Genomic DNA, 70,466 nt, shown 5'->3' with positions numbered 1-70,466 from the left:
GCATTTCTTTGAGGAGCGGGTGACTCATTCATTCAGATTGCACACCCATTACAGTGGGAGAGAGACAGAGAGACAGAGAGAGAGAGAGAGAGAGAGAGAGGAACAACCACCTACCAAGTGCCAAACTTGAGGCCAACCTCTCTCCTCCCATCTCATTCCTTCCTATATGGGCACCCACAGATGGATTTGCAGACAGCGCAGTAACAGCCTGAACCGTGCTGGAGAACTGAGAGAGGAAACTCTGATCACAAGACAACACAAAGGCGATTAACAGAGAAGTCTACGAAAGTACTCGGAGCAGACGTTTATCTTCTTCTGACCAGCACTAAAAAAGGTAGGCCTGGCTGGAAACGTTGGCTTTATTTGTGCCAAGACTTTTCTTTGTTTTTAGGGTAGAGTCGACAACCACTCCCAACCCCTGCTCAATTATGCTCTTTGTCTTTTGCACGCTTTATGTAATTGCACTCACGAAGAGTTGAGGCCTTTCTGGAAACCGTGCACACTTCGCAGAGATAGATGTTTCCTTTTCCAATTCTAAACTGGCGGTTTTTACTTTTTTTTCAATACTCACAGATCCACGCTTTCCCTTAAATGTAAAAAATCTCTTTGGTAGGATTTGCGTGTTTCATTTATTTGAATAGTACCAGTGGTGGATGCTGAATGTAGATTTGTAGACAGAACTGTGTGACCAACTTCCTCCATCCTCCTGTGTGTTAATTATAACCGGCACATTGTGAAGTCAAATGCCTACAGATGCATTTGTACATCAGAATAAATCAATCCTGTGATTGAAAAGGACAAACTTTCAAGATAATTCAGTTGGTCTTCTATTTCAGGAAAGATAGAAATGGCAATGGCGACACCCAAGAACACTCCCCGAGGTGCCAACACAGCGCTGTCCCCCAACCGCATCACCCGGCTCCAGGAGAAGGATGACCTGTGCAACCTCAACGACCGGCTGGCCGCCTACATCGACAAGGTGCGCTTTCTGGAGACCGAGAACGCCGGCCTGCGTGTGCGCATCACCGAGTCGGAGACCGAGGTCAGCCGGGAGCTGACGGGCCTGAAGGCCGCCTACGAGACCGAGCTGGCCGACGCCCGGCAGACTCTGGACTCTGTGGCCAAAGAGCGGGCGCGTCTGCAGCTGGAGCTGGGCAAGCTGCGGGAGGACTACAAGGAGCTGAAGGCGAGGTGGGTGCATCGCTCATGGCCGAATCCGAATGAAGGAGGAATATCTTCAAACTGTTAATCACGTGGACGAGGGTTGAGGGGTGGAGGATGGTTTTAGGGGTGCCTGAGCACCTGAAAGCCCCTAAACCCCTAACAAGTGCTTCTGTGAGACTAGTTTCTTTACAATTAAAGTGAGAATATAAACTTTTAATATTTCATTTTACTAAAAAAAGCTGAGTTCATAATGCAACACACTCGGTTAACAGTTTTTTCTGCTGCAGCAGCACATGTCTGGCACGACCAATAGCTAACGGTGCTAAAGGTAGCAAATTTCATACAACTACTGTTCTGATAACTCTTCTCTCCATTACTCTTTGATCATTTATTATTAACCCATAATTAGCACTGCTGTTCAGCTAAAGTAACAAAGTAACAAACCGTCCTGCCTCACAGCGTAACATCGACAGAGCGAGCATTGACTAACTAGCTGCCTCCCTTCCCAGATTACAAGCTTTTTGGTCAAAACTAAAATAAATAAGCCTGGTTTGCCCTCTATAAATAAAATGGAGAAAAATCCACAGAAACCAGATATTTTGCTGCCTCGAGGCTTCTGAAATCCCCATTTGCAGCCAAATCTTCCTCAGCGAAAGTCCCCATGTGCCCGTTAAAGCACGAGGTGATTGTAGCGTCAACGTCTCAAACATGTCAGCATGCGGCCCATAGTAGCAGAACACGGTTACTCATTAGCTTCGAATAGCCCATGCTTTTATTTGCTGACACCCTGCGAGCCTCGGGGCCACTCCCTGGTTCAGCATACTCTCCTCCTTGCTCACTGCAGTCTGACGTCGGACCTTGAATCCGACTCCTTCCCATGCAGCCACATCCAGACGCCGATGACTAACTCTTTCCCCAGTTTCTCCTCCTTTCGCCACAGCAATCACTATGCACACAATACGTGGCAGTGTTTACGGGGCTCCGCTCTGGCCTCCATTATTTTCCCATAAATATTGAGACGACGGGGGCCGATGTGTGTTTGGCAAAGCCGAGGCCTGTTGCCATGGCAGCGTCTCGTCCAAACACCAACGGCTGTGGTTTGTGGCCGCATACGTGGGGTTGGATGAGGATCACTGTGGCCTGTGAGTCATATGCGCCGAGGGCTTTCCCTAACCCGACCTGGGCTACATCCTTATTCAAAAATAGCTCATGTTTGTTTAACTTGACGACGTGAAGGAAACTGTAGTAATTCCCTTTTCCACTCGGCCCTTAAGTCACGAAGCAAAATGGACGTCTGTTTCAGTAGGATATCCTTGTATATGCTTGTAATCACCGACCGGGAAGATGAAACTTAACACCTGAGACTCGTGCGGTCTGTTGCAGGAACACCAAAAAGGAGTCTGATTTGGCCGCAGCGCAGCTGAGGCTCAAAGACCTGGAGGCTCTGCTGAACTCCAAGGATGCGTCCTTGTCTACGGCTCTGGGAGAGAAGCGAGGCCTCGAGGTGGAGAACAGGGACCTGAAGGCGCAGCTTGCCAAGGTAAACTCAAACCCACACTCAGCTCCGGGCTCCGCGGAAACACATCTGGGGTCAATCTTTCTGCAATTAGTTAGCCGACGAGCTCCACAACTCAAGGGCTTGTCCCTCATGCTCCTCTGTTGGTTTCCACTTTGTGAGGATCAATGTCAGCTTATCAGAGACACATTTTGCAACCCTGTTTCTGCCTTCACCACTACGTCTCTCGATCTGCGAGTTTTTCAGTGGACCTTTGAAAGCGAGTAAAAGTAAAATACAATATCCAGTATTGGTGTGTGGTTTTCTTTGCTGACTTCAGCTTTTCTATCACGGCTGCTGGAGCTTAGATGTTTTGATTGAAGAGAAGTCTCTTTTCTCTCCTGGCCACTCAACTGTAGTTACTGCACTGCTAATAATCTGCTCCTCTCTCAGCTGGACACCAGTTTGACCGATGCCAAGAAGCAGCTGCAGGATGAGATGCTGAGGAGGGTCGACGGAGAGAACCGCATCCAGACCCTCAAAGAGCAGCTGGAGTTTTCCAGGAACCTCCACTCTGAGGTCAGACTCCCTGAGCAAAGCTCTTATTGTATGAATCATGTTTAAAAAGGAACTTTCTCTACTTCTTGTATCACATGTGTGGTCAGGAGTGAAATTGCTTTCGTGATCCTCCAACAGGAACTGCGGGAGTCAAAGCGCCGCCATGAGTCTCGTATGGTTGAGTTGGACACCGGCCACATGCAGGACTTTGAAAGCAAGCTGGCCGACGCGCTGACGGACATGCGCAGCCAACACGAACTGCAGATCAAAATGTACAAAGAGGAGATCGAGAAGACCTACAACTCCAAGGTAGACCATCAGTTTTACAACAGTTGTTAAAAAAATAATAAAGAACTCCTTTTTGTAGTCTTCAGCGGAAGATAAAATAGCGGTAACATATCAAAACAATTATAAAAATAGGAATGCACTGTTTTGGCGGGACAGATTAATTTCGGAGAGGCCACAAACTGGTCCCAGTGAAGCCAAATGAGATCCAGACTGCATTTTAGTCATGCTCTACCTCGTTGTTTCTCTCTGTCAGCTGGAAAATGCTCGTCTGTCAGCGGACCGGAGCGGCAACCTGGTTGGGGCGGCACACGAGGAGCTCCAGCAGACCCGGATCCGCCTGGAGTCCATGTCCTCTCAGCTCAGCCAGCTGCAGAAACAGGTGACCGGAAACGAGCAGTTCACACAGATCACGTTCAGAGTTCTTATTGGGACTGATGCGAGATGCTCGTGTGCACAGTGCATTGCATCACGATGAACAGAAGAAGTGGGCGTAGTCACCGTGACGTCCCACATCGGTTTGCTGACAGCCGTTTTGAAACCTTGAGTTCAACATTTTGGCGGTGGCCATCGGGTTTTTTTGCAACCAGAAGTGACTCAAGAGGGTGGAGCTAAGGACAACCAAAAGCTGAATAACACATTTTGAAGTGACCACAATGTTGCTCCGAACACACTGTGAAAGGGTTCAAGTTGTAAGATGAAAACACAGACGACTCCCAGACCGGACAATGCCGTGGTAGAGACCTAAATATAAATAATTACACTGCATGTTTATTGCGTGTGGCTCCTATGAAGCCGGGCTTTCAGCCATGTCTAATTTAGATCCGATAATAACTGTGTGATCCTTCTGTTCTCTCCAGCTGGCGGCCCGTGAGGCGAAGCTCCGGGACCTGGAGGACGCCCTGTCTCGGGAGCGGGACTCCAGCCGCCGCAGGCTGGGGGAGAAAGACAGAGAGATGGCCGAGATGAGGGCGCAAATGCAACAGCAGCTGGACGAGTACCAGGAGCTTCTGGACGTCAAGCTGGCTCTGGATATGGAGATATGTGCGTACAGGAAGCTGCTGGAGGGAGAGGAGCAGAGGTACGTTGGCCAACTCGCAATGAGTTCATCGGACAAAATAAGAGTCCTCTGGGCTACAGAGTTGCTAGTTGGACGTCTTCTCCGCCTCTCACACCTTCGTTTGCCCCTTGCAGGCTCCGTCTCTCCCCCAGCCCCCCGCCCGCCAAAATGACAGGGAGTCGCTCCTCTACCTCGGGAGCCAACTCTCGCACGGTCCACTACAGCGCCCAGACCTCTCCCGCCAAGAGGCGCCGCCCCAACGACACCGACAGCGAGGCCTCCAGCATCGCAGGCGGAGCCGTGGCTCGCACTCGCATCGCCCAGCAGGCCTCGGCCAGCGGGCGGGTCACCGTGGACGAGGTGGACCTGGACGGGAAATATGTCCGACTCAGCAACAAATCCGATGAGGTGAGACCCCGGGGCGATTCGATGTTTCTGCCAATGCGAGCAGCTTCCTGACATTGTCACGGGAGGTTCACAATAGCACTCCGAGGATTTGACACGCTGACCCTTTGTGCGACCCACCAGGATCAGATTTTGGGGAACTGGCAGGTGAAGCGGCAGGTGGGGTCCGGTGCTGCGATCGCCTTCAAGTTCCCGGTAAAATTCACCCTGAAGGCCGGCCAGAGGGTCACGGTAAGCAGCACCTTTACTCGGCGCAATCACAAGTCAAGAACGGCGACGAACACAGCGGCAGAGACCTCACGCTGCTGTACCTTTACCCCGGCTCACAGATCTGGGCCTCTGGTGCTGGAGGAACCCACAATCCTCCCTCTGACCTGGTGTGGAAGACTCAGCCCTCCTGGGGCACCGGAGACCTGTTCCAGACCACCCTGATCAGTGCCAACGGAGAGGTATTTTAAAAACCCCATCAGACTTGATTTGAACCGTAAGTTCTATTCAGTTGTGTTATACACTGAGCTTTTTCCTCCAGGAAATGGCAATGAGGAAGGTCACCCGCACACAGTTTGAAGAGGAAGATGACAACATGGTGAGAGCATCTTTATTGATCACATACTACACACACACCGCAGAAATCTGCAGGACCAAAAGGCAGTCAGCAGCATTGACCAGCTGCTTAATTTTCATGATAAATGCTCCTTTCAAAATAAAACAAACTTCTCTTCACCTTTTGGGGCAGTTTTCACCACAGCAATCAAACAATGCCTACATAATGTGTTCTCACGAAATGCCCGTACATCTCAGCAGGTGGCTCACAGCACCTGTGGAGACAGCGAGTACAACCTGCGGAGCCGGGCGGTGGTCTGCGGCTCCTGCGGACTTCCTTCCGACAAACCCGGCAGCCACTGCACCGTGAGCTCGGCCTCCCGCTCCTTCCGCAGCGGAGGGATCTCCGAGGGTCTACTGCCGCACTCCTACGTGTTCAGCGCCAGCACCCCTCGCAAGGTGGGCACTGCAGCACATGTGGCTTTCTTTTAAAATGCTTGATTGACAACTTATTCTGCCTTTATTTAGAAATGATTGAGATGATGGTGACCTTTTCGATCTTTCCTCTTAGACTGGTGCCAGAATGGAGAAATGTCCAATTATGTGAGCCGCCTGGACCCACGCTGAAACACTCTATTTTTAATTTTTAGTTATTACTTCTTTAGTTACCAGTTGTAGTTATTTAGTTCACTTCATGTACTTTGGAATTATTTTCAATTATTCTATGCATTACAACTTTATACTGCTTTTTGTTCTAATGTACATAGGCATGCTAATGAAATATTTTTTTGACTATGAAAGGTGATTTAATCAGTTCAGATGCTAAACAAATCATCACTTTCTTATGGTAGTCATATCATAGTGAAATCAGATGTACACTATGTGAACATAGTGATGCAGCAGGGTTGCAGTACATTCCTTTGTTCACTTACTTTGATTGTTTTTTTATGAAATGAAATGTGCTTCTAGTTAAAGTAAATTGACCCCAACCTTGTTACAGATCTGCAGAATGTTGTGTATTCTTTTTGCTGATATCAATAAACATGTTTTCAGAATTTTTCTTGTTCAATGATAATGACGTGATAGTAGAAGTATATACGCAGTATTTCCTATAGTCTTACTGTATAGAACTATTAGGATGGGCAGGCTGTTTTAATTGTGGTCCTTTTAAAAAATCCAACAAAAAGTTAATATGAATAAAATGGAATCCCTGATATTTAAAAAATGTAATCATGTTAATAAAACATACATGATAATAGCGTGCAAATTATCCAGCACATCTTAAATCATTTTATATACATATACAGGTTACCGACTCTCGCTCCACCTCATACACTCATATTTGAGTGTATATAATTTACAAAAACAGACAAAAAGCACAATAAACAAAGTTAAAGATGATTTTTCTTCTTTTTCTGTAGCTATCGCGACTATATCATAACCGTGATATTCTTTTGAACATTATAATTGTGTTGCAAAAATCTGATATCGTGACACTTCTACCTCATTCAAAACAAGAGAAATCAGAGTTGAATATTTTCTTTTTCTTTCTCTCTCACACATGATACTACTTTATTTATAGTGATAAGGTGTTCATATTCATATGAAGTTAAGAGTGAAGTAATAAAGCACAGTTACTTCAAACATACAGTGGTGGGCCGTCAGCTAAGCCTTCTCTGCTGGCCTAAACAGAATCGCAAAGTTAGAGCTATTTTATAAAAAAAATGTCTCCCCAAATATATTACGTGTATTATAATGATTTGTCCCTATTAGCTTATTTTCTCATTGCACAGCTCCTGTCTTCTTCTGTTGCTTCCAGCCTGCAGCGCTGCTTCCAGTGCAGCTTCTGTTAAGGAGGGTAGAGTCGACAACCACTCCCAACCCCTGCTCAATTATGCTCTTTGTCTTTTGCACGCTTTATGTAATTGCACTCACGAAGAGTTGAGGCCTTTCTGGAAACAGTGCACACTTCGCAGAGATAGATGTTTCCTTTTCCAATTCTAAACTGGCAGATATTACTTTTTTTTCAATACTCACAGATAAAATGTAAAAAATCTCTTTGGATGGATTCGGCTTGTCCATCCATCCATCCATCCATTATCAGCCGCTTATCCGGGGTCGGGTCGCGGTGGCAGCAGGTTCAGCAGGCCGACCCAGGCTTCCCTCTCACCCGCAACACTTTCCAGCTCATTCTGGGGGATCCCGAGGCGTTCCAAGGCCAGCCGGGAGATATAATCCCTCCAGCGTGTCCTCGGTCTTCCCCGGGGCCTCCTACCAGTTGGGCGTGCCTGGAAAACCTCTAATGGGAGGCGTCCAGGAGGCATTTTGACTAGATGCCCGAACCACCTCAGCTGACTCCTTTCGACACGAAGGAGCAGCGACTCGACTCCAAGCTCCCTCCTGATGTCCGAGCTCCTTACCCTATCTCTAAGGGTGAGCCCGGCCACCCAACGGAGGAAGCTCATTTCGGCCGCTTGTATCCGAGATCTCGTTCTTTCGGTCACGACCCAGAGTTCGTGACCATAGGTGAGGGTTGGAACATAGACCGACCAGTAAATGGAAAGCTTCGCCTTCCGGCTCAGCTCCCTCTTCACCAGGACGGACCGGTACAGCGCCTGTTTTACTGCTGCAGCTGCACCGATCCGTCTGTCGATCTCCCGCTCCACCTTACCCTCACTCGTGAACAAGACCCCGAGATACTTGAACTCCTTCGCTTGGGGTAGGCAGTTTGTCCCCACCTGGAGGGAGCAATCCACCGGTTTCCGGCAGAGCACCATGGCCTCAGATTTGGAGGTGCTAACTCTCATCCCTGCCGCTTCACACTCGACTGCAAAACGCCCCAGTGAATGCTGGAGGTCACGGTCCGAGGAGGCAAACAGGACCACATCATCCGCGAACAGCAGAGAGGCGATCCCGAGACTCCCGAACCGGATCCTCTCCGCCCCCTGGCTGCGCCTAGATATCCTGTCCATGAAGGTCACGAACAGGACCGATGATAAAGGGCAGCCCTGGCGGAGGCCAACACCCACCGGGAACGTGTCTGACTTATCGAGGATACGGACACAGCTCCTACTGCAGGCGTACAGAGACCGGATGGCCCGTGCCAACGGGTCCGGCACCCCATACTCCCGCAGCACCCCCCACAAAAACCCCCGAGGGACCCGGTCGAAAGCCTTCTCCAAGTCCACAAAGCACATGTAGACTGGTTGGGCAAACTCCCAGGACCCCTCCAGTAGTCTTGCAAGGGTAAAGAGCTGGTCCACTGTTCCACGACCGGGACGGAATCCGCACTGCTCGTCTTGAATCTGAGGTTCGACAAGTGGTCGGAGCCTCCTTTCCAGCACCCTGGCATAAGCTTTTCCCGGGAGGCTGAGCAGTGTGATGCCACGATAGTTTGAGCACACTCTCCGGTCCCCCTTCTAGAAGATGGGAACCACCACCCCGGTCTGCCAGTCCATGGGCACTGTTCCCGACCCCCATGCGACACTGAAAAGGCGTGTCAACCAAGACAGCCCAACAATGTCCAGCGCTTTCAGCATCTCAGGGCGGATCTCATCAACCCCTGGCGCCTTGCCACCAAGGAGCTTTTTGACTACCTTAGGGACCTCTGCCAGGGATATGGGAGAAACCACCCCAAAGTCTTCCGGCGCTGCCCCCTCTCCGGGGGACATGTTGGCCGGATTCGGCTTGTGTTTCATTTATTTGAATAGTAACAGTGGTGGATGCTGAATGTAGATTTGTAGACAGAACTGTGTGACCAACTTCCTCCATCCTCCTGTGTGTTAATTATAACCGGCACATTGTACAGTCAAATGCCTACAGATGCATTTGGACATCAGAATAAATCAATCCTGTGATTGAAAAGGAGAAACTTTCAAGATAATTCAGTTGGTCTTCTATTTCAGGAAAGATTGAAATGGCAATGGTTCCCACAACAAACACCTGTTTTTCTGTTTTTCTGTTTGAAATGTGTACAACTTTAGATATGGGGCAAGTGTGTGTGTGTGTGTGTGTGTGTGTGTGTGTGTGTGTGTGTGTGTGTGTGTGTGTGTGTGTGTGTGTGTGTGAGTGAGTGAGTGAGTGAGTGAGAGGGAGAAAGAAAGAGAGAGGTGGGGTTACAAAATTGACTAAACCACAAAACAAATCAATGAATGTGGTGATCAGCAATTGTATGTTGTACCTGCCTTTTAAATGCTGCGCGTCGCGTTTTTCTAGCGTTTTTTCAGTGCACATAAAAGTTAAAATACTATAAGTTAAAACTTTTAAGCACAAGGCGCGGAGTCGCACAACTCATCAATGTCACACTCGGTATACACGGTTGCGCACGCAGGCCCGCTCCACAGACGCACCGGGCTGTTTTGCCCGCCGCGTTTTTGCCAAGGCGTTTTTGAATCGGCTGCACTTTTAAAAGTTGCGTCTGGTGTGAACGGCCCCTAAGTCTCACCTGTTGTGGTGTCTGGTTCACCTTCAGTGTGACTCTGTAACTTTACCCGTGTCACGTGGTGCCACATGGTACACTTAACGCATGCCATGTATCAACTGTATGAAGCCAAATGGTTTATATCACAATTTTATTTGCAAAATACTATATTTTGGTAATTAGTTAGCTCACTAGTGCAGGAAAGTGTCTCCCTACTAAAAGTCCCGTAGCGTTACACGGTAACTTTACTTGAGAAGACTGTGCTGTCTGTAATTAATGTACATTTACAAAATGCCTGGCAAAAAGAATATGAAGGAATAATAATGAGCTTCGTTACCTGTTGCTGAAGTTGAAGTGGACTCTGGTCAGAAATGTTGTAGCTCTTGCTCCAAAATTGTGTCAGAGAAGCAAGTGTCCAAAAAACACTCAAAATTACTGTATTGTGATTCACAGCAACATTTATTTACAGTAAGCCATGATGCTTTGCAGATCTACAGCAACATGCTGTATAAGAGTTCTACAGTAAGATTTTGGCCAGTAAACAGTAATATTATCGTTATCAATGTAGTTGCTTATTGTTTTCAATCTGTTTACAATTTAAGAATTTACACAAGAAAAGAAAAAAAGACAGGAAAAATTTGAAATATATTTGTTTTTTATACATATATATAAACAAAGCAACTTAACAAAGTTATGTATCAAAGTAATGAAACAAAGTAACGCAACAAAGTAACGTAACGTAAATGGTTAACATTGTGAAACGATCGGTTAGGTTGAGATAACAAAATACTTCCAGATAATAAACAGATTATAACATAATAACGTGAAAACATAACAATATAACATAACAACGAGACAACGTAACAACACAACAATGCAATGTAACAATGCAACGTATCAATGTAACGTAAAAATGTAACGCAATAAGGTAGCAGCAACAACGTAACACAACTTCACAACATAAGAATGTAATAATGCAACGCAACAACGAGACAACGCAACAACCCAGCGTACCAACATGAAGCTACAACACAATGTAACGGAACAATGAAACGCAACAATGAAACGCAACAATGAAACACAACAACGTAACGCAACAATGTAACGCAACAATGTAACGCAACAACGTGACACAACATAGCTACAATGTAACGCAACAACGTAACGCAACAACGTAACGCAACAACGTAACGCAACAACGTAACGCAATAACGTAACGCAATAACGTAACGCAACAAAGTAACGCAACAAAGTAGCGCAACAAAGTAGCGCAACAAAGTAGCGCAACAAAGTAGCGCAACAAAGTAACACAGTATTGATTAAACACCTTTTCCAAAAACAAAAACAAATGGACGTTTCCATAAAACCACAAAAAATATGTGTTGTTAAAACATATTTACAAAAGGAAAGTCAAAATTATAAAATTGGTGTTGTTCTTTCAATATTTAATTGTTCCATCTGCTAACCTCACACTGATGATCAGTTGGTGGGTAGATCAGAGGATGACACATTTGTCTTTGTATTTATGTTTTAGTTCATTCATTTCTTCTTCATGTTTATTCTTCATGTCCTTCATTTGTTCTTTTAGATCTTTTTCTTTGTAACTCGAGAGGTTGTGTAACAACTTGTACTCTTTTTCATGTCTCTCTTTTGTGTCCTCCACTTGTCTTTTATGCCTTTTCTTCAGGTCCTGCAGTTCCTCCATGTGCTTCTCCACCAGCACTGTGAAGTCCTTGGTGTATTTCTTTCTGAACTCATTGAACTCTTCAGCTTGTTTTCTGGCCTCCTCTTCATATTTACTCCTCATTTCCTTCAGTTTCTTCTTGTAGTTTTCCTCCAGTTCTTTTCTCTCCTTCTCCTCCTGTTCTCTTCTGCTTCGACCTTCTTCTTTTCTTTTGATTTCATGTTTTTGTCTTTCTTGTTCGTATTCTTCTTGCAGCTTTCTAAGTTTAGTTTGCTCCTCATGTCGTTTCTGTTCATCTTCTTGATGTCGTTTCTTCCACCATTCTTTTCTTTCCTTCTCCCAGTCTTCTCGTTGTTTTCTCATCTCTTCTTTACTTTGCTCTAACTCTTTGTCAATGGTTTCCTTTTCTTTTGATTCTGACTTTATCTTTTTCTCCAGAGCTCCAAGTTTTTGTTCCCACTCTTGTTGTTGTTGTTCTTCCTGCCATTTCCTGTTCCTGCCCTCCTCTTTTCTCTTTTCCTCTTCTTTCTTTCTCTCCACTCGCTCCTTGTTGATGTTGTCTTCCATTTCTTTAAGTTGTTGGACTCTCTCTTGTTCAATTTCTTCTTTCTGTTGTTTCATTCTTCTCTTCACTGCTTCCATTTCTTCTTCATGTTTTCTATGAAGTTCCTCCTTCTGTCTCTGCATTTCTTCTTCTTTCTTCTTCAGTATTCTCTCCACTTCCTTCTGTATTGCTGCTTCGGCCTCCTGGAACCTATCTGAGGTGAAGCAGATGCCTCCTTTCTCCTTCATCATTTGATTGGTCTTCTTCATCAAATCTCTGACTTGTGTGCGGTCTGTCTGATTGTTGTTATTGAAGACCTGGTATCTTCCTCCACAGTCATTTATGAGTTTTTTCAAAAAATCATCCGTGCCTTCTTCTAAATAACTCTCAATTGTTGTATTCTTCAGATCATCTCCTCTGGTAAATATAATGGTGATGAAATCTGCAGACTTCTTCCCAAAACATTTCTTGATGAGCTCCACGGAGTCTTTTTCTTCTTGTGTAAAGCGGCTTATCTGCAGCACCAGTAAGAACACATGAGGTCCAGGAGACAACAAACTGATGCATTTCACAAGCTCCTCTTGAACGTCATCATCAGACAGAGTCGTGTCAAAAAAGCCGGGGGTGTCGACTATGACGACCGGCCGTCCATCAATCTCTCCTGTTGCTTTCTGACAAAACTTGGTCACTGACCTTAAGCTGGCTTTAGATGTAAAATGTTGTTGGCCCAAAATGGTGTTTCCTGTTGCACTCTTCCCGCTGCCAGTCTTCCCGATCAGCACCATCCTGAGACTCTCTCTACCCTGATGTTTACCATCACATCCCATCTCTGTCTTCTGTTTCACATCCTGCAGATTATCTTTAAGTCTTGAAACCTTCTCCGTCAGAGCCTTGGTGAACATCTTCATTGTGAAGCATCTGGATCCTTCAACTCTCATCTTTTCCACATAATCCATCAGCTCTAGGATCTGCTGCTGGTCATTGATGTTGAGAACAACATATCTTCCTCCACAGCTCTGACTAAGCTCCTGGATCTCTGTGGCAACAACAGCTGGAGCTTTAGGATCTGAGTCCACCGTGAACAGAATCATGGTGAAGTCGTTGACTGGAGAGCTGAAAGAGTTCTTGATGGTCTTTAACTCTCCCTTGTCTTCATCAGTGAGGGGACCCACAGGTAGGACCAGGATGAAGGCATGGACGCCCTCAGGGTCACAGAGGGAGATACACCTGATGGATTTCTCCATCACTTCCTCCTGAGGTTTTCCACACAAGCCAGGCAGCTCCACCAGAGAAACCCGACGTCCACTCACCTCTCCCCGATGTTTAACACACACTGATGAGTTGGAGACTGAATGAAGCTCTGTCTGACCTAAAATGGCCTTGGCTGCTGAAGACTTCCCTGCTCCTGTCCTCCCACACAGAACCAGGTTTAAAGATGGCTTCATGTGGTCAGACTTTGGTGTCCTGATCAAACCCTCATCCTCTAATACGTCACACCTCATATGTCCATTGTTCTCTTTCACAACTTGACCCAAACGTGTTAACAGCTCTGGACGTTCAAGGTTCTTCTGGTTCAGGTTTCTGTATCTACACTTTCTGATCAGGTCCTTTAAGGGCTGGTCTTTGTCCATGAGAGCTGAACTGTCCTCTCTGGGTGTTGATATCAGTATCAATGAATGATCAAATGATTGATCACTGAAGAGTTCCAGAACTCTGCAGAGCTTCACTTTGAGTTCCTCAGTGAAGTCTTCAGGCTGTAGAACCAGCAGGAACACATGATGTCCAGGATCAGAGAGGCTCTCACAGGTTTCTACATGTTTTCTTAGTCTGTCTTCAGAGATGTTGGGCTGCAGCAGATCTGGAGTGTTGATCAGAACTATTTCTTTCTCTTTCCACCCTCCTCTTTCTCTCACACAGTGATCTGGTTCTTCCTTAGTGAATTTAGCCTCTCCCAGTATGAAGTTCCCCACTTCTTTCCTCTCAGGCCAGCTGTTCCCCAGCAGAACAACCCTCAGCTCAGACACTGAGGAGGAAACACTAGATTAGTAAAAAAAAAACTACTCTTCAACTGAAAACAATCAAACTAGCTTCAGAACAAATGAGGAAGTCACAGCTTTTTAAAGGTGGACTAGAGTGAATGTGTCAGCTGTTGTCATCTTGAAACTTCCACATTCACCAGTGACCCATCACTTATAAACACTGTTAAATTACATGTTAATAAACAGAACAATAATTCTGATCCGTTAACTCACTAAAAGGTGGCAGCCATTCAAGGCTGCTGCTCCGCTTCACAGGTTGCAGATCATCTGACACTGTAAGAAAACAGAACATCGATTAATTCACATGAACTCTTTAAAAAAAAAAAGGAAGGATGAATTGGCGTTGAATGTTTAGTATTTTTATTTGTATGTGTATTTACATGTTTTAGTTCAAATTAGTAAAAATGTAAGAATTTCAGATTCCATCCATCCATCCATTTTCAGCTGCTTATCCGGGGTCGCGGTGGCAGCAAGCCCAGCAGGCTGACCCAGGCTTCTCTCTCACCCGCAACACTTTTCAACTCATTCTGGGGGATCCCGAGGCGTTCCCAGTCCAGCCGGGAGATATAATCCCTCCAGCATGTCCTGGGTCTTCCCCGGGGTCTCCTACCAGTTGGACTTGCCTGAAAAACCTCTAATGGAGGCGTCCAGGAGGCATCCAGGAGGCATCCTGATGAGATGCTGAACTACCTCAGCTGACTCCTTTCGATTTGAAAGCAAAGGAGTTCAAGTATCTCTGGGTTTTGTTCACGAGTGAGGGTAAGATGGAGCGGGAGATCGACAGGCGGATCGGTGCGGCTGCAGCAGTAAAACAGGTGCTGCACCGGGCCATCTTGGTGAAGATGGAGCTGAGCTCCTAATTTACTGGTTGGTCTACGTTCCGACACTCACCTATGGTCCCAAACTCTGGGTCGTGACCGAAAGAACGAGGTCACGAATACAAGAGGCCGGAGGACCCGGGGAAGACTCAGGACACGCTGGAGGGATTATATCTCCCAGCTGGACTGGGAACGCCTCGGGATCCCCCAGAATGAGCTGGAAAATGTTGCGGATGAGAGGGAAGCCTGGCTCAGCCTGCCGGGTCTGCTGCCACCACGACGGATGGTGTTATGAACCCAGACACGAGGGCGTTTGATGTTCCGACATTTTTGGGACTTCCACAACAAGTATAAAGCAGAACTAGTGGTTATTTATTACATAGTCGATACCGGAAAAGATAACTCTTTTTCACGGAGCGAAGCAATGGCGATAAGCCACGCCCCCTTTGTCACGGCGGGATTTGTCTTTGTCGCGTTTGGTGTGAACACCCTCGTTTCACTCGCGCAAGTAAACTGAAGCGATAAGCGCGACGCGACAAATCGTGTCGCGTTCGGTGTGAACACAGCATAAGAGATCTGAAGCACAAAATTTAAGAAAACATGAGAACACCAGGACACACATGGATAACTCCGTCAAGCTAGTAAGCTAGCATATGACTAAGTCAACATCGTTCCCCAGTTGACACAGACAGGACTGCGGTGAATAAACACAGAGGTGGATAAAAACGGGCACATTTTATCCAAAATAATTGATTGTGTGAAGTTTTGTGGGGCTTTTGAGTTGGCCTTGCATGACGAGAGACTTACTCCGCGGAGTGCTGCCGGAGCATCATAAGACAGCCAGGGTTTTTAAAATAATTGATTGTCGCATTGTATGTCAAAACCTACAGAAAATATGGTCCTTTTTTAATACAAATTAGAAACAGTAACGGTATTAGCACTCCGCGGAAGACGCACAAGGTTTGTTAAAGTTGTAATAAATGTAATAATTGTGTATGTTTTAAGGACATTAGCTTGCGTGTTAGCTCTGTGTGTGTGTGTGTGTGTGTGTGTGCTATTAATAAAAATGAGGAGTAAACAAACATAATTATCGTTTTTGTGCCTTTATCAAATTCATCGCATTATGCGCCAAATTCAATAATTAGCGGTATCGTTTTAGAAGTATTGTTTTAGCACCGGTATTAGGAAAAACCCAAACGATGCCCATCCCTAATTATAATATACTGAATTGTATTAATAAGATGTCCTTATTATGTCAAAGTGTTGGAATAATTGAGCATTGAATCATACTGGGATTAGATGGCCATATCAAAAAAAATTGCCACCAGCCACTGCCAATAACCACAAGTGAGATGAGTTGAGAATGACCTGCTCCCAAACATTTACAGGTCTAAAAAAAATTCTCTGTTCCAGATCATGTACCTCGGTGCGGCGACCAATAATAAAGCATCCACTGCACATGATTTCTTCTTGGAGGGAGTGCAAAAGTATGGCTTTCCATTAAGGTAAGACTAACAAATAGGTGTGTCTCACAGTGGTACTCATTCCTCAGTCATTTGTGAATTAGCTGTCAGTTAAAGATGTTCATACTTTTTATTTGTTAGGTGTGAACTAATGTTATACTGGAAAACAGTTCCAGTATTGTTGTTTGAACGGGTTGAGCAGTGAGCTGACCGGAGAGATTTATACACAACTAAGACATAAAGTAACTATGACCGATTACACTAGGTTGTTAAGAATTTAAACAAATCCTATACTTCTAATTTGTCCGATGTCTATGTATATGTGTTTAATACATTCTCTTTAGAGTAAGAGGTGACCAAGGAGTGGAAAATGTTGGCATAGCACGATGCATGTTCACTATTAGAGGCTGCGTATGGGCAAGTTTCCTGTCAGGAATGAGTGTGCACAATCAAAGGTATTTTTTACATATCAATATAATTAATGTCAGATGTTGCCTTCCACAGAGACATACTTTGTGAAATATAAAATATACTGTACATACTTAAGGGTAATTTTATGCTTTTTTCCCCCAGAATAGGGCGTCTGTGGCGGGATGTTTGGATGGCTGTTACAGTAGTGCACTACGAGTTTCTTCACAGCCTTGAGGATGAAGGTGTTCTAGATCCTTCTGATAGCGTCCACCTGTTCTGTGCCCAGCATGTATTTCTTCCCCGTCTGCAGAGGGATCTCACAGTCTTCAGGATGGGTTGGGATAATCATCCTTTAAGAACTGAGCTAAATCTGTCCCCACAACAACTGTGGACAATTGGACTCCTCCAGAATCCTATTGATGACCTGGCAGAGGTAGTAATTACACTACTCTTTGGTCACATTGAAATAAATTACACTATGTTGATACTTGCACAAGCATAGTATCAGTAATGTTTACATATTGGCCTATTTAAATCTGCTTGCCTTACTTTGTCCTCTGACTTCTATATGTCTCTTTTAATTATTATTTTTTTTTTTCCCCAATGTAGGAAATCGAGGATGCTGATCTTGATTTCAACACTGCCAGTGCGCTAGATGCAAACAGTTCTGGAGTGACTGTTCCACCCATTGAATCCCCCCTTTGTGAGCAGGATACGGCAGGCCTGAGGTCCACTATTGATGATGCAAGACCATCGGAGTCCCACGGCCAAGACATTTATTTAGCTGTATTGAACTATGTACTAAATCATGTATAGATGCAAACAGTGTTTCAAGGGTTACACCACTTTAACACAATAAGCTTACAATGAATGTGTTTTAAATGTTTATTGGTTGTGATGACAACAGTGAAGCCAAGAAAATCTGAAACTTCTCAGTAGCAAAATGTTGGTGAGACAATATGATGACGATTAGCCAGCCATCTAGAAATGATGCAAGGAACTTAATAAATCTAATGAACTCTTAAATTTACTTTCTTTCTTGGAATGCAGTATTACTATGAAATGTAATCAGAACACTATTAAAACAGTAGCAGTTTGCGCTAAACATGTATCAAGTAAACATCACGGTTATAGTTTAACCTTGAACAGGAACCTGGCAGTTAATCTACACATTGTGAAATTCTTGCCCTAGATAAAAAGCCTCTGTTAGAACCTTTTTGAATTGGTCATAGGACCTGATTTGTCTCACAGGTAGGACAATTTAAAAAATGAAAAATTTAAACAAAAATGTTACACCTCGATTACATCTAAAGAACATATTCTATGTTCTATAGAACATATGTTCTATATATATATATATATATATATATATATATATATATATATATATATATATATATATATATATATATACATATATACATATATACATATGTATACATATATAACACTCTGTGTGATAAGTAGCCTAACTTTACTTTTGATGTTTTAAGAGCATTTGTGGAAAACATTATTCTTCCACCACTGCCCATCAGCGCTGCTCAAAACAATACTCAGCACTCGGACTTTTATTTTGAAATTAGAACAGTGTTTACATAATTTCAAACCCGGAAGTGGGAGACACCGTTTGGGAAGTGTTGTTGCACGGCGTTTTTATCTGTATATTATTAATCTGTAACTTGTTTCTTAGCGAACACGTGCAAGTTATTTTAAAGAACGGCTCGCGGACATTTGGTGAGTCCAGCTCGAGCCGAGACTAGAAGCACAACCACTCCTCAGCCTGGAGACAACTGGACGTTGTGTTTATAGACTGTGACCAAACACACGTCTTTAATGCACAGACGTGACTCTTCCTGTATGTGCATCAGAGGCTAACTAGCTGCTGTGTAAAGTCTAAACCATGACGCTGGCACAGATGAGCTGAGTACAGCAGACGACCAGTGACGTCAGCGTGATGTGTGTTGACGTGAACTTACTAAGTGATCAGGTTTATGTTGCAGTCGTCAAGTCGCTCCATGTTATCAAGTAAAACTAGTTCTCACTCAGTGTTCGCTACATTTCATTACATTTGGCAGATTTTAATGAGTGTTTTCTTTTCTTTTTTTATGTGAAATTATAACAAATGACCAAATTGTTAATTTGTCACTCTATAATCTGTATTTTCTTATGTAAAAAAAAAGAGCCACATAATTGAGGCTCCATCTTAGAACATTTGTGCTTTTCTTGGTATTAATTTAATTCCAAATGTAGTCCTAATAGTGGTGCATTTATAGATTGTCATTGATTTAGTCTCTACAATGTCTGGAAAAAAACCTAAAATAAATAAATTCAATTCACCATAATATAAAAGAAAGCAAAGCAAAGCAGTACATCCTCACATCCTAGCAGGAACCAGCAAACGATTAATAAATTGACTAATCGATCGATCGATTGACTAATCTTCTTATCATTTGTTCTGACAAAACAATTTGACCCTGGACTCTGTGAAATTGTATAGATGTTTTTTTTATATGTTACACACTCAATTAATACAAAATGATCTCCAGAATAATATGTATTGAGTGTTCAGTTGGGTGTTACGTGTCCTTCTGTCCTCGGTATGATCATTTCATTGCAGTAGGATTCTTCAGCCCTGGTTGGATGTGGGGACTGGCTTCCTTAAGTTCAGGGTAGATAACTGTGGTCTCTTCTGCCCCAGCAGTTTGGATCCACCTGGATGTTGAGTGCGCGGGCTCTGTTTGGGATCGGCCTCCTGGTGACCTCCAGGGCCGCGACGGTCCTCGCTCAGACCGGGACATGTCCGCTGTCCGCTGCAGCTAACAACCACAAGAAGAACTGTTCCTCTAGCAGACCGGCATCCACCATGGCCCAGACCATCAAATACCTCGGGTACAGTTGTACATCTTGGATTCAGAGCAGCGAAAATACTTACAGAATGTATCTATGTTTGTGTGTATATATATATATATATATATATATATATATATATATATATATATATATATATATATATACACTGCTCCAAAAAATTAAAGGTATACTTTGAAAACACATCAGATCTCAATGTGTTGGATATCTATACTGATATGGACAGTTTAATGTCTGAGGAACAAAAGGATGCCACATCTTTTAAAGTAAATAAAAGTTTCAGCCCTGAAAGTCAAAGTGAAAAAATGATGTGGCAGGCTAGTCCATTTTGCCAAAATTCAATTTCTGCTTCTCAATATCTTGTGTGGCCCTCACGTGCTTGACAACGCTCCTAATGAGACAACGGACGATGTCTTGTGGGATGTCCTCCCAGATCTGTCTAAGGGCATCAGTGAGCTCCTGTAAAGTCGGAGGAGCAACATGGCGGCGTCTGCTGGACCGAAACATAATGTCCCAGAGGTGTTCTATCGGGTTTAGGTCAGGTGATCGTGAGGGACAATCAATTGCATCAATTCCTTCATCCTCCAGGTACTCCCTGTTCCCAAGATATTACACTGTCCATATTAGTATAGATATCCAACATAATTTTTTTCCACATTGAGATCTGATGGGTTTTCAAAGTGTTCCTTTAATGTTTTTGACACATAGACTGTTCACACTGACTTGTTGCTGCTCCACACAGGCAGGAGGAGGCGCAGCACATTGACGAGGAGCTCTTCAGTGAGTACGGCTTCAGCGTGGACCAGCTGATGGAGCTGGCTGGACTCAGCTGTGCCACAGCCATCGGCAGGGTGAGACGTCAATCGGGGGCTCTTATTTTGTGTTACCGGGGAAACTGGGTTTACAGAACATGGATGTGTCTAAATGAGTTTAGGCAGGAATGATCGTGTTACTTCTGACTCTTCATCGCTAGAAGCATTTCTCTTCAGTAGCTGCTGTAAAGAAAATCCTCTTTTCCTGGTCAAATAGTTTTGGAGTATAGATTTGTTCTCTCCCCAGGCTTATCCCATCACCTCCCTGGTCAAGGCCAGACCTTCTCTGCTGGTGATTTGTGGACCTGGGAACAACGGAGGCGACGGCCTGGTCTGTGCACGACATCTCAAACTCTTTGTGAGTGGCCTTCACCTGAGTGACAAGACACTCTGCAGCAGTAGCAGAACGTTCCTAAAGAACAGTTGTTTATGTTTTAGGGTATTTTTTTAACTTGTACTCCAGTATAGTTATACAAAACATACAATGAGCTTCTAAAATGTGTGTTTTAAAACCCGTGGTGTGTCTAACTTGTGGCTGTCAATTTTCAAACTATGGAAAAAAACAACGTGTCCTCCTGCAGGGTTACGAGCCCACCGTCCTGTACCCGAAGAGGCCCAACAAGCCTCTGTTCCAGGGCCTGACCACGCAGTGCCAGAAAATGGAGATCCCCTTCCTGACTGAGATGCCTGAGGTTTGCCGTTAATCAATAATGCAGCAGCGCTATCCACACAGGGGCGAAGACAAGTCCTTCTGCTAATTGTGTTCACGAGTGTGCATCTTGTTTCAAGCTATGCGGCATCTGTTTTACACATTGTGAGACGTAGCTCAAGGAGGCTGCAGCTTCGAGTGGATGAAGCCTTAATGATCTCCGTAGGGGAATTATGGTTAGAGATTTTATTGAATAGTCAACGCAGTCCATTACTGATGCAGCAGAGTCAATCACTTATGTTTCTAAGTTACACATCTGCAGCATATGTGATCCAAAAAAAACACGAATTCTCAGGCTGCTGTGATCGACGAGGCTTACAACCTGGTGATAGACGCCATCTTCGGCTTTAGCTTCAAGGGGGCGGTGCGAGAGCCTTTTGGTTCCATCCTGGACGTGCTAAAGAAGACGACAGCGCCCGTCGCCAGCATCGACATCCCCTCAGGTCAGTCCTCACCCGCTGCAGAAGATGGATTTGCCTCATTCATGTGACGCCAAAGCCAATCAGCATTGAGATTCTCCTTCTGTCATCATCAACGTCCTGCCATTGTTGAATCAGAAAGGAGGAAAAAAACATTGTATCCGTAGGTGGGCTACCATACCTGATATTAGTAGTCACCGGACGAAACTATGTGTATAAATGTATTTGTATGAACCATAGGGTACAAACAATGAAAACAACGCTGTTTCCCAGGGATATGTGGGACTTCCATAACGTGTACGAAGCAGAAATAGTGGTTATTTCTTCCATGGTTGATGCCGGAAATAAATGGCGTGGTGATCTGATATTCACTACTTCTTCTGTGCATATTCATTGATGAGAAGAAGATTCCCGGACTGGGTTTTGACATCCCGTTTGTTTTCTTATTCATGTTCTTTTCAGGGTGGGATGTGGAGCAGGGCAGCGCAGATGGACTGCAGCCCGACATGCTCATCTCTCTCACTGCTCCCAAGAAGTCTGCCAGCTTGTTCAGGGGGCGATACCATTTCCTGGGAGGCCGGTTCGTGCCACCGGGCCTGGAGAGGAAGTACCAGCTCAACCTGCCTCAGTACCCGGGCCTGGACTGTGTGTTACAACTGTAGAGGACGATGAGTGCTGTCTTTAAACACTATGGGAGAAATTATTCTTATCCACCTTTTGTTTTTCCCCCCAAGATTTGGATGAGAAGATCGATACCGCACTGGAGGCTATAGCGTAGCTTAGCATAAAGACTGGAAACAGGTGGATACGGCTAGCCTGGCTCTGTAAGCGTAGAAGAGCTTCTCAAGAAGAGCTTCTGAAGCTCTCAAGCTTGTTTGTTTTTATTTTTACGCAAATAGAAATGTCAAAATTACTATTTTGTAGTTGTACATGTCATTATGTTCGTTCACGATTTCCACATCCTAACTCCAGCTCTGTCCTAAACACACTGGCCTGAGAGCGCTTTCCGTCGATCAGTCCAACCTTTGGAAATAAATCAAATAAAAATGTTGGGGATTTGATCTGTATCCATTGAGTGAATGGTGGTGGCTATGAATCCAATATGGTGCTTATAATAGAGCTTTATTAATTCTCTGGATGATTCTTTTGTTCACGTGAAAGCACAGCGCTTTGACGTGGCGGTTTCCTCAGCTTCACGAAATAAAAAACAACCAAAAAGGTGATTGCCGGTGGTCTGCGTTGTTATTACTTCTGGAACAAAAGCCGTTCGTTTCAACCCTCTGAAGAAAGGAAGACTTCCGCGTCACGTGTACTTTTCTTCAGTTTTTATTGGTACATCTTAAGATTTCATTGAATGTACAACTAGCAACTGGAAAGACAGTCTATCGTAGTCCATCACATTCTATTTATTATTTTCTTAAGTAAATGTCCGTACATGTTGCGTGTCGTATTATTTATACATTAAGTGGTGATGATGTAGTATAAAGCTTTCTTTGTCAATCAGCTGCGTCCAAGAGACGCCCATAGTACCGCTTAAGTTTGATATAAATGGTTGACTACATATACTTAAAGAAAGGCAGAGGGTACAGGATATGCTGTTGACTATGTGGCTCATTGATGCATCATGGATTTCTCCAATAAGTGCAGAACATGCTTTTGTAGCGCAGAAGACTATATACAGTGCTGGTACCATGCTCTCTTTGTACGTCATATCCACGTGTGATCTCTGTCAAGGTAAAGGGAAAATAGAGGCTCGATATGAAGAGGAGTTTCCCCCCCAAGCTGTCTACATGCAGGTCAGAGAGTGGAATGATGTTTTCAGCCCACGGGAGAAGCCTGAAGATAAAGACAACATGTATTAATAGATTTAATGGCACTGTGTTTAAAGGACATCCAGATCATAAACACTAGAACCTCTAAAAAATAAACACCAAGGGCTGGGTATTTATTTTCTACTAGCTCAGAATCAAGAGTTTTGGTGCTGACTTTTTTGTTGTTGATACCTTTCAGAATTTCTTTTTTGTTGAACAAAAGAAGCCAACCTTTTCAAATGTTAATTAACAGTAGCTGCACACGATCTCTCCCTGAAGTTGCTATGTATTTATCATCAATTCATTTAACCGCTAACCAAGAGATCTCTTCAAATATATTCACTGTACGGTAAATCTAGGTAAAGCTAGCAGCCTGTTAGCTTAGCTTAGCATAAAGGCTGCAAACATATGGAACATTTGTGTCCAAATGTAAAATAGAGAGGTGTACAAATGTAACATTCGTCTAGTTTTACTCTCGGCACAAAATAAATGTTTAACATTACTTTTCAAAATTGTCAAACATCTCTTATATAAATTAATACAACATAGTCTGTGCTGTCTAAAATAGGAAAAATGATTACTTAGTTCACAAAACGGGAAAGGTAGATGTGCGTAGCTGGGACCAAACGACTGAAGGACTGAGGTTCGATACCCAGCTCTAGCAAGCAGTGTATCTGGGAATAATGCTGCTGACATGCGCTTTCACAAACATACCTGTGCTATTTATTCTCCAACCTGCACCCCCGCACAGTTATCTTTACTTTCTGAGGCTATCGCTAAATATTCAGCATTTCTAGGAGAGAAAGAGAAAAAAACAACGTTGTGAAACGATGACAAACTTCTACTTTTAGCACAATAAAATGGGTGAAAAATGCAAAAAACTAAAAAACATCACAGCTATGACAGATTTGTATTCCTTTTTTTTGACTTACAGGAAGAAGGTTTTGGTTTTTACTAGGGAGGAGGATGACAGGATGGGACGGACAAGACGAAAATATGACAAATAGACAGGGAGTGAGACAAAGAGACAGACAAGTGAAAAGGCACAAACAATGGAAACATTGATAATCTTAAACAGGTATAAAGGAGAGGAATATGAACCAAAGACAGGATGTAAAAATGATAGGTGTGACTTCACAATACAGAAGGAATAACATATGGCAGTACTCATGGGGAAATATACACTTTACAAAGCATCATTTATTGTGATTTTGACATATTCAAAGAGTTGGTTTTTAGGTAAAGACCCAGTCACACCAGAAACAAATACTTCCTTTGAAACTTGGTGTCTTAGCGACTATTTGCCCCTAAAGGTGAGCTAACTGCTAACGAGCTTGCAAATCTCATTCAAAAATTTCATTCACTAAAGAGAAAAAAAAAGTTCCCGCCAAAGAGCTTGCTAAGCAAGGTGTCGGTTATCTCGTTAACTGACTAACAGGACAATACATAAACGTGTATTTAAGAGACATATTTGTACCATTGACTCCTCAAAAACCATCCACACACCATTCCTCTTTGGTGGAGCAGACAGACTGAGGGTCAAAGAAAAGTGGAGCTAGAGTGCTACAGGAAGTTAGCATCGCACTGGTTCTCTTGTCAAAAAGATAAAGAAAGGCAGTAAAACATGATGCGTTTTGTAGTCTCATTGCTTGTTAGCAACTGCCATTTTAAAAACACATAAAAGCTTAAAAAACGTGCACGTATTCTTGCAGCCCTCCGTTAAGCTAATAAGCTAGCATAGCTTATTATTCACAGCGGTTACGTTGAAATTAACTGATTTTGTATTTTAAATGCAACTTACTACAGTTGTGTGTTGTTTCAAACTTTTAACGCTAAGAGCCCGACCGATATATCAGTATCAGCATACATGCTGGCCATTAAGTCACAACAAATTGCAGCAATCAAGTGCTTCAGATATATTTGAGGTAATTTAGAAAGACTGCGTCCATTACATAGTTAACAGTAAACCAAACCGCTCAGTAGGCCTACCTGAGCTACACATCTTTAACAACCAAATGTAAGGTAGCCTGATCAATCAACAGTTGTGTTTATGTTGTGATATATCTTTACTGGATTTTTGTGGGGGGGGGGGCTGAAAAATCTATGCAGGTATTTGCCTTAAAAATCCAGCACTTTATTTGGGCTCAACAACAGACACACATACTTGGATAAGGTGTCAGTGTTATTTGGATAAAAACCTTGCATCTCCAAAGTGGCTTCTTTTCAAGAACTGACAATTGTGTCTAAGTGTTTAGCTTTACCACACATTTTGGGCTAAAGTAATTTGCATTAGTCAAAGAAAGAATCGCCTCATCTATAACAAAATACATTTTAAAAAAGCACTGTAAAATCCTTCAATAAAACTATAATCGCCAAAATCGGAGTTACAAGGTTTTTACAAGTTGAATATGTGCAGTAAAAAAACAAAACACTTACGCCGCTTCTCGTAATGCTTCTTCCCCGGCTGCTGATATTTTCTTGTAGCAGTATATCATCTCTATGAGGAGCCAGACCTGCAGGCCAATGATGGTCACGTACATCATGACCTCGGACACGATGGACGCCGTCCCTCTGGTGGCTGCACACATCAAAGCCAGGATATCAAGAAATCAGACAAACACCAAGTCATCGTTCATCCTGAATGCATCATTTTTAAAATCTCAAACTCCACAGATCACATTTTTAGTCAAGCATAAACTGTCGCTTCCCTTCCCCTTATTACATCAGTGGTTCTCTAGTGGGGTGCGGAGGTATTAAAGGTAATCCTTTATTAATCCCACAGTGGGGAAATTATTCTCTGCATTTGACCCATCGCTAGTAGTGTGCTGCTGTGAAGTGTCTTGCTCAAGGACACTTCAACATGCAAACTACGGGGAGAACAGGGAGGAACCAGCTACCTTGTGGTTTCAGGACGACCACTCTCTCCATGAACATGAGAACTTTACATAGGACAAAGTACACGGACATAAATGCCTGTACTTTCATGGAAATGTTTACGTTACGCCGTTAACAGGTTATGCTGCGCATGCGTGACTCGCCGATTCTTGGCGTTTTGCTAAAAGCTGTTGAGTCTCTCAAAACAGATCTGAGCTCAACATTGAGCATTAATTGAGAGGCCGTATCAAATCTACAACCCCGTTTAAAAAATATATGTAGAGTAAAGCATCTCACTGCAGCCACTAATACTGATACAACGTGATGCTCACACATCTGCACTCATTTTGTTTTGCACAGGTTGAACGTTACTGTTATTATCTTGTAAATATATTCAGTGCAAAACAGGTTATTTGCAGCCACAATAGATAATTGTCTTGCCAAACATTAGTTATTTTTTGCAGAGATAGAACTTTATTTGCATTGTTCTTACAAAATGATTACACATTACGTTACGTTAGTTTTTGTCTGATGGAGCAATCTGGTTTACTTGAAAGGGATTTACATTTTCTTTATTCAATTATTTGAAAAAGCACAGATGGAGGAGTCACAAAAAGTTTGTTACAATTTAGCTACAATTTTGTTGGGGGCGTGACAGAAAAAAGTTTGAGAACCACTGACTTACATTGACCGTTTATTGTAAAATCTCACAATTTTCATCAAACTCATAGGGGCCATGGCCTTGTTACTCCGTAAATGGAGGTCTCATAGGCTCGCCAGGTGCACAGCGAACGCAGACTGTGCCATCTATTTTCAGAGCATGTACTGACAGTGTGATTTTATAGGGAAACTGCACATGGGGACGGGATGTGTCCTGCTCCTGGTGCAGAGACCGGATCCGGGCCACGGCCACAAATCCTGCTGCTGATGCAATCTGCGCCTACCTTTAGCGACCACGCTGAGGTGGACCACCTTGCTGATGACGATGCTGTACTCGTAGTTGTCGTAGACGAGGATGCGGTTGAAGAAGCATTGGTAGGTGCCCGAGTCATTGAAGGTGACGTTGAGCAGGTATATGGACGCGTCTTGGATGTCATGGCTCCTCTTACTTCCATTCCAATCCACGCGATCCATGAAGTTGTCGCTCTCGATGGTTGGGCCTTCGTCGTTGTAGGAGTAGATCTGGTGCCACAGAGACATTAGGGTTAGTCAAAAATGCTGCTGTGACATATACATACATACATACATACATACATACATAATGAGGCCCTTGGGTATTGTTATGCACTACATATAAAAGTTTTTCAGCGGCATTTCCTTACTTTCTTCTTTGGTGTATTCATTATTTCAAAGTGATTTATACCTCCGTCGACAGGTATATGTATAATATATATATATATACACTTAAAAATAACATATAAATATATATGCTGTGTATAAAAAGGAAGAAAAAAACGCAACAGTCAGCAAACAACAATACAAAAGCTTAGTATACAGGGGAATGAAGATGTGTCCCTTCAGTGCTATGAATGATCACAATAAGAACAGATACACATTTTAAAAAGAAGAAAAAACAGAACACTTCTTATTCTGGAGCTTGAAGTGTCTGCATCTGTCTTTATGTATCTTTATATATTGATACATGTTTTTATTGCTACATAAAGGAGCATTAAGACTGAAAAGGTCAACTGAAATTCATCACGGAAATCCAGATCTTCAAACTTGATGATGTATTCTGTTGCAGAGGATCATAGAATAATTTTTTTGGGGTTCATTTCCAAGTAAAGCTATGCTGAAACCATATATGAAGCTACATGATCGCAGCTATGCAAACAGAGGACGAGGTCAACACGGCCGTGTGTCATCTCTGGGGCTTTAATTATCCCTATGGTGTAACATATCACGATTGATCGCCTCTGAGCCTCACCATGACCTCGGCACTGGGCGCTATGATGCGATGGAGGGCGTGTGGGTGTGAGGGGGAGGGGGGGGTCAGAAAGCTGGGGTGTGCACTGTATATGGATGCATATATAAAAAGCTTGTGTCTCAAGGATAGTGGGATTCTAAGGATGCCTAAACTCCTTTGGAAGCTAAAACACTTCCTGTACTCCACAATGTGCTGCGTAAGACTATGAAATTCTCCGGGGAGGATGATTTGCACACTCACGTGATTAAAGTCGGCCTCTCCTTTCCCCCTGAAGTACCATTGGACGGTGGCGGTTGCCGGCACCTCACTCCTCCTCTTGCAGGAGAGGCACCCCAGTTTGAAGCCCTGGCCAGCGACCGCCTCCGTGTCAGAGTCCGGCTCTGCACAGGCCCCACGGGAGTATGCTACAAGAAGAAGAAAAGAGAAAAGACAAACATTCACTACTTTGGCTAAACACAATGCAACAGCACGTCACAAAAGGACACGGGTCGGCTCCACTCACCAAACATGCTGCCGAGGAGCGTAAGGAGCAGGAGGTGTGATGCTGCCATGTCAGCCGGATGTTGGAGGAGCAGCTTTATGTGACGAGGAGCCTCAAAGAAATGCACCAACAGGAGCTCCAAAAGATTGTTGTTGTTGAAACTTTAAATGATTTTCATCACACTCGTAAACTGGACCACTGCTTTTGTAGTAATTGAATGTTTGTAAAGGTTTTCTTTTTCTGTTTTAAGAAGACTGGATGAAGCGTCAGGCAGCTACTGCATCGGCTAAACATGCATTGTAAAGTGTATCCGTCCACAGGCCTGTGTATCGCCAGCAACAGTTATACCCTATTGGTTGCTGAATTAAAAAAAAAATTCACACAAATTATTGATGCTTCTTTTTGCCAAAGCCGCCCCCTGATGTAGCTCTATAGCTGATGCATCCCAGTGGTGTCTTCTTTCTCTGCTTTTAATCATCCAGCAGTATATGAAGCAATCCGGATATCTGGCTCACAGTGTTTACCCAGATCATCAACCTGAAATTGTAATCTCTTTTTTCTTCTTCCCTTGATGGTTTAACGTGAGATGGACAGAGCAACCATTAGACCTGCCTGGGGCCACATGCTCTGCAAAGGTTAGGTGTGTTTATATAATGTGCAACACGCAGGCTACTGACCGGACGTCTACAATACACTTACACATACAGTGCATATATATTGAATTTGCATGCTCTGAGTGCAGAAATGTCTATATTTTGCAGGTTAGATAACAATAGGCCTATTAAACACCGATCTGATGGCCAATTCTTATCTTTAATCGGATCATTGTACACAGAGCCTACTGTCCTGGAATCGAGGCATCCTCTCCTCCAGTCGTCTCCTCGGAGAAGAAAAAAATGGAGGATGAAGATAAAAAAATCCCGTCCTCCCCTGTGATGACAGCTGGATGATGGAGAGACTCGTCTAATGAGCCCCGCGCTGGTGGAAGAGATGCTCTGCTCGTTCCGGCATTGCGGGTAAAACTGCGTGAAACGCCAGCCCTCCTCCCCAAAAATAATAATAGCTAATCCATTAGATGCGTCCTGTCCCTGTTAACAGTGCGTGTGTGTGCGCGCGTCTCCGCGTGTGTGTGTGCGCGTGTGTGTGTGTGTGTGTGTGTGTGTGTGTGTGTGTTTTCTTCCTGCGCCACATCACAGGAAGCTGCAGATGCACTGCGGTAAAAGAAGGGAGACAAGAACGGACGTGCGTGTAATGTGACGACTGTTTGGCTTCTGCCCCGCTGTTTTCACCCTGAAACAAGCGTTGCTCTGTCCGAGGGGCCACTGCGGGGGCCTCGCGTAGCGTTTACAGCCTTTAAATGAGCAACAAAGGGCTTTTACAGTCGGGGCAGTTGATATTAGCGCGCACTGGCCCTTTAAGAGCGCTTCAGCTGGGCGAGTCTGTCATGCTAATGATGACGTCTCTGTCGGCAGCGGACGGTCCTTTAACTCCGTGTTAACTGACAATAACTGCCCACACACACTTCAGCTGCTGTAACAGTAATAGTCATGGTTAGATATTATTGCAGCTGAAGCGGCGGGTTTATCTGCTGGCCGGTGTGACGGCATTTGACAATAACTCCACTTTACCACCAAACTCGCTCTCACTGCGCGAGCGAGCATCGACGATGCCGTTTGGTCGAGCAGCTCGCGCCAGCTACGCCTCCGGGCCGGCTGATGCTGCTACTGCCGCTGCCCACGGGCCTGCTGCTCTCTCCATGTGCGACACAGAGGAGCGAATGATACTGTTGGGCTGCTCATAGCCAGCGACGCTTTCTATAAAAGTAAAACAAAAAGCGCAACACACCGAAGGTAAAGTAACGAAGCTAACGGTAACTGCTAGCTAGCTAGCTAGTTAGCTAACGTGTGAGCTAACCAGCTAACTTACTGAATGAGAGCACACACCATAACTCATGTTTATAATAGTGATTTTAACGACGGGCCGTGTTGGGGCTCACAGTGGCTAACGAGCTAACGTCAGATGATCATCAGGTGGAAGCTCATCACAAATCAATATCTTTATTGACAGTCTGCTCACTTTCACCTGAGGATGGGGCTGAAACAATCAATCGACGAGTTATGTTCAAACGTTAGCTAGCTGTGATCGATTGGCAGGTAACTTTAGTCTTTTAAGATTACGGTATTTTTAAAAAGCGATGAATGAATTGTTGAGGGGTGTTTTCCAGCTTCTCTGTTGTGAGGATTTACTGCTTTTGTTCATCTTGTTTGGGAAAACGAGCAATTAGATGATCCTTGATTTGTCCAAATAACAATTCAACCACCCCAAAAAGACTCGACACACTTACGTGAGACACTCTAAGGCCGTGTCTTTCGTGAACTTTCTGTTGATCAACTAATTGATTAGTTGACTAATTGTTTCAGCTCTGAGGGAATGCACAAATACGTTCATCTCACTGAGCATGTAGCGATTAAGAAACTGTCTCAGTGGATTCTAGTTAAAAAGTGTATGTCACTGCTATTGTTTTTCATTTTGTTTAGTTCTCTTAGATCGGCCTTCACCACCTGTCTTTTGATTGTCATCAGTGAGATGTTTAGATGAGGTGCATGTAGCCTTGTATAGTAAATGTTGTATGATGTGTATATATTTAAAAAAGCACAGCTCGGTATATATTGTAAATTATACATCATAGTCATCCACACATACTGTAATTTAAACTGTCCTTGATACACGGGAGAACATCCTTAAAATAACCCACCCAACAAAAAAGAAACACTGAAGATACATGTTCCACCACACAATGAAAGTGTAACAGCAGCAAAGTACAAGAACAGATGTGTAGATAAGTAACCTTAAAAACTACAATACGTGAATAGTCGCACATCTACTGTTTTGATAAAAAAAATATTAGAAATGGTCCATTTGCGGTTTGTAATGTTTTATTCTTCTCTGTAGTTTTGTGAGACCATGGATGCAACCTGCAGTGCTTCTGCTGCTCCTGCTGGTCTAACTGTCCAGGTGTGCTTCCCCGGTGCCCGTGCTGCCGTCCTGGACAATCTGAACCGCCAGCGCGAGGAGGGCCGGCTGTGTGACCTCTCCATACAGGTGCAAGGGCAGGTGTTCCGGGCCCACCGCTGTGTGCTCGCTGCATCCTCGCCTTACTTTCACGACCAGGTGGGCCGGTGCGGATCAGATTCATTCATTTACAATGAGGTTTCACTCGGGGCCCCAACATTTCAAAGCTTAGTGCGTCTTCTCTGCTATCTCTCGACAGGTGTTGCTGAAGAACGTCACGACCGTTTCCCTCCCCTCGGTTATGGACCCGGTGGCCTTCGAGAGCGTCCTGAGCTCGGCCTACACGGGCCAGCTGAGCATCGTGCATGAGGACATCGTGAACTACGTCACCGTGGCCAGTTTCCTCCAGATGTGGCACATCGTGGACAAATGCACGGAGATCCTGAAGAGGCCCCGGCCCTCGGCAGAAGCCAGCCCCGGGGAGGCCGCAGCGGCCCACCCTGGCACCACGTCCCGCCAGCAGTCCCCGAGCAGCACCGACTGCTTGTACCTGGAAAGGGAAGGAAGAAGGAAGGAGAGAAAGCCGGACGCCCTGCCCCCCTTAGCCACGTGGAGGCGTCCGCAGCAGTTCCCCAGATGGGGGCGACCGCGACCCTCATCGGCCCAGCACTTAGCCGACTCCCAGCTGGACGCCCTCGCTGGCTATGCAGAGAGTGATTACGCCAACTGCGAGGAGGCGTGGGTATCAAGCCACAGCAAGGTGAGCCACTTCTCTCACGATGGACCGGGCCACAATAGCCGGTACCACGGGGGGTTCCCCGGTGGCGAGGCCCTGAAGCAGAAAGCCAGGTTTCAACAGCGGGGGGTGCCACCGGGTAGCGACAGGCCGCTCGACAAGAATAGAGAGAGCGGAGACGGTGACGAGACGCAGGAGAAGAGGAGGAAGGAGAAAAGAGAGATCGAGGCAGACGAGGGAGTCGGAGAAGCAGCGGTGGAGAAGAAGGGAGGAGGCTTTGCACAAATGGGGCACTGCGGTACGATACAAAGGCCTCTTTTCACTTTGACCACTGTAATATTTCTAGCATGCATATAATCCTTTACCGAAGAGGAATTCTGCCATGGGAAAGAGGGTCATGTCTTAAAACTAAATCACTTGTGTGGTAGAACTGTGAAATGATTTAGAAATTGGTGCAGAGAAACTGTGGGGTCTCTGAGACCTTCTTGTGCCGAACCATTTTTATACAAAGACTTGTATTGAAGACATTTTTATACAGTAAAATGTAATAAACATCACTATTCCCATCAGGTTGAAATTATCGCTGGGACTGCCATAATCAACACAAAATGAAAATTCCTTGTAGTAACTTTGATTTTAAATGAGCCAAAGTTTTAAAATAATTGATTCATGAATTAATTGTTGTATTGCTGACAGACAAAATGTTTGTATAAATATTATTTTGAAGTGGATTTAAATCAGAATCTGATTTTAAGAAATAAGTCAAGCTGATTTGGAATCCGGGATTTGGATTCTCACAGTCCACTGAAAAAAGGTATCGAGATGTGATACTTATTACAGCCTTATGCCGTGTTCACACCAAAACAGTTGCGAAAATTCGCAACGCTTTTTCGCTTCTATCGCGCCGCTGGTGTTTTTTAGTTTTTCGCAACCATCGCTGGGGAAAGGGGGCGGGGCTTCAGTCCCTTTTCGCCGCGAAAATCTCCTTCTTCATTTCCGTTACTCGACCATGGAAGGAGTAAAAAGTTTGTGTTGTAAAGCACCGGGTGACCGCAGACGGCAACTATAAGTTGGTCCTCCATTTTGCTGATGCAACATAGACGACCGGACGGCGGTGACGAGCGGAGCTTCTCAACGCTGATTGGCTTTCGCAACTTGCTTGCGAATTATTCACTGGAGTTGAAATATTTGAACGCCAGCGAAAAAGCGGCGTTGCGACGCCGTTTCGCTTCTATCGCGACGCTCGGCGAAAAATTCGCTTTAACGCAGCTGTGCATTGACTTAACATGTAATCTGGACGCGCGAATATTTCGCAACTGTTTTGGTGTGAACACGGCATTATAGTGTGTCTGTTCTTCTATCATGTTACTACTTTTGATCTGATCTTGTGTTTACATTTATTCTGCAGACTTCCGCCCAATTTCCGATGAGAGTGTAGGACAAGCCACGGGGAAGACGAGCGTGGAGGAGATCAAGGAGAAAGTGCAGAGAGGTTTGGCGGGAAGAGACCCCCCCTCGGACCTGCCCAGCGGTCACGCTTGCCAAACAGGCGAAGGCGTTCCGGGCCCCTCCTGTCCGGTCTCCGCCCGGCAGCAGTGGCAGACGGGTCCTTGGTCTCAGCAAGAGCAGAGGCCGCAGGACGGAGAGGCCGGCAGCTGCAGTAAAGACGAGGAGGAAGACGACGACGAGGAGGAAGCGGACTTTGAATGTTTCACAGAAGGGACGTTTAGCCGCGGCACATATGATGAGATTGAAGATGGCACGGGACAGGTTTCCCAGAGGCCTTTAGTGCCCGTGTCCCCTGACTTCACCATGGCGGCGGCGTCGGAGGTGAACTGGCCGTCCTCCGGCGCGGGACAGGGTAGCTCGACGACCCCGACCTCGAGTCGCCACCTGTCTCCACCGTCCGCCTCATTTCAGCCGCACTCTTCGCCCCCGACTCCGTCTTCGTCCACCTCGGTGTCCCTCGCCGGCGCTCCCTACACGGGCAAGGTTCACTTCTGCCACTGCGGCAAAGCCTACACCCTGAAGAGCATGCGTGACCGGCACGTGAAGATGCAGCACCTCAACCTGCGGCCCTTCGGCTGCCCCGTTTGCACAAAGTCCTTCAAGATGAAGCACCACCTAACCAAGCACCTTAAGACTCACGGAGGGCTGCGGCCCTACGAGTGTGGCCTGTGTGGGAAGAAAGTCATTTGGAGGGACAGCTTCCTCAGGCATCAGGCCCGATGCGAGAGACTCGCCTCCAGCTCCTCGGCTAACGGCACCAACGCAAGCGCGCCGGCGGCGGACTTGGACGACGGCTTCGGTTACGGATTTGAAGACGGCGAGGCCTTTCTCGCCACGGGAGTGAAGGTCGAGGAGGTGGACTTCCACGGGGAGATGGAGGACGGGATGCGCGGCCTCTTGGGCAGCGTGTCTGGGATCGTGGACGAGCTAAGAACTCAGTCGCAAAACCTGGACGCCGGTAGTCATGTTTTTAAAGAGGAGGTGAGCGAGAGCTTTAGCGGAAATTAAACGCCCGCGAGAAACTGTGAACACAAATACACGATGGCTTTAAAAGCCGACGGACACAAAATCATCGACGGCTTCTCATTCCTTTTCTGTTCTTTTCATGTTGGGACAATTGAAAGGATTCAAAGGAACAATTGTATGCTTTTATCAAGTGGCCATTTTTTATTTGTGCAGTAACACATAGCCCAAGTGATGCTGTAAAGTGTACATCTGTGATGTGAGTGTACTTCTTGAGCCCAATAAAAGTTAATTTGCATTTTGCACAAATCATTTGCCATTTATCTGCATTATAAAATGAATAAACAATGTTTTCTGCGACACATTGATGTCTCTCCACACTAAGTAAAGGCAGGGGATCTTGGTACATGTGGTAATAAAAGCATTTTAGATTTGTCTAAAAGATTAAATGCTCATTTAAAAACTACTGGGGCTCATTTCGGAACGGTTCTTTGCAGCACAGCGGTGAAGCACCAGAGGTCTCTCTCGCTCAACGCTACAGAATCTCTTTTTCTGTCATCATGTTTTGCAAAAGCTCCTCATTGTGTTTTGAAGAAAGCATCCTCCATTAATTCTTTTAAAGACCCTGAAAGATGACGAGCCACTGAATAGGACTCAGTTAATATAATCAGGTGTATTCAGCTGGGGGAGATTTCCATTTCAATGGTGAACAACTATGTAATAAGGAGCTACATACTGTATGTAGCCAGTTGAATTAGGACACAGTGGGGAATTACACAACAGATAGTTGATATTGTTTATATCTAAGTGAATGCATGGAGAAGAGTTGCCGTGTGATGCGGATCTCGTGCCACTGAGCCAATTATCACAGGAGCAGAGACGACGGAGCACTTTGCTAATTGTGGTCTTAGGGGCAGTTGTCCTTGAACGGTTCGATCGCAGCATTATTTCTAATGATGTGAAACATAATTTTTCCCGCCTCTGGGCGTCATCCTTGTTCGGTGTTCAATTCACTGTAGGACAAAATGTACAGCTGGACTTAATTGAGATCTGGGTTGTTTTCTTCTTCCAGTTCGTACAACACTTTGATATCAGGATTACTGCCTGAGACGGATGATTGGCCTCCAGAGGATTTTTCCAGAGTGTGTGTCAGTGTTCAGTTATGGATCATGGCTTGAGTTCGGGCTAATGCAATTATTTTTCCCTCCTGAGTTGTTCAGCTGCTCAGTAAACCTTGAAGCTGGCTGCAACTTGTGCTATCGTCATGGTTACAAACGGGGTACCATTTATAGTCAAACTTGAGTATTGTAATAAAAGCAGTTCACCTCTAATACGGTCCATACAATCTGAGGCCCAGTCCCAATCTCCCCCTACACCCTCAAACCCTGAACCCTCAGGGACTCACTGACGTCAGCTGCTAAATGGAGAGTGTGAGAGGCTGACTTTTTATTCACTGATTTGAACGTCTTCCTCACGACATGAGAAGTCATTTTAAATGATCTATTTACTCGTTTTGTCAAAACGAAATGTTTGATGAATGTGAATAAATATTATAAATATATTTTCTGCTTGGATTCCTGTGATTTTATGTGTTTTTATGTTCCATCTTTAATCCGTAATGTTGTAGTGTAAATGTATTTTATCGGGCTAAACGCCCATGTGTCTCTTTGTTTACCTTTTTTTTTTCATTGGGAACTGCGTGTTTAACGTCACATTGCTATGAACTGTGGGTAATTCCTTTAGGCAAAGTCGGCATCTAATGCTGACTTACGGAAAGGGTTCATGAAGTGCTCAACATGTCTGCCAGAGACTCAAGCGCTCTACGATGGGACAATGGGACAAAGACTAAACCCTCAAGGACTTCACAGTGCGCCTGAAAGTCCATGAGTGCTTAAGGGTGGAGATTGAGATTGGGCCTAAAGTTCCAGTCCATTCCATTATCTGAACCGCTTTCCCTATTCAGGGTCGCTGGAGTCGAAGGCAGGTATCAGTTCATCTCAGGGCACTTATAGAGACGGACAACCTCCACGCTCACATTCACACCTACGGGCAATTTAGAGTCAAGTCCATGCAGTTTTTGTGGCCCTAATGCTAAGCTAATCGTCTGCTGCGTCCAGCGAACGCGAACTAAATATTTCAAGGCAGAATAGAATGAGACATAAATACAAATGTCGGTATAAAGTAATGAAGACAACAGAATGGGCAGATTTTAAAATATTTAATAGCCGAGAGAAGACATAACATGTTTATTTGTATATTTGTTAGGCCGAACATTAAAAAGGAAACATAACACTCGTGTAGCAAAACAAAACCCTCCTTTACATTTCTACTGACCATCCCGTTAAAGTGAACATAGAAACAGAGCATGTACATTTATTATAAAGAAATGAAATCGACAAATTACGCGTCAGAACATTTGAATGCAACGTTCAGTACTCCTCGTTCCACCTCGTTCCACCTTAAACCTTTGAGCCACTTACGATCTGACCTTCAGACTAAACCAACTGCTGTCTGTCGTCTTCTGAAGGAAACACAAATTACATTAAAACCTCAAACTTAATTTAAGAGGCAACCAGATAACTCACAACAAACGACATCCATGCACGAACTACAACAGAGAAAAGAGCATTCTTTGGTTATGAACAGTGCATTTGAAAAGGGCATATTTTTTTGGGAATGACATCATCCTGTACATCTTCATTAATTACACTGAATTACACTTTCGTACGCTTCACTCGAGGGCCACGAACAGACCAGTCTCCGGTTTAGCTTTCACATTAGGACGTTTGCCGCGTGAATTGGGTTTCCAGAAAAGCAACGGGACACACAAAGCGCCACTCGTGTACAAAAATGCACGTGACGGGAGACGAAATAGAAAAAAAAAAACTAGCACCATGGGACACTCGAAGGGATGGGCGATTCTTACAGGAGGGTGTTTTACTGAAAGCGTGACCAAACCTCTCATAAACAGCAAGACAAGCGATATCCGTGGAAGTAGGATTAGAACAGAGAGGCCCAGCGACCACCCGCAACCCCGGAGAGTGGATTTTGTTTCAAACTCAATGTCACCGTCTGCACACACGGGAAAGCTTGTGTTAGTGGGTTAGCGTTTCTTGAGGTCGTGAGTCCGCCGCTTGCTCCCCTCCTCCATCTCGTCCCGTCGGCATCGGATCTGCGGTCTGAGAGCTTAGAAGATGGTGCTCCAGCGTTTTGGGGGTGCACGGGACTTGCTTTCACCCTGGGGAGAAGAAGGAGGAGGAGGATGAGGAGGATGAGGAGGATATCTATCCCCAGAGATGGCATCTTTAAGAGCATTCTGGGGCGAAGTAGTTTTCAGTTAGAACTGAGCGGAAGGAACGATTTGATTGTCGAGTACTTCACATTTACTGGGATTTCTAGCAGATCATCCACGCTGAAGATGAAACCCTCAGAAAAGTCGAGGAGGTAGATGGCATTTGAATGAAGACATGTGTGAGAAATGTAATAACTGGGTTTACATGTCGGTGTCAGTGCGGAAAATGAAGAATGTCGCCCCTTAAGCTGGTGAGTTTATTATGATGACAGCTGCTGTGAAAGCGTGCTGATGAATGAAACTGAAGAGGTGAATCGTTATACTGTATTTATTCATTACTCACTGGTCTCTGGTGAGAGCGTCACTGTTGCATTTGAGGGCAAACACAGACAGGAAACAGTGTTTTATGACGCCCAGTCTTACAGATAGAAAGAGGAAGTGTATTTGAGTGAAACAGGGCGGGGGGGGGGGGGGGGGGGGGGGGGGGGGGGGGGGGGGGGGGTACGCTCACCAGGTTGAAGATCTTGGACAGTGTGCTTTGGTCTCTGCGTCTCCTGACCGGCGACTTTGCGCTCTCGGCACGCGGCGACGAGGCCTAGAAAAAGACGGCGTGTGAGCACAGATGGAGACCTGGAGACCGGGGCCTGAAGGCTCGTCTGCTGCTCTGTCACTGCGTAACCTTTAAGCAGACGCTTAATCCACTTTACATTGACGGCCCTCCCCCCTTTCAGATGAGACACGTTCTATCTCTGGAAATAAACCGTTTAAAGTCGTACACGGGGCACAACTATTGCTGTTGAATAAAACAACATAATGGTTACAAAGTGTTCATAAAGTGCTTCAGAAATGAAGAAAATACTTGCTCTGTTTACCATTCATCCTCTGCAATTGTGTTAGGATGGACCTTTTGGGAGTTTGGAATGTGCTTTGCTACAACAGGGAATTTCCCCTGTAGACAATAAAGGTGGAATGATGTGTGTGTTTTTTGTCATTACGTAACTTTTAGAACGTTATAAAGGCCTGAGAGTCATCAACTTGTTTCAATAACCCTAACTTCGCTTGTAAACTGAGGGGCAGGTACGTATATTGTTTCTCTGCAACAGCAGCATCAGTGAGAAGTGGAAGAAACAGTTGTCCCTGTTCTTCCACATGCTATTGTGAGAGGGGGGCGCATGAACACTCTGATAACGGCAACCTTCAGGGGGGGAAGGAAATGGACAACATGGACGAGGTGAGGTCAGCGTCCAATCACACACACACACACATAGACATGTCTGTCCCGGGGTCGCCCGACAGATGAGAGGACACAAAGAAGGTGGGAAGCCAAAACAGATGGATCGGTGAATCCCCTCTTGGCACAGAGGAGGTGGAGGTGTTACAGAGAAATAGTGGCGTGAGGAAGAAGGAGGAGGAAGATGAAGAGGAGGAGGAAGATGCAGGCCAAGAGGTCCTAAGAGAAAATGTTTACCGGCTGTGGTTCATAAATAGTCGAGCAGTTTCAAAGTCATCCAGAGGCAGCGAGTCGCTCTGGATTGAAGCAAAGAAGAATTTATTGCAACGACATGAATTTACCAATAAGCCAATACTCTCTTTGAGTGATCAAGCAGCGGATGGGAGTGTTTTTGTTCCCGTGGCACCGGTCCAGAGGGAGCTCGGCCTTCCAGCTGCTGAATGCAGATGCTGGAGAATCAGCTTTTTGTTTACGTCTAGAATGGATGCGCTCGGGTTCAAAAGGTATTTCTCTTCAAGGAGGAAAGAAAGCACACAGTGGTGGGAGAGACAGGGCGAGCGTGGAGGTTAAAGGTCACGGTGCGGAGGAGCTCTCTGCAGACGGGTTGAAATGGGATCATCGCGTGCATATACGACTACACACACACACACACACACACACACACACACACACACACACACACACACACATAAAGTGGTGCAGTCAGAAAATGGGGCTTTTGTTCGATTCGAGAAGGGAAGTTGTGACGTACCAAGCCCAGGGCGTCTCTCCACTGGACATGAAAAAGAAACAGACAGTGACATGATGAGAGGAGATACAGAGAGCGGACTGTAGTGGTACCCGCATCCGCCTCATCTGAGAATCATCCAGTTAGAGATGTTAAATGGCTGGATTAGCTGCGATGTGGTGGTATATTAAAAGAATGAAAGATGGGTGATTTCCACTGGCAATCACCAACATAAGTTACCTATTTTTATTTTTTTTTATAAAACATGTATTCAGCCAGACCCCAGACGGCCCCAACATTTTTGGTTTGTGACCCCACAAAAAGAGTGACTTCCCCTAACACTCCCTCCATCTACTACTTAAAGCCACTATGTAGTATTAATTAGCCACGCTAGCGGTGTAAAATACCTCAACAACTTTACAATAATAGATTGTAAAGTTGATTTCTTACAGACATTCATGGTCCCCAGAGGATGAAGCTCTCCTGACTTTTTATTTCGTGTCACCAACAGAGCGAAGGCGTAATCAGCGGCTAATACGACCAAAGTGCTTCAGACGGCACCAACCATACTGTGAAATGGAAGTTGTGTATTGAAACAAAACAACTTTATGTTACAACAAATTACTTGGTTAGGGTTAAGAAAAGATTGTGGTTTGGATTTAAATAAGTGCTACGTACGCTACGGAACAAAAGTACAGTAAAATAAGTCAACTTTGACTTTTGGCTTCAAGTATTTTGCATCTGTTCGTCGCTGTCGATATAAATAGTTTTAATGGGAAATATTCGCAACCCGATATTTCTCGTTTTTGTCACTGCTGTCTGACATCTGATGTGATGCTGCTCCTGGGTTGGTGCCGTAGTTATAAACTCCCACGCATAATGGCTCAAAGGTATCCAATGAAACCCCAAGTGGGTATCGAATAAAACGCTGAAAACAAAATGCTGTTGATACTGGATGCTGATGAATGTGAAGGTAGAACAAAGTAAAGAAGTGAGCAGAAGTAAATGATCAATGCATCTCTGCATCTTCACCTCTGGAACGATCAACACAACAGATATTGTGAAGAAAAGGAGACTCACCCTGGATTTAGGACGAGGAGAGGACACCTGAGAGACACCAAGCAACAACAACAACAACAACAAAGTGACTGGCAGATCAACAAACACCGTTCTGAAATCAACAAATGATTGAGCTGCTGATTGAAAGCTCCAGTTCCTGCTTTTATTTATGTCTTGATCAGTGTGGAAATGAAGTCATGCAGCTTTGTAATCAGTGAGGGAGCCGAGGAAAGCAGTTTAGCTTTGAAAAAGCTGCCGCACTATTTATGCCAAGAGCCGAAGTAGATTGAAAAGAAGACACTCATGCGGCGTACGGTAAATTGGGGGGAAATGATGTTGTTCTGTGTTGTGGCTCGTGACACTCAGAGCAGTCTCAGAGTATTACGTCAAATTCAAACACTGAATACAAAATGTGATTAAACCCGGGGATCTTAGCATGACGCAACAACATGACTATATATCAGACATGAAAGCATTTAATCAAAGAAACTCACAAAGCTCCTGAAGAAATGCACCACAGCATTTTCATTGGTCCGGCGGCGAGCGGAGGCTTGCTGGGGTGAGGTGGACAGGTGACCCCGGAACGAACCCTGTGGGGATCAACAGAGGTCAGGTAACGGCTTCTGTTCGGTGGGGAGATCGAGCAACGCTACTGTGGAACCGTTGGAATCAGATCAAAAGGTGACAAAATCAAAAGTCCCAGTGAAACAGAATATTTGAGGACAATTACATGAGTTTAAAAATTTGATTTAAAATCAAATCCTGTGCATTTGATTGGACCGCCAAAAAGTAGGCGGGATTAGAATCTTGCGGGATACGGAGCCACAGGAGACGCACACACACACACACACACACACACACACACACACACACACACACACACACACACACACACACACACCTGTTGCTAAAAGCTGCAGATTGGTTAATGGAGGGATTTCATTATTGATAGAAATTGGACGGCACTGGAATAAAGGAAAATTGACTGGGGGATGTGATCTAACAGGGTCAAAAAGATTTCTCCTTTAATCTCACATTCAGCGCCATGCAACTAAACAACAGAGTAGAGTGCCATGAGCTTGAAAAGACATCCGTCATGTCCCATAAATCAGTCCCTGCACTGTATACCTCCTAATATTATAATTACAGTAATTATAGCAGTTTCACATCTCACGATATACAGGAAGAAAAAGAACTGTAATCATGTGAGAAGACAGGAAATCTGCTAATTGAATCAATTAGAGGTCATTAAAATACTAGATGGAAATAGTCTGAAAGATTCATAGAGTGAAGGGTTATGTTGTCGACTATGGTGTGTTATCAGGTTGAAGAGATTCATCAGGTTGTAGCTGAAAACCTCCAGAACAATCTCACACGTCTGACACACTGATGTCTCTTCATCTAATTCATGTGTTTGTTGTCCTGTTTCTGCCTGAAAAGATACCTTTCATAGATGTACAGATACCCATCTTTGTGGCTTTCTTTTGCCTGGAACATATGAGGGAAAAGATCCAAGCTCAGACAATAAGCACAAAATCCACAACACCGGAGACACTTGGATGTCAGATGAAAAGGAGCTGCTGCAGAAGAGCGGCTCTGACTGCCCATCACAGGGAGTCCAATCTTGGGTTTTCTATTTGCAGCTCAGGGCTCACATTACAAACTACACTATTTATTTAATTGAGTCTACTGTGTAGGTTTGCTTACAAATGGGAAGAGACAAAATAATAGCATGGGTGAGCTTGGCTGGCAAAAACAAATAAATCTTCCATCCAGAAACAAAAGTGCCCTGAGCATGAATTTGCTTTTTTAATGACATCAAAATCATAAAATATAGTGCAGGCCAGGTGGAGTTCTGCCTCAATATTAAAACGTAGACCCCAAATGAGAAAATTTACTGTTCCAAATCTCTACTGAGGAGCGTCTGGACGTCAGAGCTCTTTGCTCTTCAAGCGACTACTCTCAAAAGAGCTCAAACTGAGAAATGCACAGTTCTCCCCTTAAAACTAGTAACTGAGTGTGTGAAGTTCAGTTTGAATGTCTCCTGGAAGCGACGGAGACGACCTAAAGGAGATTAGAGATGTACTGTCCACTGCAAACCCTGATTTAGATTTGTTTTGTGTGTATATCTTAATGGGTTGAGAACATTTTCCTGCAACTTAAATGTCTCCAAACCCAGTGGATAATCTTCAAAAATGCATCGCCATTGTTTTTTCTGAAATCATTAATACTGTGGATAATATTGGTGAACTGGAATTCTTCAGTCTTGAACAAATGTTCAAAAAAAGTACAATATAGCACAGTATTGCAGTGCGGGGACGATCTGATTGTAGAAGTAAAACATTTAAGAAGCAGAGAAGTTCTGGAAAAAGAAAGACCCAGAACCATCCTTTTGCTGCAGATGCACGGACGCTCACCTTGCTCCTTTTCTTCTTGTCTCCTCCGAAGAACTTGGTAATCTGATCCATGAGACCAGGGTTCTTCTTTTTCCTGCCGAGCCCGAAGCTGCTCTGCCCTGAGGTGCTTGCCGTTGCCATGCTAGTGCTTGCTGAGGTTGGGTGGGGTTGACCTGTATCTGTCTCGTCGGTAGTCCTCTTCCAAGCTTGTCCTCAACCCACAATGCCAACACTTGGCTCTGCTGCTTCTTCAGGGTGGCTCTCTGGTCCTCTGACGTGCCGAGGGGCCGTCTTTGAAGGTGTCGTCCTCCTCGGCCGCAGGGCATCATGGGACATGAGGGGGGTCAGGTGTGTGTGTGTGGCAGGCATTCTTCGGGGCTTCAGTGGCTGTGTCAGTCACTGCCGCCCTCCGCATGGGCCGGGCCATTGTCCCCCCTCCATCTGGGACAACAAGGGTTATCTCTGAGTCTGCACTCACACCCTGATGCAAAGCAGCCCCGCAGCTCTGTGAGGCCATTGTTGAATCGGCCTCATATATCCTCTCGATGGATCGAGTTTAAATTGGATGTACAGTCATCCCAGTTTAACATAAGGAGAGGCCCGGAAGGCCAAGAACAGCTTCTTGTGTGGAAACCTGTGGACACGGGCCAAGTATCTGTGTCTGATACAATACACTTGTGGTGACTTTGCACGTTTGGATGTTTGGATGAAACCATATAAATCCATACAGCTTCAGCAAAGAATTAAGTTTATGGCTAATGGACAGGATGAATATTTAACATAAAAGAATTTAAAAAGATTTAACCAAACTGGAACACAATGGTCAACCCTCTGAGACGCAGGGCTCGGCCGGCCCGACATTGTAGCACGCTTAGTTTTACAGCGCATCAAGGTTGGTACCAACCATGTCATGCTAGCTTGTCAGGAAGAGGCTAGATGACACTCCAAAATGATGCTACATTTTGGTGAGGGAAAGACTTAGCATGATAAAACTGGCCCAGAGATGTAAATGAAAATGGTTCTCTGGAAACCCATGAATCTTCCCTCTACAGACACTTTATGATACTCCCAACATGGAATTGCTTGAATTGGGTGTAAAAGCTTAGATTCTTGTGGATCCAATGAACCCAACATATACTACTCGTGATTGTATCCCTCCGCCAACCCGTCATTTTGGAGTTTATATCCATGTCTGTCCAAAAATGCCATCACCTCAAAATTTTATCATGTGTGAAATTGTCAATTAGCATATGAATCCTTGAGGTATGTCCAAATATGTGTTTTGGGAGGTGACAATGACCTTTGATCATCAAATATGAATCAGTTTATCCTCGAGTCTAGGTTGATGTATGTGCCAGATTAAAAAAAAATCCCATCCACAACAAGTTCATGGTTTTCTAGGTGTATTGAGTATAAGGGGTTTCTGAGCAGCTTTCAGAACTAAAGTGTTCGCCATTCAATTGTCGAAACAGGCAATTTGTACAGAAAGAAAGGTTTTGATACCAAATCAGAGCAGGGATATTTTTTATATGGTGTTCCTCCTTCGGAGTGATTTCAGATTTTTTAAATAGTTTTGATCAATTCTAGATACAAATGGCCATCATAATGTCCTATGCAGCTTATACAGTCTAAACTTTAAACATTTGAATCGGTAGATAGCTAAAACACACACACACTGCTGAGCTAAATTATTCTTCAGGTGTCCAGCTTTTAGATGATGTCCACTGCTTTTCTGTGGCAGTTACTAGTGACCTGCTAGAGTTAAAGGTCAACATTATGTACGAGGACCTTGAGCGAAGACGGTTTTGTACACCGCTGTTTCCAACGTCAAGTTGGTTTCTGCCATTGTCAGATTTGGATGCAAGATTTCAAATGATCCTAGAATGTCGGGCTGTGTAACTTTATCTTTACCATTGTCCCACATTTCATCCCGACAAGGAGTCCTGGGTGTGTTGGCTCGCCCGCAAACAAAGCAGGATCTGTTGCAGCGTAAGTTGTGTCCGAAAACACCCATGCAGCATCGGAATATTCATATTTTGGAACAGATGTGTTGTTGTTATGGCTGCTTTCTTATTTCAGAAAGTAACTTTCAGGGACCGAAAACAAAACTGTGCGGCAAACGGATGAATCTGTTTTCATATAACAGAACATGTGACACATGAAAGCAGCTGCAGAATTTCAGAATGTCATCCTCTTATCCTGCTGCTTTTATAATGAAGCAAAAATCCAGCTGAAGAAGAGAGAAAAAAATGACAAACTCAAAAAACTGATTTAAGTCTTGACTGGATTTGAGTGGGCACAAAGCAGTCCGAGTATATTGGGCTGAAATAGGCGTCAGGAAATATGTCAATCCCCAAATACTAACTTAAATGAAAACACGTAGCATGCGTTCTATGTAAAACAGGCTGTGAGGAGTTCTTATTCTCTATTTCTGGGTGGATTAGATTCCCGACGCAGCGTGTGAACGTCCGTCCGACACAAAACGAGTAATACTTGACCCGCTTTCCATTCATGGACTCTCCCAGAGGTAAGCCCACCGTGTGCGCTAAACCTTCAAAACGAGATAGAAAATGGACAAGATGATGCTCGCTGAGTGCTGTGCCGTGGTGTCACTAAGCTCCGTTACAGGATAATGCTCTCATCATGTCTTCTCTCTTTTCCAGTCCCCTCTGCTGATGTCGGCACAATGGAGCTGGACATTTCTCTCTCCTCCAATGAAGCCGAGTTTCTGATAAAGTAGTGCATTTATTATGAGCTGGCTGTCTTCATATGTTGCATGACATGACAATCACGGAGGGGGTAAAGGGCAAAAATACACAGAAAAAAGACATAATGTCCCGTCCACATAACTGTTAAAACTGTTTATTTCAAGGAAGGTTTGACGGACAATTTTGACAACATTTAGTAAAGTCAGCCACTTTATCCAGGCTGAAATATCAAGAAGAAATGTAGGATGATGCCATGGACATTCCCCAGATGATGAATCCTACTGATCCCCTGTATTTTCCTTTATTGCCACCAGCAGGTCAAAGTTTTCACTTATCAGGGGAAATGTTCTACTCGGTACATCGGCCCCCCATATCGTACAGACAATCGTGGTTCTCAGATGATGAATCCTAATGACTTTGTGATCCCTGACTTTTCATAAAGTTTCATAACGAGGTTTCATAATTTAGTTTCTTTGGTTGTTTTCGCTAAAATCAGATGATGAACATGGTAAGCATTAAACCTGCTAAACATCAGCATTGTTACTTTGAGCATGTCATATGCTGATGATTAGCATGTAGCTCAAAGTGCCAGTAGCAGTGCCTTCAAAATAAACAGCCATTCTTATTATATACGGAGCACCAGGTTAACCAACTATTAGCCCTTATAATACAGCCACTAAGACAAAGTTATTCATCTTTTGGCAACTACATGCGCCTCAAATAGAGAGCATATAGCCAATAAATAGACGAGATGATTCAGAGGAACTCTTAGTCCTTGTAAAAACGGAGAAAATCGATCCTTAATATATAAGCGGGGGAAGCTTTAATCTAAACACGAATGCCCATATAACTGAAGCCTATGGAGGAAACACAGTTGCATAGTTTCTTGAACAAACACATTAAAATGGGGATGGACTCAGAGGGGGACATGTTTATCCACTCTTCCTCGCACACAGGCTTCGTCTGTTCGTCCCGCAGGGCCGAGCCTCGGCGCAGCACCCACGGGTCCCACAGAGGTAGGGCACGGGAATGCAGAGAGTGGGCTGACCCCGCTGCTGAAGCCTCAGTGTCCAGAAGAGTCTTGGATTTGTCCCCGGGGCTGGAAGGTCGAGGCCGGGCGCGGGGCAAACAATAGCGGCCATTGCGAGAGAGCTGTGGGACACAAACACGGGAGATATCCTTGAACCCCGGCAGGAATGTCGATCTAGACCAAAGACGCCCACTCAGAGAGGCAGCTGAATATCTCACTGCTTCTGGAGGGAGAGGGAGAAAGAAAGCCTTCCTCTGTTCCATCACATGTGCAGACACAGATTGGGCTTTTCCAGTAATTAGTTAAAACTCTTTTAATGACGTTTGAAACCTGTGAGAAAACAGATTCAGCCATCAGCGTGTTTGTAAAAATATCCCCATGCCTCATTTAAAACTAGCAACTAGCGAGATGCAAATGCAGGTCGATCACCAGTTTGGTCCAAATTGAAATAATCAACATCAATTGGATGGATTGCCATGAAACTCAATAGACATATTCATGGTTGCCAGAGGATGGATCTTACCAACTTTAGAGACTCTTTCCCCAGTGCCACGAGAAGGTCACATGTCAAATATCTCAATATCTACATGATGGATTAGGGCAAAACTTGGTAGTCTGTACCAAGTTGTATTCATGGTCCCAGATGAAGAATCACAGAGGCTTTGGTGATCTTCTGACTTTTCTGGCGTCACCATGAAGTTAACATTTGTGGTCTTGAGCGAAAGGTGATAACAGCTATTGGATGGACTGGCATGAAGCTCTGCACATATATTCATGGTGCCCTGAGGATGCATCTTACCAACTTTGGAGAACCCCAGACTTTTTCTCCGGTGCCACTGGCAGGTCAGTTTTCACTCCTCATGTCAAATATATCTACATCTACACGATGGATTAGCATCACATTTACTACGGACATTCATGGTGTCCAGATGAAGAATCACAGAGCTTTGGAGATCTTCTGAATATTCTAGCGCCACCATGAGGTTGATATCTGTGGTGAAGTTCACATCCACCTCAGGGTGAATTGTTATAACTTTGTTGATTCCTTAACTCTAAATCTTATCATCAGGCCAAATCTATACTTATTTCAATGCTTTGGTTTCTAACCTCATGACACTCCAATTTCACTTGAGCCAATCTCACACTACACAACACTCAAAGTCATCAGATTCGCTGTACTGGTCACACCTTGCTATGTCTCGAAGTCGTTGTGGTTTTCACACCACATGACTGGTACAGGTAGTCACACCGAGAGGAATCCCAGATGTGTATGTCTGGTCGCCGAACTGATAAATCAGGGCTAAGGTTGCGTAGTGTGAATGAGACTTTAATGTTTAGTGCTGTTTAGCGTGCAAATGTTAGCGTGCTAGCATGCAAAACTACACGGGACACAGGAAACCTGTTAACAACATGTTAGCATTGTCATAGTGAGCATGTTAGCGTGCTGACTTTAGCATTTAGCTGGAAGTACAACTTCACAGAGCCGCTAGCGTGGCTTTAGACTCCTTCCATGTCTGACTTGAGGAGATGTCAAAATGGTAGAAATGCGTCAGACTTGTTTTTCCGTCAGAATAAATCACTATGATCCTGAAACACAGGATTGTTTTCCGTCATTCATTGACACATTTTCTGTCACTGAACATCTGTCTCATTAAAGCTTAAAAGTCTTGAAGTGTGCAGACTTCAGACGCTGTTACACAAGTTGTTTGTTGAAGTGACGAATGTTCCACTTATTTTTCTCAAATCCAGCAGAGGATGACAGTGACTTATGTTAAAGCAGGATTCTGTGTGAAATCACGGCCAACTATTGTTTGTTATCTTTGAGAGTGAAAAGCCTTTGTGTTGCTGTGTGTCTTTGTCACCCTGGATGACCTCTTCCTATCGCATCCAGCCACTGCCGTCTATAGATGACCACATAACTATGACACTCTGGAGCTGATGTCACCATTCAGTGGCTGCTCGGGCCAAGAAAAGTCTCATTTCCTCCAACATACAATTGTGCCTAACTTCACCTTTTGTGTTCGATAAAACAAAGCACTGTTGCCTTTAAAGCCGGCAAAACTTGATGTGCTGCTGATTTTCTGACGCATTTTGTGTCTCCATTGTCACTGAAAATCCCCATTGTTTAAACTAGTAGGATCAGCCTGAAATTGTGAATGGTTTCTTTTCCCACAGCGAATCCTTTGGCCGGTAAACAACTCGATGCAAATGTCTTGGTGGTTGGAAGCCAAATGATTCCATCAACTTTTGGCAGGAGCCGCCGCACAGCGCTCGGGCATAATGCTATCATTTGTTTAGCATCTCAACAATATCGTTGTCTCTGGTTTCAAACGGAGGGCCAGAGGATATTTCTTTGAGCGGCTGTAAATGAAGGAATGATGCAAACAGGAGACCTCTTCTGATTTTAAATGTCAGAAAAGAAGAGAAGTTCCACAGTGATGAACATTAATCATTTTTTGTTTGTTTTTTTTGTTGCCATTTTCAAATTCTATGTCTTTTCATTCACCTTTATATTTTCAGTCACTTAGTATCTGTAGTATTTGTGCTAAATTCAAAATTCAGAGCATTAATATAGCATCAAATAACTATTTGCTATGTACATATATAGTGGAGTAATTTCTACCTGAGCAGAGAATGACGTTACTCAAATCAAACCTTACTGAAAGCATCATCTAATCTCTGTCTTTCTCTTAACTCATCCTTCTGCCTAACACCTGTGAAATTATGTGCACATTAGATTTTCTCACGCATCGGAGTTCCCAGTGTCCTTTTATTATCACCCGACTGTCATTCACGTGCTTCATATTAATTCGATTCACAGATCTGTTCTCACAAATCTCCTGCGCTGGCTCTAAAAATGGGCCTCTTTTGCACCTGGTGCACCTACAGACAGGAAGTGCCGTAGAGGGGATATTCAGTAAATCTTTGTGGCCATGATGGCTTAAATATCAGAGCTTCCTGTCATTTGTAGCAACAGTAAATCTCTCCCAGGATTGGAGACCGACCGCATCCTCGTGATACCACCCCCCTGACTGCAACGTGTTGGTAGGCAACCAAGGTCACTGAATGCATCAAGATCACAGAAGTGGACTGACTGTTCCGGCTGTGTATCTCTTGGCAGAATCTACAGAATTGAACAACATGTCCTGTGCTGGTTCATTTGAACAGATAAGTGAGATTGTTCTGAAACACAGTGCGGTCTTACTGTTTTTGTAATAACACAGTTTGGCAATATGTTCAACTCATTGTGCTGACGATTGTTTTCTGGGCGAGCAGAAAAGACAAAGAATGTATACAGTAAATATATATATATATATATATATATATATATATATATATATATATATATATATATATATATATATATATATAAGCTTTTTCATCCAAACAAAAGAACATGAAAACAATGAAACATGAAAAACGCAGAGACGACGATCTCAGATTATTCCCTAAAAGACAAATCCAATGCAAGCATTTCTTTGTCTGTACAGGTATATACATCCTCCTTGTTCTCACTGATGCTCGCCAGATGAAGAGCTCGGAGGTTGAAACAATACTTTAATACAAATCTTTCAAATTTCAAAGTGCAGACGGCTTCTTCTTTTCCATTTTGTCCAATGGGACTCTGGACCTGCAACCTGCAGTTCTTTCCACCAGGTCCTGCTGGTGAAACACACGTTGCCATGATGTTTTCTAATAGAGAGCACTGTGCGTTACGTATGTATTCACTGCACTGTCACACCAAAGAAAATGCTTCCTTATGAATTATTCATCTGACGGTGTGTTTGACATTTAGATCAAGTAACTTCCGATGCCATGTTTGAAAAAGCATGTTCCCAGCACAAATGACACACTTCACTTTAATACTTCATGAGCCGCCATATTGCCGCAATTAAAAGGTTACATGTACAGAATATGGTTTGACTGAGTAAACAACTTTCATCTGCATTTGCTTCAGCTCAGCGACTAGGCTCGGCATGCACTGGGAAGATCCCAGTGTGTGTGTGTGTGTGTGTGTGTGTGTGTGTGTGTGTGTGTGTGTGTGTGTGTGTGTGTGTGTGTCTGTCTGGTGGCGGCGTTGAGCACACATTCAATTCAGCAGATGAAAAAATAAATTTCCTTTTGGCTCCAGGCGCCATCTGTTAACAGATTGGTTTGTCTTTGCACTTGACACAAGGTCACTTTCAGGAAGATGAATTGTTGTTGCAATGACTGGCGTGTGGAGGCAAACCTCCCTCACTCCCCCTGCTGCTGGTGAGAGGAACTGCACCCGATGGTCTCACACAAGCCTGCAATCAAAAGCCCCTGGCACTGTGTTGGAGAGCTGTTGACTGGACTCAACGCTTCACATGTCTCCTGCTTCATATACATGCTTGGCAGCAGATTATCCAGTTGGTTGAAAGGAACATTTACTGAACTTTGAGACATCAGCAATAGTCAATATTTCAATATATTGTCATATATACCCGATTCCGTTTTTCTTCATATCATTCATGCTTAATATTTCCCTTTTTTATTTTGTTGTTCATCTCCTCTGATTTCTGATACCTTCTATTATACAGTATATCTTTTTTTCTTATTTATAGATAGAGAGAGAAAAAGAAGGAGAGAGAGAGGTCTTATAAAAAGGTCATGTCTCGTATTATGAGAATACATTTGAAAAGTAAATTAAATGTATTCATTACAAATGCCACAATATGAAAAATAACCAGTAAATTAAAATGAAAAATCTTTTTATTTTATATATATCTATATATTTGACTAATTAGTCTAAGTAGCAACAGACTTTAAGTGACATCATCACCCTCTGCGGGCTGCACGGTAAAAAACCTCTTAAAGGGCCAGCGCGTAGGTGCTGGCGGCATCGATAGCTGTGAGGTTGCAGATTGCAACCAACCGAAGAAATATTTCTGAACATTTTGATATCATACATCTAAATTGCCCTTTTCTCAAGGGTCAAACACACAGAAGTGAACGTGCTCGTGACTCAGCAAGCAAATACTTTACATACATTTTTCTCAATTCCATCTATCGTCCTCAGCCTTCAGCCTGCGCTATTGATGCGCCCTGACTGTCCGGAGAGCAGATTCATTATAATTATGCAAGCATGTGACTTTCGGGAGGAACCAATGCTGAGAGATAGCGATCTGGAAATGAGGACAGAGATGATGCACACGCTATGTAACCTGAGCGCAGAGGCCGACGTTATCTTGGGCTCCACTTGTCCTCAGGCGCTTGTTCACGTTTTGAAGATGTTATTGAATACGCATCTGATTCATATGCTGGTGTTAATCACGTGAATTGAACCCATAACTCTTTTTAAAACCAAAAGGGAGTGAAGGTGATGATGGTGATGATACCGATGAGGATTATTTTGAGCTGAGCCTTGATAGCGGCCACTATATCACTGGCGTATTATACTTTGGGGAGTACGGCTTTTGTTTTGTAATTGGTTCGTGTCCTGAAGCAGCCTGAAGTTTCCATGGCGACTCAGTACTCCATCAATACGAGATGTTATCCCTCACTCTGCCGGGGAGAAGAAAGACACACCAAAGCCTTAAGACTGCATCCAATTAATTTATTTTATATATAATTTATCGTGACTATCGTGACAATGTCTTATCTATTTTAAGAAATATCTGTCCGTGGTGCTTTATTATTTCATGTCATCAGCTCTGATCACAGGTCAGGGGCACCAGCACGCAGAAGGTTTTTTAGCATGTAGAGCAGCCTATGTTCCATTGAAGGGCACCCATTAGTTCACTGCATCATTTTCTCCACTGAAATGGTCCCCCGAGAGGGCATCATGTTTTATTTACCGAAAGGGTATCCAAGAATATTTGTGATGTTTTTTTCTCCACTTGAAAGGCACCCTCAAAGGCTCTTCTCTACTTTTTTTTATCTTCTGTAGGGGCATCCAAGAGGGCACTCTGTTTTTTCTTCACTAGACGGGCATCCAAGAAGGCCATTCGTCATGTTTTCTCCACTAAAGAGCACCATCAAGGACACTTTATCATGTTTATTCGGCCATAGGGGCATCCAAGAGCACACGTCATTGTGTGTTCTCCATTGGAAGGGCACCTCAGAGTGCACGGTATATGTTTTATCTACTGTAGGGGCATTAAAGAGGGCACTTCATGTTATCTCCACTGTAAGGGCAGCCAAGAGGGCACTTCATCATATTAATCTAACATAAAGACATCCAAGAGGGCTGTTTTGCTGCGTTTCTTTGTAACATTAATTTTTGCTGTGTCTAAGAATGTCTGAAAAATTACTTATTTGTTTTCAGTCTTATTACAACTTATATATATATATATATACACATATACAGAATAGTATACTCTCTTCTTTTAAATCAAGTGGTTTTTTTTATGAACTTGTTGTGATTGTGCAATGTGAAGAGATCCACTTTTAGCGATAGAGGAAGACACAAAGAAGATAATAAGTCCCTCAAAAAAACATTTCAACAGCCGGATGGGGTCTTAAAGGACAGAATCACGAGGCTCTAAACTTCTGTTTCAGCTTGAGAACACGGTGATGTCATCATATCATGTCGATGCATTATGTCCCTCTCCTCTGTGATCTTCTTGACCAAATGCTATAGAAACCTAAGACGATAAGCCGCCTTGACCCTGCTGCTCTCCCTCTCAGGGGGTCAGACCTGTTGTTACCATGACACTGAGCTGTGAGAGGAGAGCACAGCAACAGCAGCCCAATAATGTGAAATGGACTCACTCTGTCTGCTAAATAGCCGGGAGCCTCGGATTGCCATTTGAATGATTAACCGTCGTGTTTGTTCTGATTTTTTTTGGGGGGGTGTAAAATAATATGCATGTAATAATTTGTATGCAATGTGAAATAAATTGAATTAATCTGTTTTGCAAATATTGTAGAAGAGATTGTCCCTTTCACATTCTGTAAAAAATGTATGAACTAATACCAATAATTGCTGTATTAATATCTATACATTACATTCATGAATAACAAGGCATCAGATGTCAACATGTGTTGATGCACTTGTCTAAATAAACACTGAGTGCTTGATGAACTGGCTTGCTGATGGGTTTCTGTGCGCTCCCATCTCACTGGGAACAGTGGAAAGGTATTGGCGCGATGTGTTGCGCGCGGCACGGTGACGTTGCCAAGGAAGGCAGGGGAGGCAGCCTGCAGACGCGTGAGCTCCATGCAGCCTTTACTCGGGAGAAATTCCAACCTGAGCTTCAGCATCTCAACATGTAACTTCTCTTCACTGGCGGAAGGGGGGGGGAAGAAGCAAAGATGGAGCTGCAGGTGGAGAACCAGAGTCAGCCTTTCAACACCAACGCTGTGCGGCTGCCGGCTCAAGCCGTACTGGGGATGGGTGTGGACAACTTTGTTTCTCTTCTGATATTTGCCCTTATTTTCATCCTCGGCGTGCTCGGGAACACCATGGTGATCACGGTGCTCGCGCGCAGCAAGCCGGGACAGCCGAGGAGCACCACCAACATCTTCATCCTCAACCTGAGCGTGGCGGACCTGTCCTACCTCCTCTTCTGCGTCCCCTTCCAGTCCACCATCTACATGCTGCCCACGTGGGTGCTGGGAGCGTTCATCTGCAAGTTCATCCACTACTTCTTCACCGTGTCCATGCTGGTCAGCATTTTCACGCTGTCGGCGATGTCCGTGGACCGCTACGTGGCCATCGTCCACGCCAGGAAGTCCTCGTCGATCCGGGTCGGGAGGCACGCCATGCTCGGGGTGGTGCTCATCTGGATCCTGTCCCTGGTCATGGCGGCGCCCGTTGCGCACTACCAGAGCATCGTGGAGAGGCAGGACAACAGCACCTTCTGCTGGGAGGTCTGGCCGGACCACCAGAGGAAGGTCTACGTGGTGTGCACGTTTGTTTTCGGATACGTCCTGCCTCTCACTTTGATATCGGTCTGCTATGCAAAGGTGGGTGCGCGCGGGTCCGGGTGCGCGTAAAGTCTCCGGTGTTACAGACAGATGTCCACAGCTCGGAGTAGTAAACAGACATGAATGCAAAGTTAAACATGGTGCACACATTGTGGCTTCAATCTCCATCAAATTAACTTCCAATGTATAAATAATGACTTTCAGCAACAGGGTTAGAATTGACAAATGAAACATGATCTGATGACTGTGATTGATAATGTGACAGGACATATTCAAGATAGAAGGTTTATCTTTAATCATACTTCTATCGTCGCAGGTTTTAAACCATCTGCATAAAAAGCTGAAGAACGTCTCCAAAAAATCCGAGCAATCCAAAAAGAAGGTTGGTGGTATCTTATGTCTGTCTCCATATGTTCACCTTGTCATATAATAATGCTGTAACTGGGAACAGTGAATGTGGACATGCTTCCCTGATTTCTCCTGTAATGGCTGATGGTTTCATGGGCCAGGTCTGTGTCTCTGAGGTGATGCTTGAAAGCAGCCACACATAATAGATTTAGAATATAGAACTGAAATTAATGTCACACAATTTTCATTGTGGATCAATAGTTTAATTTGTCCAAAGTCTTTACATTTGGCACAAACGCCACATGGACATCAGGATGAACTGATTCAAATGTATTGGAAGGTCAAAGGTCACTGTGACCTGTTATCACGTTTTAGCCATGACGCAAAACATCATTCATGCGAATTATGACAATTTCCTTGTCTCCGCAGACTGCCCAGACGGTCCTGGTGGTGGTGGTGGTCTTCTGTCTGTCTTGGCTGCCTCACCACATCGTCCACCTGTGGGTGGAGTTCGGCTCCTTCCCCCTGAACCAGGCCTCCTTCGTGTTCAGGGTGGTGGCTCACTGCTTGGCCTACAGCAACTCCTCCGTCAACCCCATCATCTACGCTTTCCTGTCGGAGAACTTCAGGAACTCCTACAGGCAGGTCTTCTGGTGCCGGGTGCCCAGCACGTGTCCCGCGAAGCAGGGCAGGGAGCAGCGCAGCCGGCCGGAGACGGCGCCGTTCACCAACATCAGTGTGACTAACAAAGGTCACGACTCTCAGATCAGTAAAATGCTTTGATGTCGCCGCTGTTGTGGAGAGCATCTTCTGTGTTCTGAATAAATACTGGATTTGTTCAGGGCAATATGTATGGTGATATTTGGGATTTAAAAACAACACATTACTGATATATTTTACATTTCTTTTTAACGTGTTGTAAAATGTGCTTGACCAGCCCTACGGATCTTCATCAAATTCATTATCATGACCGTTTACTCATTTTTAGCACACGTTTCATGAGTGAGCTACTCTTGACAGCTCAGCTGTCACCATGTTGAGAGCCATTTGGAGTCAATCCTTCAATGCTCTGAATTTGGAAGACATCACTTGTAAGACGTTGCCCTCTAGTGGGCTAACTATGTGGAAGCGGTGCTGTTTCTAAAACTCTGCATTGAAAAAAAACATACAAAAACATAATTTTTCAAATGTTGCGTTCAATGAGCAAAGTGTTCTTCTTTTTTTTTTATTATCGCTTTCTACAACAAAGCATCTACCGTGTGTTTATTGCCAGAGGTCGATCATGGCAGCAGCAGCCCAGACCATTTTTGGAAAACGAGCACAGACAGATTAATGAGGAATCGCCTTTCAATATCTAACATATGCATTCAATAATGTCCCCTTTTAATTTGAGCCTATTCATCACAGCCGTGACGGACACAGAAGGCACCATTCTCTTCCCACATGGGAGCACCAGACTAGGCTGGGTTACTATGTACACACTGTAGGTTGGCGCCATACCAGAGAACATCAGGTTCGTGTAAATAATGATGCAGTGTTTAAATGGCGTCAGATAACCATTCTCTCTCCAAGCGACGGATAAAGAAAGCCCCTCGCTGGTTCACAGCTGAGCTACCAGAGACACTCACAGAAGGAAGTGGGAGGTCGATTACATCGGATTCTCATTAGTGGTTTTCAGCAGATTCACTCCTGCTAGAGTCCATGTGCACAGGGAAAATTATTAGAAAGCAGCATTCAGCTAATTTCCTCCTATTTCTCTTTAATATAATTCCACGGTCAGATGCACACGTCACACCTCCTGTTTGCTTTTGTTCAGTTAATGGGAACCTCTGACTCAGTGTCTGTACCGTTAAAGTGAATCTCACTGTGAATGATTTTTTCTTGTTATTATATATGCAAACAAATGCTTAAAAGTTAGCCCAAATAAATAAGTATACAATGTGCATGTGAATAAATGAATACAAAGAGCTGACGGAATAACATTGCTAACAAATCGATTATTTACTCATCTTTTTTAAAAGAAAAAGGCATTAAAAAGAAACACGCATGAAGCACAGCTGTGAACAGTGATGTGTTTTAGCCGAGCTGCGTACCCGGCTCTCTGATCTGTAAAAGCAGAATTTGATTAATTAAGATGGACTTTTGCAAAACAGGTAGTGTTGGATGTTCCTCTCAAACCCCCTGCCGCCATTACACATAGAGCAGCCTGGCCTTCCATGTGTTCTAGAAAACAGAGGGAACAGGGATTTGCTCATGAATATTAGGATATCATGAAAAACATTGAAGGATTTCATGCATGAAAATAGGATTTATTGTGAAGAAACTGCACATAATGTCTGGTGAGGTGTCTCTTACATGACATTGTTAGCAATAGGTTTCTTTAAAAAAAACATATGCGTCTCATTTTGATATCCTAAAGACATCCTGCTGTTATTTAAAGAAGCTCCAGATGATTGTCGGGGTTTTGTTTACAGTAAACTGTTGACACAAGATGCAGATTCATAACACAACAATCTCGTTTTTTTGTGTTGTTTTCTTGTTTTTTTGTCAGCAATTTCCTCAATACGTCTGTATAAATATATTAAACGTATAACTGACACAACTTTGATTTTAATAGAATGGATATTCATATGAGTTTTGTGTTGTTGCCTTTTTAATTTCTCGGGTGGATTTCCTTTACAATTCCTGATGAAAAACTACATTAAATTTCATGTCTTTAAAAGCATATAAAAGAAATTAAATATCATAAAGTATATAAAAAGAATATACATCTTGTGCTCGCTCAGCTTGATACAAACCTTGAGCAGTGTAAGTACAATCAGCAATGACACTCGGGAGGACATAATGGCTTGTGTCTGGCAGAAATGAGTAAAGAAATAAGAAGGTTAATAAATCATAAATATGTTTATCATAGCACCTTAAAACCAAAGGAGAGTCAGAGGTTTTTAACAGACATACACAGTCCTCACAAGAGGCCTAATGAGGCAACAAGTGGAAGCGTCTGTGTGGGAGAACCAGACTTTAGGAATTTAACCAAAGGTCCAACTAAATTAGTTTAGGATCCTGAAATGGTTAAAAGGGATCTTTAAACCTTATTTTGATCTCCATTTGAATCCGATTGTGAATATAAATTAATGTATCATACTGTGCCTTTCAGAAAAAATGAATTATTTAAAAAACAAATGTACTTGATTTTATCCCATAACTGTATTTGTATTCATTACAATTGAACATAATTGACATGAGTTTTACATTACAACAAATAAAGCAAATGAGATTGGGTTTCATAATGTTTTAACCAGTCAGTCGTGTGCGTGAATCCATTTCAATCTATTCGTCATACAGTTCATCAATTAATTGATATTCATAAGTGCGGTTAACTTTCAGATATCATGTATAATAGAATTGACAGTATAATGTGTTTTTAATATCACATTTTCTCTCAGCCTGAGCTAGCAACCCATGTTGTGTAAAGATAGCTCACAATATGCTACGGTTAGTCCTTTCTTTGCCAAAGTAAGCTTTAGTTCATCACTGATGACTAATATTCATTTGATCGCTTTATTTCATGCCCAAGATGTTAACATTAATGGCTTTTCTAAAATACTTGATCCACTAATGCCATGTAATTTTGGTTTTGTTGAATCATTCAGTGACAGATATTGTTGCCACTTCTGTCTTGCTGAGAAAGAAGACTTTCAGACTGAGTTTAATGACGATTCACCCAAGATAGTTATGTGAACTCATGCCAACACATGGAGACTAATCCCAGTCTTCCCTCTGTGATGGACGTTAAACGTTCTAAATTCTAAATTCCTCGCAATATTTCAATACATGTGAAAACTTCTCTGTCAATATTATGCACGATATCTTGGAGGGAGGGGCACAATATGAAATGAAACTGATATTACTGCACTTGATTGATAAATACACAACATCAAAATAAATAGACAGGAGAAATAAGAGTTTTAACTCTGGTTATATGGAGCAAAACAACAAACCTCCTGCAGTTAAGTTAGGAGGGGACTCAAATGACTTGGGGTTGAATTCCATCTCTGGAGACCTTGTTGAAATGATCAACATTGGTATTTGCTACTGCTTTTGATTCAAATGTTAAACGTTGTATTTTCATCAAAGTTATCAAAGGGTATAGCCATTTTTTCAACACCATAGGTGTTCAAGCATTTGTTTCCAAACAAAAGGCTGCTACCAAAACATCATTTTATGGTTCATTACTATACGTGTATTCTTAAAATTGGACCACTTTTGCAAAGTTGGTGCATGGGCTATGACGCATAATTTCTTTAAGAAACTATTAAAAAGCTTCAAAAATGTCACAAAAATTTGGTAAAGAAACATCAAAATCAAATAGCATACAGGTGGCAGACATGTATCAGCCAGGTTAGTTAGTTGTTTGTCTGAAAGTCGATTGTGAGATACCAGTTTTTCACAAAATCCACCATGTTGTTTTTAAAGATGAGAGGTTTCATTTACATTTGCAAACAGTGTGTCTTGATGAGCATTTTAATGCATATGAAGTTGTGTGTACAAAAGAGGAACCTCGTGTAGTTGATGTTGAAAGCGTCAATTCAATTCGAAGGCCCAGGTGGAGGAAGAAATTCTCGTTGATTTATTTGTCAGGTCACGAGCAAAAGTACAAGCGCTGCGATTGCAATGGCAGGGATGATTCCAGCAGCTCTCAGGCTGGGGCAAAGCACTCATTTTACACAGAAGTCATCACGTTTTTAGAGTCTACAGCAGTGGTGATACATTTCAGGCATAACTGTCTAGTACAGGGGATGCAACAGCACCCACACAAGGCCATGACTACTATCGCTATAACTATGGAAAGGAATACAGATATGAATACGTCTTTCCACGTACCGAACATTTAACCAATCGGTCAAGAGGGTTTCTCTGCCTGAGTGTTCTGCCAATTCATGGCACATTGTTTTCAGACCGTCTTAGTAAAAGATCCATCTGCGGCTGTGTTATTCAATCACATAGTTATGTTATTAACAATCATCAGGAACCACTCGTTTATTTAATTGATCATTTTACCTGTAAACATTGTTTGGATTATTTATTCTTTATTACACCACATATAGGAAAAACTATAATAACATGAATAAGCGTTATACCACAGAATAATCACTTTTGTATTCCTCCCCCTTCATCCATGGGAGGAAAACAGTCAGTAGAGTGTTGCTGCAGGATCAGCCCTTTATTGTGACGTATTACGGCACTGTTGTGTTTCATGTAGATTACAAATCAATGTAATTCATGTCTAAATTGTTCCCAGTGTTTTCTGATTCAAAGCAATCAGTGAAAGTGAGATTTTTTGGAAAGTAAAAGTTTAATGACGTCCAATGTTGGTCTACCAAAAATCTTTATGACGCAACATGCTTACAGAAATAATCACTCAAACTATGAATATTTATTTCCCCCTTCTTTTACATTCCCTTAATTAACAACTAATTTGAATACTTTGATATCCATATTTTTGTGTTTCCCTCAAAATTTGAATATTTAAATGTTGCTTTTATTACTTTTTGTTACTTTGATGACACTTCTAAATCTTAATGACCAGTTGAACACAAATAATTATAATCTGGATTGAACAGTATTTAGATTTTAATCTCGTCGTCTCTTTTTATCACTGTGCTATTTTGCTGTTTTTAGATTGACGTTACTAAAGAACTATACACATTGTGGATATATCTTTATAATCACCTACATACACACATTCTTATAATAACCTACATATACATATTCCCCTTTTTGCTAAATTACCTCTGTAATGCTTTCTGTGTCTCTCTTATCTACGTGTTTCACCGTTTAAGCCCCGCAGACCCGATGTAGGTTCCTTTTTACACATTTTGTTAAACTGTGTAAAACATTACAATAATCATGAGCAAATATATTGATGTTACACATCAAATTAAACAAAAGAACCTGGGCTACAATAATTAGTCAGCCATTTCAACACAACTAAAACAACAACTAAAATAATTATTAAAATATCATAATCATAATTTTGTCACGAGTCAGCCCACTCGTATCCGGAACTAGCAACCCGTAGCTCGGTGCTATCAGAAAAAAACAGATGGCAGAAAGCAAGACAATTCCACACAGATTTTCACAAATCCCTCTGCTGCAAAGCATCACCTTTGTTTATTAGAAGAAAAAACACATTTTCCCCCAGTAAATCCACACTGATATAAGTGTATTGAACACCATAAGTCAAACTTTGCAGAGAGACTGTTCACATATTGATTTGGGAGAAGTTTAGACCTTAGTGAAGCATAATTTCTATGAGATAATTTTCCTGAAAGTGCTTTTTTTATAGGGGTACCTGAAACTTCTATTTTTGCTGTGTTTGAATCTTTATTTACTCTTAACCAGAAACATATATACTAATATGTATCACATGGGTTGCCTTTATTATAACACCAAAAGTATTCAAATAGCCCTTGTGGTTGCAGAGATGCATCCTTTTTAGTTTGGGTATGACATCAAGACATTTATGAATGTTGAAGAGTGCAGAGTGTGCCTTCGACTGCCTTTGGTCTCTACAGTACCATCCTGCATCAGTCACAGCTGCACTCCCTTTTCCTGACTCGATACTCCTCACATCTGACCTTGAACATCCTCGGCTGTGCTACTGTTTCACACACACACACACACACACACACACACACACACACACACACACACACACACACACACACACACACACACACACACACACATTAGAATACTTGTTTCTTGCTTTATTTAAGCATATTTTAATTTTTAAACTCTGTGGAGAAAAAAGAAAAGACTGGCGGGGTGAGGCCAGTGACAGTCGGTGATCAAAGTGATCAACTTCATAAAGTCAAGGCCACGCAATGCACGCCTATTTCGCCGCCTTTGTGAAAACATGGGAGCTGAACACACACAACAGAAGTGCGCTGGCTCTCTCTCTCAGAATACTCACGGCTGTTGGAATTACGCTCTGAAGTCCACACCTTTCTGATCGAGCACAGGTCTCCCCATGCCACCTTGTTCCAGGACACAGATCTGGCAGATATATTCAGCAAACTGAACGAACTGAATGTGTCTCTGCAGGGCAAAGAGACCAGCATGTTAAACCTGTGTGACCAGGTGGGTGGCTTCCTGAAAAAGGCAGATCTGTGGAGAAGGTCCTCTCAGAGGGAGATTTCACCTGCTTTCCTCAGGTGGAGGATTTTCTCTTTAGTGAGGATGTGGACAGAGCTCCAGTCAAGTCGGTCAGAGTGGGACATTTGACCAACTTGATTAAAGATTTTCATTTCTACTTTCCTGACATGGAGGATACATCTGCACAGCTGGATTGGGTGAGAAGCCCATTCCTCTTGTCTGAAGCAAACAGAAGCAAACTACCTGTCACTTATCAGGAAAAACTCCAGGAAGTGTCATCTGACCGTGGCCTCCACATGAAGTTTGCCACATCCACACTCACACAGTTTAGTGTGTGTGTGAAGCAGGAGCACCCTGACCTGGGACAGAAAGCTTTGGAACAGCTACTACCCTTTGCCTCCACATGTTTATGTGAGGCCTCCTTCTCTGCAATGACTGTGATCAAAACAAAGCAAAAAAGCAGACTGTGCCTGGAGAAGAGCTTCATCACAGCAGTGGCCTCCCTGCCACCAAGACGGACAAAGATCCTCAGTGAAGCACAAGTTTCTCACTAAAATGTAAATGCAAACGCATTCAGTTCAATGCAATATTCATTGTTGACAGGTTAATAAATCCAACACTGACGACACAGCGCTGTGTATTACTACTTTTTTATTTATTTTTACCAAAAATAATTTGCTCTGGTTAGGGGGTACTTGGCTGAAAAAATATTTCACAGGGGGTACACCATTGAATAAAGGTTGAGAACCACTGCATTAGAATACTTGTATTATCATCACACAAAATGATTCTAGCACGCTGATTATTAATAATGATTATCACAGCCCTGAAAGAGAAACTCTGCAGCGATGTTCAGAAACAAAAATGACTATCATTTAATACTCAAAGGCATATCTAATGAATGACTCGGGCGGAAAGAGCCACGGGACACAACATCCGGTCTTCGAAATACTGACTGATATGGATGTGTTCAGAACATTTCTGATCACATCCAAACATCTTAACTGTACTGGTCATACAGAAATGTTGGAATACGTCAAACACAACGTACTGGTACAGTTGTTGGTCACATCCATATCAGTTAGTATTTTGAAATCCGGATGTTGTGTCCCATGGCTCTTTCTGCCCGTTTGAATGTCTTTCACGTCAGTGTCAGCTGCAGCTGATGTGACTATGGAGGGAGATCCGAGTGTCTGCTGAGTTTACTGCACTAGATGGATACATATTAATTCTGAAATCAGAAACGGCCCCAAAATATGCGGCAGAAGAAGGAGAATGTTAGGAAGAACAGCCACACTGAATAAAAGCAAATATCGTGTTTCCCTCAATCACATGTAGAGGCACAGGATACATTATCTTTGGACCCATTGTATACATATTCATGCAACTCATGTAATTTGCATCTGTCAGTGTGAAACAGATGTGCATAGAAGCATTAAAGTGACCAGAGAAGAATGGTGGAGTTGCACACCTTCTCACCCAAAAATACATTCTCATTGTCTTCTCAACCCTCCCACAGGTGAGAATTATTATGCAACATACCTTGCTCAGTTTTTTGAAGGCTGTCTGTGGGTGTGGTCTGCAACACGTGATGCCAGTAAACGTGAACATTCAGTGTTTAAATAGCGTCCAAATCTAAGACAAAGTGCAGACGCTAGTTCAGCCACACTGAGGTTCACACAACCAAGCTGCTCAGCTGAGAGGTGCTGTGAAGGAGACGCTTTGTTTCTGCAGAAAAAGGTAACATCGTGTCTCTTCTTAACTTTTTTCTCAAGTTTTAGAATTCCATGTAATTTAGTATACTCTTATTTAACCATTTATGTCTCTATAATGTGTCCTTTTTGTAATGTTTATGTTTCAATTACAATGTAGTTAAAATTGAGATGTTAAATAAAGAGAGACAATGCAAATTTAAAACATTGTAAATGTCAATGAATGTTCATATTATTTCATCCACCTCTTGAGAACATATTTTAAAGATGCACAATTTTATTCATATTCCTAAATGCAAACAACTTTCTTTATGGTTTTAAAGGTCCAGTTTCTACAATCATGATCAAATTGGTAATGTATTATATTTTTATTTTTGGGCTCTGCAGATTTAGATGTTCTGTATGCAGTAGGCCATATTCTGTGATTCTAACCTTTTTTTTTTCTTAGTTCAGCGTTGCCATTTTTGCCAGCTTATTCTTTGGTAAGTTCATGTCAATAACTGCAATGGTCAAGATCAAATGTTCAAATTATGACTACTCCATGATCAGAAATATACAGTCACATTAAACTCTATTTTTCCTAAATGACCTTTACCAGCAAGCCACCAGCATCCTGCTCGTGTCTCCAACATTTCAGTGGACGAAGGTAAGATATTCTTTTTTGTGGAAATCCTGATATTAAAGTACAGACCAAACCATTCAATGGTTAATTTTGTATAGAAAGGTCAATGATTGTTTTTGTTTTTTTACTACATTCAGCATGGCCTTGCTACTATCCCACCCATATTCATAAGCATATTCCACCATTTTGTTTTTACATTTATTTCATCTGTCTTGATATCTTTCTAATAGTAATTTTTCTAAATTAGAAAGCCATGATTCAGGATGCTGGACCCAGTGGTTTGACAGAGACGATCCCAGTGGAAGTGGAGACTGGGAAGATCTCCTCAGTCTTCATGAAGAGCACACAGGAAAGATCTGCACAACACCAATAGCTATTGAGGCCCAAACTCTAACTGGGCTCAGTGCGGCTGCAGCAGGGGATGTGATTCATAAGTAAGTTCTGACTGAGTATAAATCATTTCAATGAGTCTTATTGGACTCTACTGGATGTGATGCATTAATGTTGCTACTCAATGTGTTTGTGAGTCCAAACATATTTTCACATTTTGTTCTGTTCTATTGATCAGCATGGACTTACTAACCAATGAGCATCAGGAAACGACAGCATACGTAGAACAACTATTTATCTATTTGTGTGGTATATAAAGATGTATTCTATTAAATTAGTGACATTTATTTATTTAGCAGTCACAATAGAATAGTACATTTGATAATAAATACGTTTAAAAGAATTTAAAAATATATATTCATCGTGTGTTATACCACACACTAATAAACAATAACAAAGGGAACATGCTGATATTAAGCAGGTATAATGTTGACAACGTTCATCATCTTAGTTTAGCATGTTTGTTTGCATGCTAACATTGGCTAATTATCACTGAACACCATGTACAGCTGAGGCTGATAGGAATGTCATTAGTTTTGGCATTTAAATAAACATTTGAGCTGATGATGATGATGAAGACGAAGAAGGATCAAAAGCCCAGTGATCACCAAATTGAATGAACTTCATGAACTCTAACCGTTTTACATCCCATAGATATCAAAACATTAAACTCAAAGCCACAAATGTCAACCTGCTGGTTGCGCTGGTGGAAGGTGGTGAGGAGATCACCAAAGTCAGGAGGATTCATCCTCTGGGCACCAAGAATGTTTTAATTACGAGCCTCTATGTGTTCCTTTTTTTCAGAAGTGACACAACTAAAGGATTCATCTGCAGAAACCAAGACCAAAAGAAGAAGTACTGTAACGATTATCGCGTTCGTTTCAGCTGCCCTCCCTCTTTCTGTGGTTTTGAAGGTACTGTGTGAACACATTCATGTCGGTGTAAAGCTGCTAATGCAAAGATTATTTCCCCTTCGCTTCATCGTTTGTGTGCATAAGCGTTCATTTAGATTGAAGGTTGCTTTTGCTCTGCAGTTTCTGACCAGTCATCCTCTCTTTTATTGCTCCTTGCAGCGTGCTGGACCCAGTGGTTTGACAGAGACGATCCCAGTGGAAGTGGAGACTGGGAACAACTCTCCAGTCTTCATGAAGAGCACCCAGGAAAGATCTGCCCAAAACCAATAGCTATTGAGGCCCAAACTCTAACTCGGCTCAGTGCGGCTGCAGCAGGGGATGTGATTTATAAGTAAGTTCTGACTGAGTATACAACCCTGTCTCCTAAAAATTACGTTCCCCCAGAACTAATACGCATTCCCAATTACGTTTGATCAGAAACGTATCTCCTCCCTGATTATGTTTGTGTTTGACGTGTTACACATACGTTGATTATACACGTATAGGTTGATTAAACACGTATGTTGATTATACACGTATTTTTGTTTTATTGTTTTTATGTTTGTGTTTAAACATATTTTAATTTTTAAACTCTGTGGAGAAAAAAGAAAAGAGGGGCGGGGTGAGGCCAGTGACAGCCGGCCAGTGAGAGCCGGCCGGCCTGGGCCGGGCGACGGCCGGCCGGGAGCCCGAGAGTCGGCCGCACCGGGAGGCTCGGGGCTCGGTGTTCAGACGCTTGGCGTCGCCGTCAGGCCGTCGGTAACAGCCTCCTTCGCGCCGGCTCCTTCTCTGAGTCGGGTTGTTTGTGAATGCAGCCCAAAGTGTGTGAGAAACTCCATCTAGTGCAGGAAACCACTGCGATCATCAGCAGACACTTGGGTCTCTGTGGTCACATCAAGTGCAGAATCTGACGTGAAAAATATTCAAACGGGCGGAAGGAGTCACGGGACCCAACATCCGGTTTTCAAAATACTAACTGATATGAATGTGTTCAGAACATTTCTGACCACATCCAAACATCTTTACTGTAACAGTATGTTGTGTTTGACATATTAGAATATTTCTGTAAGACCAGTACAGTTAAGATGTTCCGAGTGTCTGCTGATGATCGCAGTGGTTTACTGCACTAGATGGAGTTTCTCACACACTTTGGGCTGCATTCACAAACAACCCGACTCAGAGAAGACCAGAGCCGGAGCGAAGGAGGCTGTTACCGACGGCCTGACGGCGACCCAAGCGTCTGAAGACCGAGCCCCGGTGCACGCAGTCTGAAGACCGGCCTAACAACGGCAGGCAAGCGGTCTTCGCCTCCCGGTGCGGCAGACTCTCGGGCTCCCGGTGCGGCCGGCGCCCGGCTGTCACTGGCCGGCTGTCACTGGCCGGCTGTCACTGGCCGGCTGTCACTGGCCGGCTGTCACTGGCCTCACCCCGCCCCTCTTTTCTTTTTTCTCCGCAGAGTTTAAAAATTTAAATATGCTTAAATAAAGCAAGAAAACAATAACACAAACACACGATTATAAACGTATTTGTAATATGTCAACACAAACATAAAAACAATAAAACAAAAATACGTGTATAATCAACATACGTGTTTAATCAACCTATACGTGTATAATCAACGTATGTGTAACACGTCAAACACAAACATAATCAGGGAGGAGATACGCTTCTGATCAAACGTAATTGGGAATGCGTATTAGTTCTGGGGGAACGTAATTTTTAGGAGACAGGGTTGAGTATAAATCATTTCAATGAGTCTTATTGGACTCGACTGGATGTGATGCATTAATGTTGCTACTCAATGTGTTTGTGAGTCCAAACATATTTCCACATTCTGTTCTGTTCTATTGATCAGCATGTACTTACTAACCAATGAGCATCAGGAAACGACAGCATACGTAGAACAACTATTTATCTATTTGTGTGGTATTTTACAGATTTATTCTATTAAATTAGTGACATTTATTCATTTAGCAGTCACAATAGAATAGTACATTTGATTATAAATATGTTTAAAAGAATTTAAAAATATATATTCATCGTGTGTTATACCACACACTAATAAACAATAACAAAGGGAACATGCTGATATTAAGCAGGTATAATGTTGACAACATTCATCATCTTACTTTAGCATGTTTGTTTGCATGCTAACATTGGCTAATTATCACTGAACACCATGTACAGCTGAGGCTGATAGGAATGGCATTCGTTTTTGCATTTAAATAAACATTTGAGCTGATGATGATGATGATGAAGGATCAAAAGCCCAGTGAAGGGACCGTTCTGGCTCCATTCCTCTTCTCCATATACACCTCGGACTTCAACCACAACTCTGCAAATTGCCACCTGCAAAAGTTCTCTGACGACTCTGCAATCGTCGGCCTCATTTCCGCCGATGACGACAGGGAATACAGAGAACTAAATCAGGACTTTTTAGGATGGTGCCAGCGAAACCGCCTCCAGATAAACTCCAGTAAAGCCAAGGAGCTGGTGGTGGACTTCCGCCGGGGTAAACGCTCTCCTCCGAAACCGGTGAGCATCCAGGGACTGGACACTGAGATCGTCAAATCTTATAAGTACCTGGTGTTCACTTGAACAACAAACTGGACTGGTCCGACCACGCTCATGCACTTTATAAAAAGGGACACAGCAGACTCTTTCTGCTGAGGAGACTGAGGTCTTTTGAGGTGCAGGGAGCACTCCTGAAGACCTTCTTTGACTCTGTGGTGGCATCAGACATCTTTTATGGTGTGGTCTTCTGGAGCAGCAGCATCACTGCAGCTGACAGGAGGAGACTGAACAAGCTGGTAAGGAAGGCCAGCAGTGTGCTGGGGCGTCCTCTGGATGCCGTGGAGGTGGTGGGGGACAGGAGGATGATGACGAAGCTCTCGTCCATGATAAGCCACGCCTCCCACCCCATGCAGGACACTCTGGCAGCGCTGCACAGCTCCTTCAGTCACCGGCTGATTCATCCCCGGTGTCTGAGGGAGAGGAACCGCAAGTCCTTTCTTCCCGCTGCGGTCAGGCTGCACAACCAGCTGAGCTCCCAGTAGACAACTTTGACAATCGAACACTTGAACTGAACTTGGTCACTTTAGCATTCACCTGGTGCAATATTACGTGCAATACGTTTAAGTACTTTTTTATATATACTTTTCTATTCAGTCTGTATATTAATATTCTACTGTTTTACTGCTTATTTATATTTATTTATATTACTTGTTTCTATTTTATTATTCTTGTATTCACTTGTGAGCAATGCTGCTGTAATCCTGTAATTTCCCCACTGAGGGACTAATAAAGGATTATCTTATCTTATCTTATCACCAAATAGATTTCACTTCATGAATGTGTTTACCAACTGTAACCGTTTTCCATCCCATAGATATCAAAACATTAAACTCAAAGCCACAAGCGTCAACCTGCTGGTTGCGCTGGTGGAAGGTGGTGAGGAGATCACCAAAGTCAGGAGGATTCATCCTCTGGGGACAAGGAATGTTTTAATTACGAGCCTCTCTGTGTTCCTTTTTTTCAGAAGTGACACAACTACAGGATTCATCTGCAAAAACCAAGACCAAAAGAAGAAGTACTGTAACGATTATCGCGTTCGTTTCAGCTGCCCTCTCTCTTTCTGTGATGTTAAAGGTACTGTGTGAACACATTCATGTCGGTGTAAAGCTGCTAATGCAAAGATTATTTCCCCTTCTCTTCATCGTTTGTGTGCATAAGTGTTCATTTAGATTGAAGGTTGCTTTTGCTCTGCAGTTTCCTTCTAGTCATCTCTCTTTTATTGCTCCTTGCAGGATGCTGGACCCAGTGGTTTGACAGAGACGATCCCAGTGGAAGTGGAGACTGGGAACAACTCTCCAGTCTTCATGAAGCGCACACAGGAAAGATCTGTCCAAAACCAATAGCTATTGAGGCCCAAACTCTAACTGGGCTCAGTGCGGCTGCAGCAGGGGATGTGATTCATAAGTAAGTTCTGACTGAG

At 43.4% G+C, this 70,466-nt stretch overlaps 7 protein-coding genes across 12 annotated transcripts in view; 4 read left to right on the top strand and 3 right to left on the bottom strand.

Annotated features, from left to right (window-relative positions):
• LOC306748342 (lamin-A-like) overlaps window positions 1-6,547 on the top strand; it is a 6,904-nt gene extending 357 nt beyond the window's left edge. Inside the window, exons 2-14 of the mRNA XM_079231501.1 lie at window positions 181-334; window positions 837-1,191; window positions 2,548-2,704; window positions 3,113-3,238; window positions 3,356-3,526; window positions 3,759-3,884; window positions 4,363-4,583; window positions 4,697-4,970; window positions 5,091-5,198; window positions 5,297-5,416; window positions 5,497-5,553; window positions 5,772-5,969; window positions 6,082-6,547. Coding sequence (XP_079087627.1) covers window positions 848-1,191; window positions 2,548-2,704; window positions 3,113-3,238; window positions 3,356-3,526; window positions 3,759-3,884; window positions 4,363-4,583; window positions 4,697-4,970; window positions 5,091-5,198; window positions 5,297-5,416; window positions 5,497-5,553; window positions 5,772-5,969; window positions 6,082-6,117 — 1,938 coding nt within the window. The 5' untranslated portion in view covers window positions 181-334; window positions 837-847 and the 3' untranslated portion in view covers window positions 6,118-6,547. The remainder of the gene's footprint in view (window positions 1-180; window positions 335-836; window positions 1,192-2,547; window positions 2,705-3,112; window positions 3,239-3,355; window positions 3,527-3,758; window positions 3,885-4,362; window positions 4,584-4,696; window positions 4,971-5,090; window positions 5,199-5,296; window positions 5,417-5,496; window positions 5,554-5,771; window positions 5,970-6,081) is intronic.
• Window positions 6,548-11,295: 4,748 nt separating this feature from the next.
• On the bottom strand, window positions 11,296-13,789 carry LOC306749215 (uncharacterized protein; the record flags this gene model as incomplete). Its single annotated transcript, XM_079232478.1, has 1 exon — window positions 11,296-13,789. The coding sequence occupies one exon, from the start codon at window positions 13,787-13,789 to the stop codon at window positions 11,426-11,428; it is 2,364 nt and encodes a 787-aa protein (XP_079088604.1). The 3' UTR covers window positions 11,296-11,425.
• Window positions 13,790-18,520: 4,731 nt separating this feature from the next.
• Window positions 18,521-22,920, top strand: naxe (NAD(P)HX epimerase). 2 transcript variants are annotated; one of them, XM_079232333.1, is made up of 7 exons: window positions 18,521-18,623; window positions 19,591-19,778; window positions 20,500-20,608; window positions 20,817-20,927; window positions 21,151-21,261; window positions 21,574-21,721; window positions 22,160-22,920. In XM_079232333.1, the coding sequence occupies exons 2-7, from the start codon at window positions 19,606-19,608 to the stop codon at window positions 22,357-22,359; spliced, it is 852 nt and encodes a 283-aa protein (XP_079088459.1). In that variant the 5' UTR covers window positions 18,521-18,623; window positions 19,591-19,605; the 3' UTR covers window positions 22,360-22,920. The 2 variants fall into 2 exon arrangements, with proteins under 2 accessions (XP_079088459.1, XP_079088460.1); XM_079232334.1 differs by lacking the exon at window positions 18,521-18,623 and having other exon boundaries at window positions 19,208-19,778.
• Window positions 22,921-23,025: 105 nt separating this feature from the next.
• scn1bb (sodium channel, voltage-gated, type I, beta b) lies at window positions 23,026-29,002 on the bottom strand. The gene is made up of 6 exons (XM_079231773.1): window positions 28,812-29,002; window positions 28,550-28,713; window positions 27,327-27,564; window positions 25,945-26,086; window positions 24,223-24,301; window positions 23,026-23,533 (listed from the first exon to the last, which is right to left on the bottom strand). Exons 1-5 carry the CDS (start codon window positions 28,858-28,860, stop codon window positions 24,232-24,234), a joined length of 663 nt encoding a protein of 220 aa, XP_079087899.1. The 5' UTR covers window positions 28,861-29,002; the 3' UTR covers window positions 23,026-23,533; window positions 24,223-24,231.
• A 2,752-nt stretch (window positions 29,003-31,754) lies between these two features.
• On the top strand, window positions 31,755-35,361 carry zbtb22a (zinc finger and BTB domain containing 22a; the record flags this gene model as incomplete). Its single annotated transcript, XM_079232408.1, has 3 exons — window positions 31,755-31,961; window positions 32,062-32,836; window positions 33,947-35,361. The coding sequence occupies 3 exons, from the start codon at window positions 31,755-31,757 to the stop codon at window positions 35,053-35,055; spliced, it is 2,091 nt and encodes a 696-aa protein (XP_079088534.1). The 3' UTR covers window positions 35,056-35,361.
• Window positions 35,362-37,213: 1,852 nt separating this feature from the next.
• On the bottom strand, window positions 37,214-43,965 carry mbpa (myelin basic protein a). Of its 5 annotated transcripts, XM_079232033.1 has the most exons (7): window positions 43,737-43,965; window positions 41,814-41,909; window positions 41,341-41,367; window positions 40,285-40,305; window positions 38,814-38,897; window positions 38,646-38,666; window positions 37,214-38,248 (listed from the first exon to the last, which is right to left on the bottom strand). In XM_079232033.1, exons 1-6 carry the CDS (start codon window positions 43,854-43,856, stop codon window positions 38,664-38,666), a joined length of 351 nt encoding a protein of 116 aa, XP_079088159.1. In that variant the 5' UTR covers window positions 43,857-43,965; the 3' UTR covers window positions 37,214-38,248; window positions 38,646-38,663. The 5 variants fall into 5 exon arrangements, with proteins under 5 accessions (XP_079088159.1, XP_079088157.1, XP_079088161.1 ...); XM_079232031.1 differs by lacking the exon at window positions 38,646-38,666; XM_079232035.1 differs by lacking the exon at window positions 40,285-40,305.
• A 10,766-nt stretch (window positions 43,966-54,731) lies between these two features.
• Window positions 54,732-56,477, top strand: galr1a (galanin receptor 1a; the record flags this gene model as incomplete). The annotated part of the gene is made up of 3 exons (XM_079231898.1): window positions 54,732-55,385; window positions 55,663-55,728; window positions 56,124-56,477. The coding sequence occupies 3 exons, from the start codon at window positions 54,732-54,734 to the stop codon at window positions 56,475-56,477; spliced, it is 1,074 nt and encodes a 357-aa protein (XP_079088024.1).
• Window positions 56,478-70,466: the final 13,989 nt, after the last annotated feature.

This window comes from Taurulus bubalis (assembly GCF_910589615.1).
Source record: "Taurulus bubalis genome assembly, chromosome: 16".
Lineage (NCBI taxonomy): Eukaryota > Metazoa > Chordata > Actinopteri > Perciformes > Cottidae > Taurulus > Taurulus bubalis.
Note: the sequence above shows the minus strand (reverse complement) of the source record. Positions and strands in the feature narration are given on the sequence as shown.

Bases quoted from the DNA above. Each gene is read 5' to 3' on its own strand.
- naxe (XM_079232333.1), top strand. From the start codon at position 19,606: ATGTTGAGTGCGCGGGCTCTGTTTGGGATCGGCCTCCTGGTGACCTCC. The intron at 19,779-20,499 runs GTACAGTTGTAC...TGCTCCACACAG, and splicing joins CAGACCATCAAATACCTCGG to GCAGGAGGAGGCGCAGCACA. The intron at 20,609-20,816 runs GTGAGACGTCAA...TTCTCTCCCCAG, and splicing joins GTGCCACAGCCATCGGCAGG to GCTTATCCCATCACCTCCCT.
- scn1bb (XM_079231773.1), bottom strand. From the start codon at position 28,860: ATGGCAGCATCACACCTCCTGCTCCTTACGCTCCTCGGCAGCATGTTT. The intron at 28,714-28,811 runs GTGAGTGGAGCC...TTCTTCTTGTAG, and splicing joins GCTCCTCGGCAGCATGTTTG to CATACTCCCGTGGGGCCTGT. The intron at 24,302-25,944 runs GTAAGTGTTTTG...TTTCTCTCCTAG, and splicing joins GAAGCATTACGAGAAGCGGC to AAATGCTGAATATTTAGCGA.
- mbpa (XM_079232031.1), bottom strand. From the start codon at position 43,856: ATGGCAACGGCAAGCACCTCAGGGCAGAGCAGCTTCGGGCTCGGCAGG. The intron at 40,306-41,340 runs GTGAGTCTCCTT...TTTCATGTCCAG, and splicing joins CTCCTCGTCCTAAATCCAGG to TGGAGAGACGCCCTGGGCTT. The intron at 38,249-38,813 runs GTGAGCGTACCC...TCTTCTCCCCAG, and splicing joins TGTCCAAGATCTTCAACCTG to GGTGAAAGCAAGTCCCGTGC.